This window comes from Panicum virgatum, chromosome 5K (assembly GCF_016808335.1).
Source record: "Panicum virgatum strain AP13 chromosome 5K, P.virgatum_v5, whole genome shotgun sequence".
Lineage (NCBI taxonomy): Eukaryota > Viridiplantae > Streptophyta > Magnoliopsida > Poales > Poaceae > Panicum > Panicum virgatum.
Genome location: NC_053140.1, coordinates 42256441 through 42327425, shown reverse-complemented (window position 1 = coordinate 42327425; position 70985 = coordinate 42256441). Strand labels below are relative to the sequence as shown.

At 49.5% G+C, this 70985-nt stretch overlaps 4 protein-coding genes and 1 non-coding gene across 6 annotated transcripts; 4 read left to right on the top strand and 1 right to left on the bottom strand.

Moving 5' to 3' along the window:
- Window positions 1-8349: 8349 nt before the first annotated feature.
- Window positions 8350-8488, top strand: LOC120710885. The gene has a single exon (XR_005690054.1). It is a non-coding gene; the product is annotated as a small nucleolar RNA Z247 (small nucleolar RNA).
- Window positions 8489-17633: 9145 nt separating this feature from the next.
- Window positions 17634-37990, top strand: LOC120710041 (paramyosin-like). Its single transcript, XM_039995683.1, is given in 5 exon segments — window positions 17634-17835; window positions 17982-18048; window positions 19223-19388; window positions 19735-22872; window positions 36606-37990. Coding segments are annotated over 3 exon segments (4341 nt in total). The 5' UTR covers window positions 17634-17835; window positions 17982-18048; window positions 19223-19333; the 3' UTR covers window positions 37754-37990.
- Window positions 37991-50478: 12488 nt separating this feature from the next.
- On the top strand, window positions 50479-53426 carry LOC120710040 (transcription factor WRKY19-like). 2 transcript variants are annotated; one of them, XM_039995682.1, is made up of 4 exons: window positions 50479-51031; window positions 51122-51247; window positions 51435-51971; window positions 52939-53426. In XM_039995682.1, exons 1-3 carry the CDS (start codon window positions 50709-50711, stop codon window positions 51928-51930), a joined length of 945 nt encoding a protein of 314 aa, XP_039851616.1. In that variant the 5' UTR covers window positions 50479-50708; the 3' UTR covers window positions 51931-51971; window positions 52939-53426. The 2 variants fall into 2 exon arrangements, with proteins under 2 accessions (XP_039851616.1, XP_039851615.1); XM_039995681.1 differs by lacking the exon at window positions 52939-53426 and having other exon boundaries at window positions 50480-51031; window positions 51435-52340.
- Window positions 53427-59478: 6052 nt separating this feature from the next.
- Window positions 59479-60279, bottom strand: LOC120710116. The gene has a single exon (XM_039995784.1). The coding sequence runs from the start codon at window positions 60277-60279 to the stop codon at window positions 59479-59481; it is 801 nt and encodes a 266-aa protein (XP_039851718.1).
- Window positions 60280-63163: 2884 nt separating this feature from the next.
- On the top strand, window positions 63164-63851 carry LOC120710039. Its single transcript, XM_039995680.1, has one exon. It carries the CDS (start codon window positions 63399-63401, stop codon window positions 63756-63758), a length of 360 nt encoding a protein of 119 aa, XP_039851614.1. The 5' UTR covers window positions 63164-63398; the 3' UTR covers window positions 63759-63851.
- Window positions 63852-70985: the final 7134 nt, after the last annotated feature.

The window sequence follows — 70985 nt, the reverse complement described above, 5'->3', positions numbered from 1 at the left end:
ATATGCCCACAAAGCTTCTGATAACACCTCATGCCAGCGCCTAGGATATTCATCGATCTTTCTCTTTATGAGCTTGATAAGGCTCTGGTTGAATGCCTCGGCCTGTCTATTAGCTTGGGCATAATACGGAGATGATCTGATCAGCTTAATCCCCATGTCATCGGCAAACTTTCTGAACTCCTCTTATATAAAGACCGATCCTCCATCAGTCGTAATGGTCTGAGGGATCCCAAATCTGTGAATGATGTGTTCTTTGACAAAGCTGATCACATCTCTCAATGCTACTGACCTCATGGGCACTGCCTCTACCCACTTTGTGAAATAATCCGTGGCAGCTAAGACCCATTGGTGACCCTTGCTAGACGACGGGTTGATCTGTCCAATCATGTCCATGCCCCATCCTCTGAATGGCCAGGGTTTGATGATAGGATTCATCACTGATGCTGGCACTATCTGAATTTTGTCAAACCTCTGACATGCTTGACATCCCTTGTAATATTTGAAACAATCTTCAAGTATAGTGGGCCAGTAATAACCCGATCGCCTAATCAGCCATTTCATCTTATGAGCCGATTGGTGCGTACCGCAGGCTCCTTCATGAACCTCATGCAAGAGCCGATTTGACTCTGAAGGTCCCAGACATTTGAGTAGCAGTCCTTCCAAGGTCCTGTAGAACATGTCATCCCCCCGAGCCGAATCCTTCAAGTAATTGAAGATACCGGCTCTCCAGTCTCCAGGTTCCAGAAACTGAACCTCCACATCGACTCCATCGGCTGTTTCCTTGTAGCCAGAAGCCATTTGTGCCAAATCATTGGCTTCGTTATTCAGAGTCCTGCGTATCCAGTGGAAATTGATGTACCTAAATCGTGACATCAACTCACGGCACTGCATCCATTTCGGGAAAAGAGCCTCGCTCTCACATTTATATTCCTCCGTGAGCTGAGAAATCACCAATTTTGAATCCCAAAAATTTCCACCGCTTCTGCTCCAGCTTCAAGGAGTAGTTCCATCCCTTTGCGAACGGCTTCATATTCCACCAAATTATTGGTGCATGGGGCAGTCATTCTGATGGAAAAGGAATAAGTCGCCCCACGAGGCGAGACCAACAGAATTCCCACACCGCACCCATCATCACAAGCCGATCCGTCAAAGAACATAGCCCAAGCACGAATAAATACCGCATCAATATCAGTGCTGATCCTGTCCGCAACAAGATCCGCCAGTGCTTGTCCCTTGACTGCTTTTGCAGGCTGGTATCGGATATCGAACTCTGACAATGCAAACATCCATTTTAAAAGTCGGCCTTTCAGGACAGGAGCCGATAGCATGTGCTTTATGACATCCGATTTGCATATAACAATTGTTTCCACCGAGAGCAAAATATGACGAAGCATTGTACATGTAAAGTATAAGCAAAGGCAAAGCTTCTCGATTTCAGGGTACCTGGTCTCGGCGTCTAACATGCGTCTGCTGAGGTAGAAAACCGCCCTCTCCTGGCCGTCATGCTTCTGAACCAACACCGAAGCAATAGAAGTGTCACCCAAGGATAGGTACACATAAAACGACCTATCATGCTGAGGAGGAACCAACACTGGAGGCTTTGACAAATACTCTTTGATTTCATCGAAAGCTTGCTGCTGTTCTGCCCCCCAACGAAACTCATCATCGGATTTGATCTTCACCAAACCCATGAAAGGCTCGATACGCCCAGATAGATTGGAGATAAACCATCTGACAAAGTTGATTTTACCGATGAGCTTCTGCAATTCTTTCTTCGTAGTAGGTGGTTTCATCGTCTTCACAGCTTTTTGACTCTTTAGGCCGATCTCGATTCCCCGTTCATGCACCAGAAATCCCAGAAATTGACCGGCCGATACACCGAAGGCACACTTTTTTGGGTTCATTTTGAGTCCAAACCTTCGAGTCCGTTCAAAAACTTGGCGCAGATCTTCTAGATGCCCCCCAGCCGATTTGGACTTGACCACAACATCATCAATATAGATTTCTACCAATCTGCCGATGAGATCATGAAAAATGTAATTCATGGCACGTTGGTACGTTGCACTGGCATTCTTCAGTCCAAAGGTCATAACTAAGTACTCGATCAAGCCAACTGCGTCTGGCACTCTGAACGCGGTCTTGTTCACGTCTTCCGGGGCTATGAAGATCTGGTTGTAACCGGCATTACCATCCATGAAACTCATCATTTTGTGGCCAGCAGCGGCGTTGATCAATGTCTCTGCAACAGGCATCGGGTATTCATCCTTCGGTGTTGCTCTGTTGAGATCTCTAAAATCGACGCAGACACGCCATCGGCCATCCTTCTTTTGCACCGGCACCACACTGGAGATCCATTCTGCAGACCGGCACGGCCTGATGAACCCAGCATCCAACATCTTCTCTATTTCTTTCTTGACTTCCTCTAGGACTTCGGCCTTCATCTGACGTGCTGGTTGCTGAAACGGCCGAAATCCCTTTTTGACGGGAGTCGATGCTCGACGATGCTTCTATCCAGACCGGGCATTTTAGTGTAGTCCCATGCAAAACAGTCCCAATACTCTTTCAGTAATGCAATCATCTCCTCACGCAAGACCGGATCCAACTTCTTGCTGATAAATGTCGGCCGTGGCTTATCCCCAGGACCGATGTCAACTTCTTCCAAATCGTCAGCTGACGTGAACCCGTATCCTAGTTTACCGTCGTCTGAAAAACCAGATGCGAACGCAGGCAAGTCTTCGTTGTCTACAAGATCAGCGGCAAACACAGGGAGATGACAAGAAAATTTACTTGGCCAACCGCACGGGCTGGCCGCCTCTGTTCTTCCATTAGCATTCAGAACCAAATAGTCGGTGAGTGGCCAACTGCCAGAGCAGGCCGTCGTATGTACATGATGTAAGAATTCCAAACACAAACGAAATTTTTCTATTTTTTGGGGCCGGTCACTGGGACCGGCCTCTCTATCAGCATGCCAGGATGCATCTAATCTGTGAGGCCAGTGGATAAGACTAGCTTCAGTCCGTTTTTTATCGCTTCGATCCGATCACAATCTTCCAGGGCGATCCCTGAGATCGGCTCTTGCCCATCCGCATCCCACGCGTTCATGTTTGCGAGGGAAACCTCGCTGGAATCATCTGCACGGACTACCTCCACTTCATCGCCATCCCATTGAACGAGATACTGATGCATTGTGGAAGGGATACAACAGTTGGCGTGGATCCAATCCCTCCCAAGCAATACCGTATATGTACTCTTGCTGTTGACGATGAAGAACGAAGTCGGGATCGTCTTGCGGCCAACTGTCAGCTCCACGTTAAGAACTCCCATTGCTTCTGATGGTTGTCCGTTGAAGTCATTGAGCATCACGTTGGTCTTGATCAGATCAGCAGAAGAACGACCCAATCGGCGCAGCACAGAGTACGGCATCAGGTTGACTGCGGCGCCAGTGTCGACCAACATCCTGTTTACAGGCTTGCCGTTGATGAGGCCCTTGAGATACAATCCCTTCAGGTGCTTGTAGCTTTTCTCCTTGGGATTCTCAAAGATGATTGGCCGCGGGCCGAGATCCAGCTGCGCAATAGCCAATTCTTCTGGTTGGGGCGCCCGAAACTCCGATGGGAGCACGAACACCATGTTCACGTCAGCCAATGGCCTCTCATCGGCTTTTGTCTGCTTGGGGCGCCACTCCTTCCTTGGAGAGCGCCTCTCCTCCCTTCGCGGTCGCCTGATTTGCTCCGCGAGATCCGGACGTGCCTTCCTCAGCACGTCGAGGTACTTGGCTTCTGCCTCTTCCAGGTTGCGCAAACGCTGCACTCTGCGTTTCTGCGAGCGATTAAGCCCGTCAGGACACCACCGTGGGCGATGGCACCTGTCTTCTTCTGGCTCGGAACCACCCCTGGATGGGTGCCTCGCATGATTGTCTTGACGTGTTCTGGGCCCCAAGCGCCGGAACACCGATGTCTCGACCCGCTGGCGCCCTTGAGGCCTGCACTCCAAGCAATCATCTATGGTAGGTAATCGGCTCATGCCGGAGTTCTAGCAATACCTGAAGAACGGGCAATGCCAATGGTCACGTATAGCCTGGCGCCTCCCCAGCGTCCTTCCTGTGCGGTGCTCGTACTCGTCTTCTTCCGATTCGCGTCGGCGGCGCAGCTTGTACTGGTACTGGTATTTTTCCAGGAGCCGATTAGAAGCTGGGAGCTGGTTGCGGATATGACGTATTTGCTCTTCAGTCACATGTTGCTGCTCCAACTCGCGTTCATCCTGCGGCCGTTTGCCAGAAGCGGCCTCTCTCTTCTGCTTGTCATGGCGGCGCATAGGTCCCACCATGTTGATCTAGAATGCTAGATCCTGGCCCTCGGATCCGAAGTCTGACAGCTCCACAACATTAACCTGCGGGAAGGGCTTCGTGTCAACCTTCATTGTGTGTTGAGCCAGGATTAATCGGCCTTGTTCGATAGCCGATTGGATCTGACGCCGCAGCTCCTTGCATTCACCCGTGGCATGAGTGAACGAGTGGTGCCATTTGCAGTACAGCCTCCCCTGCAGCTCTTGTGGCGTCGGTCGCTTGTGGTTCTCTGGGAGCTTCAGCTGTTTTTCCTTGAGGAGCAGATCAAATATCTGCTCTGCTTTCGCCACGTCGAAGTCGAAGCCCTTCACAAGCCTCTGCTGTTTGATCCACTTGCATGGAACAGGGTTTGCCCCCCGAGTCCACTCTACTACGGCCACTTCCTACTCCTCGCCAGAGTCGTCATCAGATTCATCCGCCTGGGCCACGTTTACATGGCGCTTGAACTTATCTTGGTACAACTCGGGATGATAATGCTCGTACGCGGTAAGCTTCTGCACCAGGTGCGCCAGAGACGTGAACTCCAACTGAAAAGCCGCATCCTTGATCGGCTTAGCAAGCCCGAGGACAACCAGATCGATTGCCTCCTTCTCTGTGATGCGCGACGAGTAGCATCGGTTCTTAACTTCTCTGAAGCATTGTATGTACTCCGACACGGTCTCTCCTCGCTTTTGCCTGACCTGGGCGAGGTCGGCAATTCCAGCTTCAGCAGCCTCCGAATGGTACTGGGTATGGAATTGATCCTCAAGCTGCCTCCAAGTCCGAATCGAATCCGGAGCCAGTGATGCATACCATCCAAAAGCTAGGCCTGTAAGGGACTGGCCGAAGAACCGGACCCTCAGAGGATCCGACACTGAGATCATCCCAAGCTGCGTCAAGTATCGGCTCACATGCTCTATGGAGCTGGCTCCTTCTGACCCGTTAAACTTAGTGAACTCAGGAAGCCGATACTTGGGCGGCAACGGGATCAAGTCATAATCACTTGGGTACGGCTTGGAATAGCCGACCGCTTTCCTCTTGGGCAGGATACCAAAATGATTTCTCAGTATTGCACTGACCTGCTCCACACTAAGAACTCCTGGGGCCGATGGCTCAGCACTCGGCCCAGTAGCGTACTTTGCCAGCCACGCTTGTTTCTCTGCGTCTACTCCAGAAGCTCCTGGGCTTACCACCTGCACCGAGCGTGTTGGATTGACGCTGTCAGGGATGTAGGTGCACGTGTAACCATGCGGGATCTCCTTGGGCGGCTCGGTGAGGAATTGACCTTCTCCAGGATCGCTGCCGATCTTGTAGATGACGTAGATCGGCGAATTTTGTGGTCTTGGGGCCGCAAACGAGAACGGCAACACTGGTCTAGAATGCAGCGTAGCTTCCTCTGTGTGACTCCCCAGGGTTGGCCCCGATGGAGAGTACTTGTTCTTGATTATTTCCTGGATGACGCGGTGCGCCATGCGCTCAATCTCGTTCATCAGGCTCTGAGAATGCCGATGAAGCGAATGGGCCACCATGTAGTTCATCTCCTGACGCAGGGCCCTGGTGCGCTCCTCTGATGGTACAGACAGGTCCACGTTGTCGAGAGCGCCTTCAGGCGAGAACCCCTTCCACCTGATGGCATGGTTGCGGGTCCTCTCAAAAGAGCCGATGAGATCGGCTTCTAGCAGAGCTTTGATCTCATCATACTTCTTGTGTTCAGGAGAGAGCTCTTCATACGTGACGGGCTTGGGAGCAGGTTCTTGATCTTGAGCTTCGGTCATTGTTGCAGTGGACATTGTTGCCGAGAAGGGTGGTCCCACCGGGCGTGCCAGAATGTGTTGTCGGTCGAAACCCACCGGCGAGTAGCGACGGGCAACACGAAGAGCCAGGAAGTTGCTGGGGCGCTGGCAGGCACTGCTCCCTCGCCGACGGCCCGCAATTCCGTCACGCGCCCGGAGGTTTTGTGGAAAACCGGGCGTGCCACCTGACCTATACCCGATCAGGAGGGTGCAGACGTGCTCCAAACAGTTTCCTGCATACAAGGACACGTGTAAACGTAAGTCTGAGCCGTGGTCGGCTCCCCGGGACGACTCTTGCATCGGCTTTAAAGAGCCGATCGAGTCCCGATGTCAGATCGGATCTGTAACCATCCAGATTTCGATGAATAAAGCAAACAACTATAAAACTGCTTCAATTAAATCCAGCTAATCTAATCTACGATGGTCAAAACTTCACTGCTAGATCGGAACATTCTACACGTGACTAGGCCTAATGAACATAACAGACGACTAAACCAGAACCAAAAACAGAGGCCTAAGAACTAGCAAGAGCCGATTCCCAGAACAATCCCGATCAAGGTTAAGATAAAGCATCTACTACGTCACCGGATCATCCAATCCGTTTGCAAGGCCTAACCTAGCAGATATTACGCCAACTCCTAGAATAAGAGCAAACCATAACAGATTAGATCTACTAGACATAAAAGAAGCAGAGTGTTGCTTCTGTGCAACTAATTCTATGCGACAAGAACTAGCATGAGATTGGAACGTGACAGCACAGGAACAACGTGATATTCGTAGATGATAAGCAATGAAGCATAACAGATCTACTAAAAGCCATGCTACGAACATCAAGATAACTAGTATTACTCGCAATCAAAAACGCTTCAGTACGAGTAATACCAAGGTAAAAGCAAGAACTACGCTGCCCTGATCGCAGGAAGCGATCAGGGCAGCATGGCACTTACTTGGATGAAACCCTAGGATTAGGGGTGGCGATGCGCCGAGAGTTGTTGTTTGTGAAACGTGATGACGCTCTCCTTCATGAATAACAAAGGATATATATTTATAGTCCGGAGACTTGGGAAACAATCTAAACTAATCTTGTCCCGATTGGACTCTATCTCTAACCTTAAACTAAATCTAAGGATACACGGCCAATGTGGCCCATATGCTCACGCAGGAGCTGATTTACAAGCCTTCCTCAATCTTCTGCTTTAAGTCCATCTTGCTTTCGGCCCATAAATTAACCCTGTTAATTTATGGGGATAACAGTTTCCCCACTGATACTTTACCTCAAGTCCTCATAAACGTATCCCTAAGACATATTAAATGAGGCTTCCTTGTGCACACTAGGAGGCACTGCTGAGTACTCGCCTGCTGAAAACCGTCTTAAACGGAGAAAATATATGCTGCAGAAAAAATTGTTGGATGAAAGAGTTCTAGAAGAATCTGTTGTGCGTATCTTGCCTTGTGTAACAAACTATGTATACAGAGAACAGTCCGAACTCTTAGGATCTCATTGAGAATAGAATGTCATGTAATTATAGGCTACTAAATATAGCTCCTTGAGTTACGGACTGTGATCTGTGTACACCTATTTGTATGCCACGGTTGGGGCTTTTCCAATCAATCTAATAGATTCAACACGCATCCGCCTGGTACCCAAGATAGGGGCCGGCGTTCCTCCACCTGCCCTCTGATTCATCTCACATGGTAATCAGAGCCAACAAACACTAGAGTTTATCGTGTAGATCTGCTCCTGCCATGGCGAGTTCTTCTTCGACCGCCAACATCAATCCGCTCGTAGGACTCACCGTGGCTGAGAAGCTCACGAAGACGAACTTCGCCTCATGGAAAGCACAAGTGAAGTCTGCCGTGTGCGGCGCCATGCTTGAAGACTACCTCACCGGAGCAAACAAGGCTCCTGATGCAGAGATCATCATCAAGGGAGCCGACGGCAAGGAAGAGAAGAAGCCGAACCCGGCCTATGCGCTGTGGCGAGCTCAGGACCAGCAGGTTCTAAGTTATTTGCTGTCAAATATATCACCTAGCGTTCTGACTCAGGTTAACGCAAGTGAAACAGCAGCCGAGGCTTGGAGAATCATCGAGGGTGCGTTCTCATCTCAGTCCCGAGCGAGGGCTGTGAATGTGCGCATGGCTCTCTCCAGCACAAAGAAGGGCAGCATGACTGCCACGGAGTACTACACCAAGATGAAGAATTACGGCGACGACATGGCGGCCGCAGGACGGCAGCTCAAGGACGACGAACTCGTCGAGTATATCCTCGCTGGACTTGATGAGGAGTTCTCTCCGCTGGTCTCATCCTTGATCACTAGAACGGAACCAGTTTCTCTTGAGGAACTTTTCTCACAGCTCCTTGCATTTGAGACACATCTGGAGCTGCTGTATGGCGGGCGCCATAATCATGGCGGCTCAGCAAACTACTCTGGGCGTGGTCGCGGTGGATCACGCGGCGGGCGCTCGTCCTCTCGTGGACGTGGACGGGGGCCAGCAAGAGGTGATGGTGGCTTTGGTCAATATCAGCCGCCACGCCAAGTCAGCAATGGTGGGCGCCATGGTGGCTACAACCGTGGCGGCAACAGCAGCAACTATAATCAGCGCAACCTTTACAACACCGCCAACGACAAGACGCTCTGCCAGGTGTGCTTCAAGCCAAATCACACTGCTGCTGAATGTTGGCATCGCTTCGAGGAAGACTTCGTCCCCGACAAAAGACTTGTTGCTGCTGCTAATCGTGCACCTGTAGATCCTACCTGGTACACCGACACTGGAGCATCCAACCACATCACCGGAGAACTTGAGAAGCTGCACATCCGTGACAAGTACTACGGCATGGATCAGATCCACACCGCAAGTGGTTCAGGTATGAACATTAGTCATATTGGGCATGCCACTATTCACACCCCTAGTAATCATGATATTCATCTACGAAATATTCTCCATGTTCCAGAAGCTCAAAAAAATCTTATTTTCGTTCATCGTCTTGCCACTGATAATAATGCTTTTCTTGAGTTTCACCCGAACTATTTTTTGGTAAAGGACCAGGACACGAAGAAGGTCATTCTTGAAGGGCAGTGTCGCCATGGTCTTTACCCTTTCCCAGCACCATCCAATAAGAAAGCCTACATCACCACCAAAGTCCCCTTCTCACGGTGGCATAGTCGTTTGGGTCATCCTTCGTCAGCTATAGTGAAGCAAGTTATCAGTAGGAATAAACTCCCTTTGTTAGGTGAGGCATCTTGTTCTTTGGTTTGTGATGCCTGTCAATAGGCAAAGAGTCATCAACTCCCCTACACTAGATCTGATAGCAAGTCTAGTTCTCCTTTGGAGCTCATCTTCTCTGATGTATGGGGTCCTGCTATTGAGTCCGTGGGGAGATATCGCTATTATGTAAGCTTCATTGATGATTTTAGCAAATTTACCTGGATCTATCTTATTAAGCACAAGTCTGATGTTTTTCATAAGTTTCAAGATTTTCAAGCCATGGTAGAACGACAGTTCAATAAGAAAATCCTTACTGTGCAGAGTGATTGGGGAGGAGAATATGAGAGACTTAATTCTTTTTTTACTAAAATTGGCATCGTGCATCACGTGTCTTGCCCTCATACACATCAACAAAATGGCGTCGCAGAACGTAAACATCGCCATATCGTTGAAGTCGGCCTTTCTCTCCTCTCATATGCCTCCATGCCTCTAAAGTATTGGGACGAGGCTTTCATTGCTGCTGTACATCTTATTAATCGCCTACCTAACCGTGTCATTCACTTCACAACTCCCCTTGAGCGTCTCTCCAACCAGAAACCTGACTACTCATCCATGCGTACCTTTGGATGTGCATGTTGGCCTCACCTACGACCCTATAGTTCTCACAAACTCCAATTTCGATCGAAACAGTGTGTTTTCTTAGGATATAGCGTCCTCCACAAGGGTTTCAAGTGTTTAGATGTTGCCTCGGGACGTATCTTTGTCTCACGTGACGTGATCTTTGATGAGACAATATATCCTTTTTCCCACCTCAATCCTAATGCTGGAGCAAAGTTACGTGCTGAAGTTATTCAACTACCACCGAAAGTTTGGGTCCCAAGTTCCTTCTTTAGGGGTGAATCTGTGGCTAACCCATATGCTAATGTTTCATCTAACCATATTACTGAGTTGTCTGATGAGCAGGAAGAAAACTTGGTGCAAAATCCTGAAGAAAACAACTCAGAAGAGCTAGCCAGCGCAGCTAACATCATGCTGCCTCCGGTCACTGAGTATGAGGAGGATTTGCCTACTGCTGCTGCGGCGACAACGGTCGCATCGTCTTCGGGAGTTGAGTCTGGCGGCGACATGCGGCCAACACAGACTGCACCGGCGCCCGCACATGCGACCGAGGGGGGACGGCGTCAGCCCGAATTTTCTACTCCGTTGGATCCTGCGCACGATGATTCGCTGGGACCTTCTGTGCCGTTGCCTGCAGCCGGTCCTTCATCGCCAAGAACTAGGTTACAGCATGGCATCCGGCGTCCCAAGGTCTACACGGACGGAACTGTTAGGTATGGCCTCGTTGCTAGTACTGGCGAACCCAACAGTCTTGATGAAGCCTTAGCAAATGACGATTGGAAGCAAGCTATGCAATTAGAACATGATGCTCTTATGAAGAATAAAACATGGCATTTAGTTCCTCCTCAAAAAGGCATGAATATAATAGGATGCAAATGGGTATATAAAGTTAAGAGGAAAGCTGATGGCAGTCCGGATAGATATAAAGCGAGGCTGGTTGCTAAGGGATTTAAACAGCAATATGGCATAGATTATGAGGATACTTTCAGTCCCGTAGTAAAGGCGGCAACCATAAGAATTATTCTGTCTATTGCTGTTTCTCGAGGCTGGAGTCTGAAGCAACTTGATGTTCAAAATGCCTTCTTGCATGGTTATTTATATGAAGAGGTGTATATGCAGCAACCACCAGGCTTTGAAGACTCTACTAGACCCAAATATGTTTGTAAGTTGGACAAAGCTCTCTATGGCCTTAAACAAGCTCCTCGAGCCTGGTATTCACGTCTAAGTGCTAAATTGATGAAGCTGGGATTTCAGGCATCAAAGGCTGACTCTTCTTTATTCTTTTATAACAAAGGTGATGTCACTATGTTTGTTCTAGTTTATGTGGATGACATCATTGTAGCTAGCTCTACAGAAAAGGCCACGACAGCCCTGTTACAAGATCTAAAAGCAGAATTTGCACTTAAAGATCTAGGGGAGCTTCACTATTTTTTGGGCATTGAGGTGAATAAGGTACGGGATGGAATTATTCTAACTCAAGAGAAATATGCTACAGACTTGCTTAAGAGAGTTAATATGGCCGAATGTAAACCTGTCACTACACCTATGGCATCAAGTGAGAAATTGTCCTTATATGAAGGTACTCCTCTCGGTCCAAGAGATGCAACTAATTATAGAAGTGTTGTAGGAGCATTGCAATATCTTACTCTTACTAGACCTGATATTGCATTTGCTGTTAACAAAGTCTGCCAGTTCTTACACTCACCAACTACTGTGCATTGGGAAGCAGTAAAGAGGATTTTGAGATATATAAAGTATTGTACACGACTGGGACTAAGAATACATAAGTCACAATCTACCTTGGTGAGTGCCTTTTCTGATGCAGACTGGGCTGGTAATATAGATGACAGGCGATCTACAGGTGGTTTTGCTGTCTTTCTAGGATCAAACTTAGTATCCTGGAGTTCAAGGAAACAACCCACTATATCAAGGTCTAGTACTGAGTCTGAATACAAAGCAATTGCCAATGCTACTGCTGAGGTGATGTGGATCCAGATTTTACTATATGAACTCAAGATTAATTGCCCAAGAGCAGCTAAACTATGGTGTGATAATATTGGTGCAAAGTACTTGTCAGCAAACCCAGTTTTCCATGCCAGGACTAAACACATAGAAGTGGATTATCATTTTGTCAGAGAACGAGTAACTAGAAAACTTCTGGATATTGATTTTATATCTTCAGGTGATCAAGTTGCAGATGATTTCACCAAGCCATTGCCAGTTCGATCTCTGGAACAATTCAAGTTCAATCTCAACCTATCTCGACTGTGATTGAGGGAGGATGTTAGATGAAAGAGTTCTAGAAGAATCTGTTGTGCGTATCTTGCCTTGTGTAACAAACTATGTATACAGAGAACAATCCGGACTCTTAGGATCTCATTGAGAATAGAATGTCATGTAATTATAGGCTACTAAATATAGCTCCTTGAATTACGGACTGTGATCTGTGTACACCTATTTGTATGCCACGGTTGGGGCTTTTCCAATCAATCTAATAGATTCAACACGCATCCGCCTGGTACCCAAGATAGGGCCGGCGTTCCTCCACCTGCCCTCTGATTCATCTCACAAAAATAACACACCAAGGTACGGCTAAGTGTAGCTGTGACGCTAACGCTGCAAATCTCATTCGATAGTCAGCTTATGGAAGACAAATATAAGGCAGTCCTTCCTATCTTAAGAGCTTTTAGCCTGGCCACAATAATAACTGAATCGATCATAAAACTGCTGCACTTTTTCTTTGTCCACTGTGGTCTCAGATTGCCTAACTCACCGGCATGGGTGCAGAGTCTCCAAAACTACAGAAACCCACACCTTCCATCTTGGTTATATCCACTTCAATGGGTGTGTTTCACAGCTATTAGAAACACAAAACTCTGTATCACATCACCAACATTTATCTGGACAGTTAACTTCATCATTGCCTTACCTGAATCTTATCCAACCCTTAAGGCGAAAGCATACATCACTCTCCTACTACAACTGATACCTCTTTTTCTCTTAACACTGGCACACTGCATCCAGGCTGTTTTAACCATATTTGAGTATTACCTCATTGCTTTATTCCGCTACGCTAAAAGACGCCTTTGCCATCGTTGGAACTGCTGTTTACCAAAGGTATTAAATAGACTATTTATTTGATATAACTTGCAGCTTGTGCAAAGATATACTTTCTATGCTAACAGAGGGCTAACTTGTTACATCTAAATGTGGGCGTTCAAGGGCACATCACAGCGGTCGTCCCATGGACCTGCAGCTAATTGTTAAGACAACTCCACCAAGATTTAACCGAAGTAGTATTAGACACACTTTTAGCTATATCTGTTGAACCGAGCATTTGTAATATTTATGCTATATAGTAGTACTTGCCACTTCAACTTCCATCGTTCCAGTGAAGTAGTATTAGACCCACTTTTAATTATATTTGTTGAGCCGGACATTTAAAATATTTGAGCTATGTAATAGTACTTGCTGTTTCAGTTTGCATTGTATTAATGAACTGGCAAATTAGTTAGCCTATCTCAATGGTTCCTCGATCATACTGCTTGATAACTTAAAGTCTTTTATTTATTTTTAGTGTTCAAATCAGACCATGTGATACAATCAAAGTAAGATCACAAATTGAAACATCATCCACGTGCCCACGCGCGATAGCGCGCGCTATACACTAGTTAAGATTGGGTCTCAAGCGGCTTGCGGCGTAGCCGCGTCTGGCGTGGCGAGTGCGCGACGGCAAGCAAGCAGCAAGCTGAGCTCACGGCAGCGACGGGCGGCGGCCAGCTGCCAGCGGCCAGCGAATCAGTGACTGAACCGGAAGGGAAAATACAAGGCTAAGTTTAATACCGGAGGTACGTACATAAAGTGCAATTTGAAGAATTACTTTTCAGTTTTAATTTGTTTTCTTCTTTGCTTTGGTGAACTGATGCTGCTGCTGGCCTGCTATGATGCTACATTGGCAGAGAGATATTCAAAGGAATTGATCTTGAGAAAATTAAAAAAGCATTCCAAAAAAAGAAAGAAAGACAAGTGCAATTACCTAGGTCTCCTAGACCTAAACACAGTTGAAGTGTCATTGTCATCTGGTGTGTTTCTTGACTTGATCCTTTATATTTTCTATCCTAAATGAGTAAATGTTAGGTGACCTCTATATATATGTTCTGTATTTCTAAGTTTCATTCATGTTTAATGGATTACTACATTTTAAAATGTGCATTACATACTGACAATTAAGCTTTGCCATACCTTAAATTTTTCCCGTCCCCAGCCACTGCGCGTTGCGAGAAGTGGCCGCGCGGAGAGAGAAGCCGACGGGCGTGTAGGAAATAGTCTCGGCGCTGAGATTGATGGCGCCGAGCCTCTGGCCATGTCGGCGCTCTTTGCCACGGCGTGCCCTACCCCGTCGCTATGGGCGTCTCGGCGTTGACTCACGGTGTCAATCCACATGATCCAAAGTCGAGTTTAGTTCTCTTAGAGGTCCAAACGTGTATTTTTTAAAAGGATCAAATTAAAAAAAAAATCGGCCAGGCTGCGCATGGCGATCAGTAAACGCCACATGTGTTGCAGATTCAGACTGCCAAAGAGAAGGTATCCGATGGGTGCTGTCGACGACTCATTGCTTGCCTGACTGCCTGGAACGGAACGGGAGCGGCCCTGTTTACTGTTAGTTTCAAAAAAAATTCTACGATATATCTCACATTAAATTTTTGGACACATGCATGGAGCACTAAATGTAATTAAAAAAATAACTAATGACATAGTTTAACTGATTAGCACGAGACGAATTTTTTAATAATTAGACATTAATTGTCAAATAACAACAAAAGTGTTACAGTGTCCAAACTTAAAAAATTTCGCGAAATAAATAAGGCCTCCAGCCCTAGTGGAGCGGAACGCGAGCTTGGCCGTATGCTGCCCCACTTTCCAGGCCAATTTCCCCGAGACTGCCGAATATATAGCTGGATCGTGCACGAGCTGGAGGTTACACGTGGAGAGTTGGAGACAAAATTGGAGACAAAGGGCTAAACCGGGACAGCTGAAAATCGGTGCGGCTCTAGCGCAGGAGCACGTGCCGCACATGCGCCTCGTACAGACTACAGACGGGCCGCCCGGAGGCGTACACACAAGCAACAAGGGCGCTGCGGCGAACATGCTCGCACAGTGACAGTGCCCGCCTTGTCCGTCTCGCACCCCCCGTACACAGGCAACGGATCGGAGCCCCACATGCCAGCGTCACGGTCACATGCTCCGCCGCCGTCCCGGTTCCGTTGCAGGTGGTGGCGAGATCGATCGATCGATCGATCGGCGCTGCCCGAGATCTGAATCGCCACCCCCAATTGGGAAGAATCAGTATATGGATGGATCCACGCCGGTTTTTATCTTCCACAGCCCGCCTCCCAAAGGGATCAGCTCCCAAGTTGCAAAAATCTCAGCTCCAGGGAAATTAGAAAAAAAAAATCAAGACGAAATGTTATGCATTACAACAAAACTACAAAGACATCTCTTCTTCTTCTTTTTTTTTTATCACGCCGTCATGCGTACGCAGACTCTCACGTCTGTCTGCGAAAACAAACCATTTAAGAGCACATTTTGCCATATTTTTGTAAGCTGCAAGCGAGAGGTCCCGTTTGCTGCACGGAAGAGGCGCCTAGATTGGCTCGATTCCCGAGGAATCTGTACTCGTCCACATCAGCTTGCATGCATCGCGTCATGTGGTACCAAGCTGTTGCTATCGGTATCCATCCGGGGCTTTGGGGGGGGGGGGGGGGGGGGAGGAAGAGAAAATGCATGTGTTCCTATTTCAGAAGCTTAACTGCTACTACGTGCGCTTTGCCTTTTTCCTATTCGTCACCATGCTCGGGATACATACTGTGGTTTCTCATGATGCTAATCTGATTGCGCGCAGAAAGTCTAGGCCAGCTGGGTTTCGTCATTGCATCCACTTGACAAAATCGTAACGCAGTGAACAACTACTGCTAGTACTAGTAGATAGCAATTCTGTGGACTCCACGGAGCCTGAACCCCCCGAAAAGATTCAGATTCTTTTTGTGGGGGAGGCAACAAGAACTAAAGCGGAGCCGCGCCGTCTGATGGACGAAAACGAAGGAGGTCATCCTAGTCAGGCCCCACTATTGCGCCACAAAGCATGACAATTGACAAATGATCTCTTGCCTCAATGAATATAGTGGCACGGGATGCCGCTGCTCTTCGTCCCACCTTTCCGCTGTCCTGGGAATCGAGCATGTTCGAACGGATATACTGCAAATCACAATAGACCGTTATGGTCGCATATACTGTACGGCACTACTAGAGTCCGCAGAACTTTTCATCGGACGGCACGTCGCAACATTGATAAATAACAGTTGTAATATTAGAAATCAACGCTGGCAGCAAAAGGGTCTGTAGCCTCTATGCGAACGATATTCTAGAATTTAATGGCGTTGTGCTTTCAGTAATAACGCTTGCAACATCAAAAAAATATATATACAAAATGATCTGATATCCGATTCGAGGATGGAAAACTCCCATCGCAACATTATCATCATGTTTCATACAACATCCACCGCACACCATAAAGAAATAATAGTTGAAACATCGGTACTTGACTCTTGCAACATAGATCAAAATGTCCGATTTTTTCTACACGTCGGACGTCCTAATTCTAGCATCACCGTTATGAAATATAAGGATTCATATTCTAGAAAGAGCATTCAACGACGAGACTACTATTTTGCTGTCCTATTTCAAAGTCTGAAGTACACACTTTTGTTTCAAAAAAAAAAACTACACACCACAAACCGTTTGCATTTACCATGTGGGTCCATGCTATTGAGAACTGACGGTGGTGGTTTTAGATGCATGGATCTTCCTCGCAAAAGAAAAGAAAAGAAAAGAAAGATGCATGGATCGAAGAACTCTCAGAAAGAAAAGACAAAAAGGTATGGTTTCATGACAATGTACCAAAACGTGTGACATTTCCTAATGAATTACAGCGTTTCTGCAGCTGTGCTTAGGCCCTGTTTAGTTCCCATGGGATGTAAACGCAAAATTTTTTTCAAAGGAATCTAGGTAATTTGAAATACTAAATGAAGTCTATTTGCAAAACTTTTTACACAGATGGTTATAAATCGCGAGACGAATCTAATGATTCTAATTAATCCATGATTAATCAATAATTAGCGAATGGTTACTGTAGCATCACTGTTTGCAAATCATGGATTAAGTAGGTTCATTAGATTCGTCTCGTGATTTACAGCCCATCTATGAAAAAATTTTATAAATAGACTTCATTTATTACTTTAAATTAGCAAGATTTTTTCGCAAAATTTTGCGTTTACGGCTTTTTTTGTGTTTACGGCTTTTTTTTGGGTTTACGGGGGAACTAAACAGGGCTTAACTGTTAAGCGGTCTTTGTAGAGGATCCTGGCTCCCTAGCGTTTAGGCGGGAACGCAGAGACAAAACCCCCGAGGCGTCAGCGCACGGACGGGACAAAAAGCCGGCCGCGCCGCCCAGCTGGCCCCCACGTCGCGCCAGCTCGGACCGCTCCCCTCGCGGGCCCCGCATGGCAGCCGCCGCGTGCTACGCCTGCCCCGGCCTCCGGGTGGCGGCCTCGCGCTCGCGATGGCGGGAACGCTGTTCCGGTCCAGTGGCGTTCCCGTAATAAGGTCTCAACGCGGAGGGCTCTCTGGGCCTCAGGTAGATGCTGCAGGGGCTCCAAAAGGACAAGCCGATTGTTGCTCGCTCGCCTAGTGCGTTTCTTGAACGCTGCCCACACACAACAGTTGAGAGCGCCTGGCCTAGTGGAGAAGAAGAAGCCGCCTCGGCCCTCGGGGCAGGTTCTCTGGCGGCCTCTGCTTGCTTCGTCGAGCAAGCCGTTCATCCTAGCTAGCCTTGAGGTAACTGCTCCTCTTCCTCCTCCTCTCGTGGTACGGTTTCATTTCCGTCTCTTCCTGCTGGGGCTCGTTCCCCTGTTTTGATCTGACAGGTTCATGTGCCGTGTGCGATCTCTGATCATGCTTGGATTCTCTCTTGTTATTGTCAGATCTTGTTTTCGGGTTCAAGAAGGGGTGGGAGATAGCTGTACAGGAGGAGGCGGCGGCATTTCAGTGGTATGTTTCTTGATTTTCCCATTTTTTTCTATCTCTCTGGTTTCTTTTTTCCCTGATCCGGGTGTGCTGCTACGATGCTATTGTTCTTGCGATAGTGAAGAAATTTCTGTACGACTGTGTGTGTTCTTGGATGGATCGTTGTTGGGGCGTGTGCGTTCTGATGTGGCAACTGACATGGATTGATGGAGATGCTTGATTAGAATAAGCGTTAGTTTAGTGCCATAAACATCTCTTTCTCTGTTCCTAGCATTCGCCTCTGTTTCTTTTGTTCATTTTTCCATTTTCTTCTTCTTTTGGTATGTGAACATATTTGCGGAGTGGTTAGCACTTGTTAACTTTGTCTTTGCTTGCTAACTGTTTCAGCACTGGCCGGGTTCTGGTCCCCATGTCGTTACCATTCGTGATGTTTATTAATTTCGTACGACAAAAAATCCTTCGTGCTGCTATTTCTCCAATCAGACCGCGTATGCGTACTGTTTTCCAAGAGAGACCACGATACTACCAAGTCGAAAAATACTACCATGCTGTACCTCTGTTAGCAGAAGGCTCACACTCAGCATGGCTCACTGTGGCCAACCCATATGCATTTCGGATATGTCTGAACTTAAGCTGCCCAAGAGGTTTGTAAATTTGGGCACCCACGTGACTAGGTAGATGGAACTGGATCAAACATTTTATGGTGTACTCATCGAGGCACTGCAATTTAGCCAGTCAAAGTCTGCTTTTGAGATGGCTTTGTTTTTTTTTGAGTGAAAGATTAAAACATCCATGAGTCGTGTCAGACCTTCAATACAGACATAGAAGAAGAATCCATTAAAATGTAACTGTAGCAACGTCAAACTTAGGCTCCAAATTCTGGGTATAAGCTTCGCAAATTTGTGCATTCTCGAAATATAGCTGTACATTTAATTCTCCTGCTTTGCTAAATTGGTTATATACACCCCTTCAAAGGGACTTCCATCTTTTCCAGTTATACTTATTCAGCTTTCTGTGCAGACTGCAGAGAACATTATTTTAATCATTAAATAGTTAGATGGTTTCCATTGAAGGACCTGTACTTTTATCTCGATCTTTTCTTTTGATAATTTCGCTATTCTAGATGAGATATTATCCACGGATGATATCCATATATGACTTCTCATTCATTGTCTTTGTATTTTTATTACTCTTTCAGGAGCAAGAGTAATCAGGATTGCAACATCGCACTACCTCAATTGTGATCAATTTTGTCTGAGAAGATTTCCTGCAAAGAAATAGTAAAGATTGTGGATGCAAGTGCATCAATATGACAAAGAAAGACAAGATTAGGAAGTCCAAGCATCTTCTGGAGAGCAAAAAGGGTATTCTCTCAATTCATGACTAACGTTTACTCAAATGAGTTTTTATGTAGCCGCAGAGATCTCAAAGTGCAGTTTCTTTATATAATTATATATGAAAATTCTTTCAAGTAAAGAGAATTCTCCGCTGATCTACTGTTTTTCTTTTTTTTGACATTCTTGTGGCTGATCTCAACATGATTCCAGTACCAACTGAACATGAATGAGTCTTATATGTACGCATTTCAGCATTAAAGTGCTTTTGACGTTGCTACAATTACATTTCAAGAAGAATTCTTGCTTGTTCAACTAATAGCTCTTCTCTAGCGATTCGTTGTCTGAAAACAATAGCTGTATGTTGTTTTTTCAGATGTTGATGAAAATGTGGAGAACATTTTGCGGATGATAGGAGAGGAGAACGAACAGACTGAGAATGAACAAGATGATTCTGGAAATCCTGTCAAGAAATCAAAGCTGTCTTCCCTCGTGAAGGGCTTCCATGAGGACTATCACTATCTTCATAAGCACTACAAACACCTAATTAGCAAACTAGAAAATGTTGGTCACAGTTCCTCTGGTTCAGATTCATCTGACTCAGACATGGAAGGAGACAGATCATACAGTGATGTCATTACACCAAAAGTAGCACTGAATGAAGAAAACGGCCTGAACCATAAGAGTGCTGAAGATCATAGCGTGGAAGCAGAGATTGAGAAGCTGAAACAAACTACAGAAGAACAAGCCAAGGAAATATCCGATCTGAAGCAGCTACTAGATAAAGCAATCAAGGACAAAGAAGCTACAAGAGTAGAGCTAAGTTCATTGGTTGAAAACTTGTCATCTGAGAATGAAAATCTGAAATCATTAGTTGAAATTGCGAAGAGGGAGGAAGGAGAATTGCTTAGCACCGTAAAATCCAAGGAGAGTGAGGTCACAACACTGTCCGCCGAGAAGCAAATTATTGAAAAAGAGAGAGATAACCTGAAGATGTTAATTCTAGACATGGAGAAGGAGAAGGAAGATCTGAGGAATCAGCTGAAAGATAAAGAGGGCAGATGCAGTCTCCTGTTATTAGAAGTTGAGAAGGCCCAACAGGTTGAGAAAGAAGTGCAGATCTTGTTGGAAGAAAACCAGAATCTGAAGAATGAGAACTTGATTCTGTTGGATGAGCATGATAACCTGAAAGCACTTCATCAGAATTTAGATATTGAGTGCTCTAAACTGAAGGCAGCCAATGCAGAAACGAGTGCTAAGAATGAATCCTTGATCACAGAAAATCATTCAGCTGAAAGGAAACTCCAGCAACTGGGGTTGGAGATAGATGGCTTGAAAGTGGAGGCCGCAGAGCTAATGAACAATCTGGCCAAGGAACGTAGTATTGCAGCTGAAGAAAAAGAAAGACTAGTATCAGAAAACTCCATGTACCTGAATGAGTTAGAGAAGGCACAGTCTAGTGTTAAGGATCTAGAAAAGGAACTGGAATCAACAAAACATGTTCTGAATAGTAATATTGCCGAGATACAGAAGGAGAAGAATTCAGCCACATCAGAGATAGAGCAGCTAGAGGCTTCTTTGATGAATCTTAAGACTGAGCTAGCACAGCATCTTGAGAGGATTTCAGATATGCAGAAGAGTAATGAAGGCCTGGAGATGGCAAATTCTAACTTGCATAATGAAATTGTAGAATTACAAGGACAAAAAAATGAAGCTGCTGCTTCTGTTATTAACCTTGAGAGCAAGTTAGAACAGCGAGTCCAAGAGATCTCAAATCTTCAGGAGGCCAACAAAGACCTCAAAGCTGCAAACACTGATCTGTATAATGAGGTTACAACATTTCAAGAGGAGAAAAATACAGCACTCGCTCAGCTACAACAATCAGAGGCTAACATCAAGAATCTTCAAAGTGACTTAGAACAACAGCAAAACCAAATTCTATTTTTCCAGCGCGAAAATGAAGAGTTGCTGAATAAAAATTCTAGCTTGCACAAGCAACTAGAAGAGATTAGGAATACTCTGCAAGATGAGATCATTGCGCTACAAGGAGAGAAGGAAGAGGCTATTAATAGCCTACAACAATCAAATGATTCAGTCAAGTCCTTGGGAGCTCAGTTAAAGCAGCGAGTGGAAGAAATTTCTGTTCTGCAGCTTGCTAATGAGGACCTACAAAATAGTAACTCCAACCTGAAGATACAATTGGAAGACGCGAAGGTTAGTCACCATGCTGAAATTTTAGCATTACAAGATGAAAAGAACAAAATAATTTTAGATCTGCAACAGTCCGAGGCTTCTATCAAGAATCTTATAATTGAATTAGAGCAAGGAAAAGAGCAAATCTCATTCATGAATCTAGCTAATGAAGATTTGAAGAACGATATCGCTATATTGGACAAGCAATTGGAGGAGGTCAGGAGAAGTTTGCATGCTGAAATTGGACAACTCCATGCAGAGAAGGACACAGCTCTATCAGAGCTACTGATATCTCAGGCTTCTGTCAGAAACTTGGAGGGTGTGATAGAAAAGCAAAATGAGAAGATTTCAAATCTGGATCAAGCTAATGATCAGTTACAGAAGAACATATGTACCTTGACTGAGCAATCAGAACAAACCAAGGCTGAGCTGCAGAAGGAGGTTGAGGCAACACAAGAAGAGAAGGATACAGCACTAACACAACTAAAGCAGTCAGAGACTTCAGTACAAAATCTTGAGAATGAGGTAACACGACTGAAAGAGGAACTTTCAGTTCAGCTGGAAAAGAATTCCACCTTGGACAAGCAGTTGGAAGAAGTCAGGAGCAGCATGCATGCTGAAATTGCAGATCTACGTGCAGAGAAGGACTCATCTCTATTGGAGTTACAGACGTCTCAGGCTTCTGTCAGGAACCTTGAGATTGCACTTCAAACACAAAATGAGAGCATTTCAACTCTACAACAAGCTAATGATGAGTTGCAGAAGAGCATTTGTACTTTGTCCGAGCAAATAGAACAAGCCAAGGCTGAGTTGCAGCAGGAGGTCAAGGCTGCACAAGAGAAGGATGCACTTCTAACACAGCTGAAGCAATCAGAGGATTCAGTACAAAATCTTGCGAAAGAGGTGGCACGACTGAAAGATGAGCTTTCAGTTCAGCTGGAAAACAATTCCACCTTGGACCAGCAGTTGGAAGAAGTCAGGAGTCGAATGCATGCTGAAATTGCAGAACTGCGTGCAGAGAAGGATGCATCTCTATTGGAGTTACAGACGTCTCAGGCTTCTGTCAGGAACCTTGAGATTGCACTTCAAACTAAAAATGAGAACATTTCAACTCTACAGCAAGCTAATGATGAGTTGCAGAAGAATATTTGTACTTTGTCCGAGCAAATAGAACAAGCCAAGGCTGAGCTGCAGCAGGAGATCAAGGCTGCACAAGAAGAGAAGGATGCAGTGCTAACCCAGCTGAAGCAATCAGAGGATTCAGTACAAAATCTTGCGAATGAGGTGGCACGGCTGAAAGATGAACTTTCAGTTCAGCTATGTCGTGGTGCTGCAAACCACGGCCGGGTGGCGGAAGGCACCCGCCCTAGCCCAGAGGGTGTGTACTCAGGGGGTAGCTAGTCTTAGATCGATCTCCCTTCAGAACACAAGAAACACAGCAGGATTTAGAGTGGTTCGGGCCGCCGGAGCGTAATACCCTACATCCACTGTGTGTTGTATTGCCTTCCCACAAGCGTGAGGAGGTGCGAGAGCTTGAGTCTGTATGGATCTTCCTGTGCACAGCGAGCGCCTCCCTTTTATATCTCAAGGGGGCGCGTACACAGTCGTTGGATCCCCGACAGGTGGGTCCAACGATGTAGTATAACCTAACGTACTGTTCATGCATTATGGCGTCGCAGGCAAAGGAGATCTTTCTCTTGGATTCCCTCGCCTGCTCCCGGAGCCCTTCGTCCATCATGTCCTAGCGTCGTCTTGTCAGGTCAGGCCCGTCGCAGCTAGTGACACCGCCCGTCACATTGCTTAAGCGGGCGGTGTAGCTTGCGGCGTAGGCGGCATGATGGAAAAGTGCCGTGCTGTCGTATCCGTTTAATGCTACAGGCGGGCTCTGCGCGGGCGCGGCTCAGGCGGCTGCACTGTGCTCCTTGGTAATACGCGGCGCGCAGCGGGGCCTGACAAAAGGCTGTCTTGTGTACCACGGCGGCAGAGCACGCCTTGTCTATCGCATTAAATGCGGTAGGTGGGCGAGTCTTCCTCCGGAAGGCTCGCGCACGATCCCACGCCTCCGGGACACGTGGCGGCTTCGGACCCCTACACGGTGAGGGGAGTCCGGACGGGCGTAGGAGGTCCCGGACCCCTCTGGGGGTCCGAGGCTTCGGCGGTCAGCTTGGAGCTTCCCTTCCATGGAGACACGTGGCGCCACCGGACCCATCCTCAGGCGGGGAACGGTCCGGGGCCGTTGGCCTGGTGAGGGAAAAGCCTGGCCTGTGGGGCCTGGCTACTCCGTCTCTCCCGCGCAGCTACGGATAACTACGCGGGTCCTGCTTTGCTGCAGTAAGAGTGGGTATCCCTGTTGCAGGGTACCGACAGTGGCCCCCGGGCCCACCTTGGGGGAGGTACGAGCCCACAGGTGGGGCCACTTCTGCGATTTGGTACTATATAGCTTGAAGCTCCTTTCTGCAGGTCTTGACCGGCTTTGACTACCCATTGGGTTGGTTGCTGCCTCATCACGTCGCAACGGATTACTGACTAAGGGCCCCACGATAAGCGGTTCACTTAGTCACACGCGCGACGTTTGGCATTGTTGCGGCCGGAGTAAACGGATCATTTACCACCGGCGCAGCTCCCGAAAAGCTCGGCCACGCCTATGATTAATGCGCGCACGTCAGCTCGGCTTCCGCCTTGCTTCACGCGCGCGGGCGACGGTTCGGATCCCGCCTTTTCGCACCCCCGTTGATTACCCACCCTCCCTGACAGGTGGGCCTGGGCCCCTCACGTCATGGACTGGGCAGCTAACTCCTGGTGCGAGCGTCGCTTGAGTTCCGGCGACGGTTCCGGGGCGCGCTGGTTGAGACAGGCTTTATAACGGGGCATACCGTATCCTATGGTTGCTTTCCCGCATTCGTCTTCTTCCTCCAGCCTTTGCGCCCCTTTGCCTCCGAGCCTTCCTTGACCTTCTCTCCCCCCTACACAGGCTCCTTCCTCGCCCGTCAGGAGATGGCATCCCTTGTTCATCCCCGTCGCTTCCAGACCGAGGGAGAGCTGAACACAGTGCGCCGCCTGCTCGGGTGGAGCGCTCAGGAGACCGGCTGGGGGGTGCGAGCAGGCTCGGTTCCCCTTGGCAACCTCCGCGCCGGGGAGTTCGTGCTATTTACCTCGCACGTCTCCGCCGGCGTGGGGCTGCCGATTTCTTCATTCTTGCTGCTGCTGCTGGAAGACTTCGGCCTCCAGCTTCAGCATCTGACGCCCCACTCCCTCCTCCTGGCGTCCATCTTTGTGCATTTATGCGAGATGTTCGTAGGAGTGCGTCCCTGCGTCATCCTCTTCCGCTACTTCTTCATCCTGGTGAAGTCCGGAAGGAGCAAGGACGAAGTGGGAGGGTACTACTTCCAGATAAGGAGCGACCTGCCGACTCCTTACATTCCGGGCCTTGCTGGCGGAAGGTGGGAGGAGTGGCGCAGGGATTGGGTGGTTGCCACCGCCGAAGCCAACGAGCGCCTTGTCCTGCCGACCGCGGGGCCCGCCTCCGACAAAGCGTCCTGGAGGGCCAAGCCATCGCTGCAGCCGGAGTTCGACTCCGTGCTGGATAAGATCAGGTCACTGGCAGGGAGCGGCCTCACCTCGTGGCACGTGCTCGGCGACTTCGTGAAGCGCCGGATCGCCCCCCTGAAGCAGCGGCCGCGACCGGCGTGGAGCTTCACCGGCCTCAACGATTGCAGCAGGACCCACCGCGGGGAGGGAAGCGACCTGACCCAGGAGGCCTTGGAGGTCCTGGTGCGGAACGTGACGGGAGACACCTTCATCGCAGAGAATCTGATCCTCCCGCAGAGCATAGTCCCCCTCTGCGAGGACCCAGCGAGGGTGGCGGTGCTGGCCACCCTGCCAACCCTGGACGACGGGGGACTGGCCCCGCGGCAGACCGGGGGTGACCCGAACCGTGGGCTCCGGATCCCTGGCTCGTCCGGGGATCAGGCTACGCTAAGCGCTGCGGGGTCCGGTGCCACTACGAAGGGGAAACAGGCCGCGGCTGCGGCCGGCTCCAGCCGGGCCCAGAGCAGCTCCGGTGCGTCGTCAGGGGACGTAGGCCGGCGGAGGCTACTCCGGGGCGACGGGACCCTGGTGTCGGAGCCCGCCGCGAAGCGCCAGAGGTCTTCCGAGGGCGCAGGCCAGGGTAGCTCCCGGGCTGCTGGCCCCCACGGGTCCTCTGGCGTAACTGGACCACCACCATCGCCGCCGAAGAATTCATCGCGCCGGCAGCAAGAGCGGCCGCAGCAGGAGCAGCCGCAGGAGCAGCGGCAGCAGGCACGCGGACGGCAGCAGCAGCAACAGGAGCGACCCCGGGTTGCACCCATGCCGCAGCCGCAGGTACAGCAGCAACGGGCGCAGGCCCGGGTTACGCCTGTATCGCAGCTGCAGGGGCAACAACAGCATCAGCAACAGCAGCAGCTGCAAGAGAAGAGGCCCGGGCTCCGGGGACGCTGGGTCCCCGGTTCTGCTGGGTTAGTGTCATCTTGCTCTCCTCCCTTGCGCCGGTGTTCTGTTTTTTTTTTGTGTTGACGGCTTTTCTGCTTTGCTACCAGGGCTTCCCGCCCCAGCGGTTCTTCTACCACCGTTGGCACATCAGCAGGTGCCCGGGCGGCAGCGACCTCGGCATCGACAGCGACGGTGGCAGTAGGTGCGGGACCCTCAGGTACGGCGTCCTGTTGCTAACTCCGTGACACATGATGCGATGCTGACTGTCATGCCATTTCCAGACTCTGCAGGGCTCAGTGCAGCAGCGGCAGCGGCGGTGGCGCCGGTGCTGGGTGCAGCCGCTCCTGACGTATTGGTGGCGGGGGCACTCGGTGCGGCCGTGTCTGCCACAGCGGCAGCGGGAGCACCGAAGTTAGGTTCGGCCGCACCCGACTTGTCGGCAGCGGGGGCACCAGAGCTGGGCCCGGCCGCTAGCCAGACTCGGCGGGCACGGGGGAGCCGGAGCTGGGCCGGCCGGCCCGACTCGGCGGCAGGGGAGGCCGGCCGGAGCTGGGCCCGACGCGCCCCGACTCGGCGGGCAGCGGGGGGCGCCGGAGCTGGGCCCGGGCCCGTCCGTGCCCGACTCGGCGGCAGGGGAGCGCCGGAGCTGGGCCCGACGGCGCCCGACTCGGCGGCAGCGGGGGCGCCGGAGCGGGGCCCCGGCCGGCCCGACTCGGCGGCAGCGGGGGCACCAGAGCTGGGCCCCGGCCGCGGCCCGACTCGGCTGCAGCGGGGACGCCAGAGCTGGGTCCCGGCGGCGCCCGACTCTGGCGGCAGCGGGGGCGCCGGAGCTGGCCCGGCCGCGCCCGACTCGGCGGCAGTGGAAGCGCCGGAGACAAGTGCCGCAGCGGAAGCCCCTACCTCCACTCCGGTCCTGTTGCGGAGAAGAGTTGGAGGTGGTGTTTGGCAGGCGGCTCCTCCTGCTCCAATCCCCGGAGGAGGATACGACTCCGCTTCCTCAGGTGCTGTTGCGAGTTCGGCGTTCGATTGAGGGGCAACCTCCTCCGCCGAGGTGGCCTTCCGGCGGGAGTGGTCTGCGCTGGAGAGCGAGCGTCAGCGCCTCTCCGACTGGCACACCCGCCTGGAGGCGCACACGAAGGCTGAAGCCTCCCACGCCGGAAACTCGGTCAAAGCTCAAGGCGGACCAAGCGGCCTACCGAGCAACCTTAAGAAGGTGTTTGACCGAGAGCTTGCAGTGTCAAGCCGAGAAATCCTTGGCGCAGCGGGAGCAGGACTTCACCCTGGAGGTTGTTGGGTTCGCTGCTCAGCGGTCCGACCTCGAGGCTCACCTCGCAGCCCAGCATCAGAGCTGGAGACTCGCAGCGAGGACCTCGAGGTCCGGAGGCAGGAGCTCGACGTCTTCTCTGCGACTCTGCAGGGATGGCGTGAACAACTGCAGGAGAGAGCCCGCCAGCTGACTGCCGACGAGGCGGACTTGGAGGAGGACCGGAAGTCTCTTGCCAAGCGGGAAGCTCACGCCACCGCCATAGAGAAGGAGCTTGAGCGCCAGCGAGAGTCGCTCAAGAAGCGGAAGGTATACGCGGAGCAGAAGGAGACCAAGCTGGAGGAGCGGTCCCGCGGACTCGAGGAGAGGTCCCGCGAGCTCGAGGAGAGGTCCCGCGAGGTGGAGGTGGCCAAGGCGGCCTTGGACACCCGGGTGCAGGAGCTGTCCGGGAGGGTCCAGAAGCACCAGGAAGACCAGCGCGCTGGAGCCAGCGGATCGCTGACTGGGCGGCCGAAGCGAGCCTCGCACTGGTGCCATTTGGAATGAGCCCGATCCAGGTGGCGGAGCCGCCAGCTTCGATAGCTGACGCCCTCCCAGTGTTGAGCTCCGCTTCGGATAGGCTCCAGCGCCTGGGCCAGTCCTTACTGGACAGCTTGAAACCGAGGGCCGCGAGCTGATCCGGATGGTGGCGGAGCACATCCTGACCTGCCTCCGGAGCCACGACCCGGCCATCTCGCTGGCGCCCGTGGTCGATGGCCCTGTAGCAGAGACGGAGGCCGCCGCTCGGGACAGCGTGCGGGAGGTCGTTGACTTCGTCGCCGCCTACTTCAAGCGAGAGCCTGCGGACCCTTAGGCTGGGGATTGTATCTTTTTTCTTTGCATTATGTAACAAACATTGTATTAGTCGAAAGTTTTTGAAATAGAAGAAACTTCAACTTAGCTGTTTGCGGTTGTTGATTTGCGGTATGCGGCACCCCGGCGCCTGGCCCCCTGGCGGATAGGTTCGTTGTTTGGACCTGTCTGCCACGCGAGCCGTAGAAGATACTCCGGACCTCCTTGGGCATAGGTGTCATATAGCCTGCAAGGCGAGCAAGCGCCTTGTTCCCTGCGTAGTATACAGGAGTACAGAGAGAAAATCAAATTTGCTTATACGGTAACAATGATACTGCAACTTAGCTATTTGACGCATGCAGATTCATCCATGATGTCTGGGACAAAGCGGATGCCTGGGCCCCCTGGGAGAGAGGCTCAGCTGCTGTGAGTCTGTCTACCACCGAGATTGGCTCTTATCCTGCATGAAGCTTTGAAGCAGATACTCGGCCCCCTGGTAGGTAGGCTCAATGGTTTGAGACTGTCTACCACTGGCCAGGTTTGAACCTGTGTACCACTCAAAGTTATAGCTTAGAGCAGACCCGCGGGGCTCATTCCTGACCAATCCCAGGCCTGGTACCAGGTCCAGGACTCTAGATGCGCAGGCCCAGGTAGCTCTGTGCTTGTTACAGAGTGGGGGAGTGCGTAGGCTTAGGGTCGGAACCAGGCTAAGGCGCTACGCAGGGCTCCGGACCACTCCAGGAAACAGCACGATCTTTCCGGACCTGGCTTCTCGTCCTAGACCCTTCGCAGCAGTGGGTGAGGTCACTTTGCTGTGCTCGATCCTTTGAGATATGGTGCTGGACACGCCGTGTTGGACTTAGGAAGCCAGCTCTTGATCTGGGACGAGGTCGCGGCGGCCCCAATTACCCGAGCCCCTCCAGGTACTAGAGTACTCCGTTACAGGGTTGGTGGAGAGTGCAGGCTTTTGGGTACGGAACCAGCTAAGCGGCTACACTGGGCTCCGAACCACCCCAGGAAACAAGTACCCGCTCCCCAGAGTGGGTCCTTAGGGGTCCGGACCCCTCTCCTGCAGCAAGAGGGTCCGGACCTGTACGGTAGTCCAGCAGCTCAATGCAGATCTTAGTTGCAGCAACAAGAGTAGAGGTCCCGCGGGGGTTAGAAAAAGCGAAAATTCCGAGAATCGAAATGCGTAATTTAACTTTGACGCAAAGACAGAACTAGGAGAAAATCCTTCCTTTGCAATCTCGATGTACATGGCTGGCGCGGTGGATGCCAGAGGCCGGGTTTATGAGGTCGGACCTCTACCGCTCTGAGCCGCGCGTTAGCCGCTAGTGCGATGGATGCCAGAGGTCGGGTTTACGAGGGTGGCCCTCAACCGCTCCGGGCCGCACGCTAACTCTATCTTATTACAAAGGAAAGGTTATTTCCCTGCTCTGCCTAGGTGTAAAACTTACGCAGATGCTCTATGTTCCACGGGTTGGGCAGCGGCACTCCGTCTTCTGTGGCAAGGCGAACGCATCCGGGCCGGCATACCTCTGTAACCTTGAAAGGCCCCTCCCAGCTGGGGGAGAGTTTGTGGAGCCCCCGCTCGGTTCAGGATCCGTCTGAGGACGAGGTCGCCAGCCCGGAGCTCCCTACTGTGCACGAACCGTTGACGGTAGCGCCGGAGCGCCTTGGTTGTAGCGTGCATTTCGGATCGCTGCTCGCCACCTTCGCTCGTCAACGAAGTCCACGTCGTCGCACCGCAGCTGCTCCTGCATGGATTCGTCAAAGGCCTGGACCCGTGGTGAGCCCAGGTGAATTTCTGGGGGAAGGCATGCTTCAGCCCCGTAGACCAGGAAGAACGGAGTCTCCCCGGTGGCTCGGCTGGGTGTGGTCCGGTTGCCCCATAGTACACATGGAAGCTCGTCAACCCATTTGGCACCATGCTTTTTCAAGCAGTTGTAGGTGCGGGTCTTGAGTCCCCTGAGGATCTCTGCATTCGCTCTCTCAACCTGTCCATTGCTGCGGGGATGTGCCACGGACGCAAAGCATAGCTGGATGCCAATGTCCTCACAGTACTCTTGGAAAAGTCTGCTTTTGAATTGGGTCCCGTTGTCCGCGATGATGCGGTTTGGGACGCCAAATCTGCACACAATGGACCTGAGGAATGCGACTGCTGATTTCTTAGTAATATTCACCACAGGAGTAACCTCCGGCCACTTAGTGAACTTGTCGATGGCAACATAGAGGAACCGGTACCCGCCGACAGCCCGGGGGAAAGGCCCCAGGATATCCACACCCCACACAGCAAATGGCCATGAGGGCGGAATCATCTGTAGAGCTTGAGCTGGGGTGTGTATTTGCTTTGCATGGAACTGGCATGCTTTGCAGGACCTTACCAGCTCAGCCGCATCCTGGAGTGCTGTTGGCCAGTAGAAGCCGTGCCGAAAGGCCTTGCCAACAAGCGTGCGAGAGGAGGAATGACTTCCGCACTCGCCTCCATGGATCTCCGCAAGCAGTTCGCGGCCCTCTCCCTGGAGAAATGCATCGCATGAGGACTCCGTTGGCGCCACGGCGGTAGAGATCCCCTTCTACCACCGCGTAGCGTTTAGCCAATCGGACTATGCGCTCAGCGGACACATCGTCATCAGGGAGGATGTCATCTTTCAGGTAGTCCCGGATCTCGGAGATCCATGCATCGGGAGCTCCCAAAGCAGATAGGGGTGGTTCTGTGAGGTCAACAGGCTCCTCAACAGAACACACAGCCCTAGTTGGGCACCATAGGTGGAATACTGCCGGGACCGCTAGCTTCGAGGTGCCAGCTTGATCCCCGTCACCCGGCTCGGCAGGCTGGGCGGTAGGTTTCAGCAGCCGTCTTTCAAAGACACCCTCAGGCACAGAAGCCCAGGTAGATGCTCTCGCAGAGAGATCATCTGCTGCTGAGTTGTGCTCGCGGGGAACGTGTTTGTAGTTCCAAGGCGTCGAAATCCTTCTCGAGCTTCCTCACGTGTATGAGGTATGCCGCGAGCTGGGGATTATTGCAGTTGCAATCCCCTCGGACCTGCTTAATGATTAGCTGGGAGTCCCCCTTCACCAGAAGCTGCCGGACCCCCAATGAGAGGGCTTGGGTCAGGCCGAAGATCAGAGCCTCGTATTCCGCCATGTTGTTGGTGGCCTTGAACTCAAGGTGCACCATGTACTTCAGCTGATCTTCGTTTGGGTCGATGAGGACCACACCAGCTCCGGCCCACTTCTCGCGGGCGGACCCATCAAAGAAGAGTGTCCAGTGAGGCTCGGTGAAGACTGGTGTCCTGATTTCCGGCTCCGGGGGTCCAACATTTATGGCCGGACCTCCAGGGTTGCTTGGGGAAGGAGTCCACTCCGCTATGAAATCAGCCAGGATCTGGCTTTTGACCGCATGGCGTGGCTGGAATTCCAGTTGGAACTCCGCCAGCTCTGCTGCCCACTTGGCGATATTGCCTGTGGCGTTGGAATTGTGTAGAATCGCTCTTAATGGGTAAGAGGTCACTACAACAACTCGGTGTGCTTGAAAGTAGTGGCGCAGTTTCCTGGACGCAATAAGTATTGCATAGATAAGCTTATGCGTTTCAAGATACCTGGCCTTTGCCTCGTGGAGGACTTCACTGACGTAGTAGACTGGCTTTTGGACGGTCCGGACCCTAGTTCCTGGGTCCAGTTCGTCCTTGTCCACCGCATCTGTCCCTTGGGCCCCCAGTGGTTCTGGGCTCCCAATGGGATGAGGCTCCTCCGGACCTGCCTGTGCGGGGCCCGGACCTTCAAGCTGGGGTGAGGCTGACGGGCCCCCGTGTCCGGGGTCCGGCTCACCATCCTCGGCCAAGAGGACCTTGGTGCTCCCCTGGCGGGTTTGCTCCATCCTTTCGGCGACCAGCACCATGCTGACCGCCTCCGCAGATGCAGCAAGATACAGAAACAACGGCTCACCGGGTTCTGGTGCCACCAATACTGGCAGCGAGGTGAGGTGCTGCTTCAGCTCCTGGAAGGCCTGTTCAGCCTCTTCGGTCCATGAAAATGGACCGGACCTCCTCAACAGCTTGAAGAAGGGAAGGGCCCTCTCAGCCAGCCTCGATATGAAGCGGCTAAGAGCAGCGAGAGACCCAGTAAGCTTCTGGACGTCCTTGATGCGGCCAGGAGGCCTCATTGCTTCGATCGCCTTGATCTTGGCTGGGTTTGCCTCGATGCCTCGATGCGAGACCAGGAAACCCAGCAGCTTCCCTGCTGAGACGCCGAAGATGCACTTCTCTGGGTTCAGCTTCGTGCGGGTGGCGCGAAGACGGTCGAAGACGAGGGACAGGTCCTCCACTAGTGTTGATCCTACCTTAGTCTTGACCACAACGTCATCGACATAAACCTCAACAATATCTCTAATTAGATTACAGAAGGTTTTGTTCATAGCTCGCACAAACGTGGGTAAGGCATTCCTTAGACCATACGGCATGACAATGTAGCAATAAAGCCCATCTACTGTTACAAAGGCAGTATGCTTCCTATCCTCTCTAGACATCTGAATCTGGTGGAAACCAGAGTATGCATCTAGGAAAGACAAAAGATCACACCCGGAGGTGGAGTCCACGATCTGATCGATACGCGGAAGAGGGTAGGGGTCTCTTGGACATGCCTTGTTGAGGCTGGTGTAGTCGATGCACATCCGGAGCTTCCCGTTGGCTTTTGGGACGACGACCGGATTGGCCAACCACTCGGGATGGTGGACCTCCTCGATGAAGCCAGCGTGTAGGAGCTTGTGGACTTCTTCGCGGATGAAGTTCTGCCGCTCCACAGACTGCTTCCGAGGTTTTTGGCGCACCGGCGTGGCGTCGGGGTAGATCCTCAGATTGTGCTCGATCACTTCCCTGGGGATCCCGGGCATCTGCGACGGTTCCCAGGCGAACACGTCGACATTTGCCCGGAGGAAAGCGATGAGCGCGTCTTCCTATTTCTCCTCCAGGTTCCCCGCGATGCGGGTGGTCCTGGTGGTGTCTGCCCCAATCTGTACCGACTTCACGGGAACTTGGTCCGGATCAGATGGTTGGACCTTGGGAGCCTTTGCAGGCGCCCTGGGTTGCGAGGTGGACGGATCCTCCTCGGAGCGTGCAGCCTCTGCCGCCAGAGTGTGCAGTCTCTCAACTGCAGCAACGGCAGCGGTGCGGTCGCCCTGCACGGTGAGGACTCCGGCAGGGGAAGGCATCTTCAAGACCAAATACCCATAGTGGGCAATGGCCATGAAGCGGTAGAGTGCCGGTCGGCCAATGATAGCGTTGAACGGGAGGTTCACCTCCGCAACATCGAACATGACGCTTTCTGTGCGGAAGTTCTCCTCGGTCCCGAACGTGACCGGCAATGTGATGCTCCCCAGGGGGAACACCGGATGTGGGCCCACCCCGGAGAATGGGCGAGAGGGAGTCAGCTTGGACTCTGGGATCTGCAGCTGCTTAAATGCTGCATAACTGATGACGTTGAGGCCAGCCCCACCGTCAATCAGCACGTGGTAGAGCCTCACGTTGGATATGACAGGAGCCGTGACTAAAGGTAGCACACCAGCTCCAGCCATATTCTCCCGGGCAGTCGGATGGCCCGAAAGAGATGGTGGTGTTCATCCACCTCTGGTGCGGCGCCGCCCTCGGGACCCCCGGCTTCGCCGAAAGGACCTCCCGGCGAAGGGTCTTCACGTCCCGCCGGGAGACAAGCTCCCAGCTCCCGCCATACATCACGTACAGCTTCTTGCGGCGGTCGCCGTTGTCGGAATCGGAGTCGTCGTTGTGATAGACGCCCTTCAGCTCTCGAGCGGGGGATTGGTACCCCAGCTCCTTCTCCCCGGCTGCGGCCCTGCTGTCAGAGGCCTTCTCCTTGCCGGCCCGCTGGCGAGGAGGGGGTGAGTCATCCTTAGAGGACTGCTCCCGCCGCCCACTGACCCGTTTCGCGAGCTTTTGGATCTCGCGGGCAGTCAGCAGCGCTGTGGCGAGCGGTGGGATGCACTGGGCATGAACCTCCGCTCCCACCTTGCGGGCGAGGGCGTTTGCCGTGTGTATTCTGGCCCCCAGCCGCTGCCGCCGCAGCCGGCGCCGCTGGTGGCGCTGCTGCTGCAACGACTGGTCCGCCAGAATGCGGCTCCCCACGACCCCGGTTCTTCTTCTTCTTCTTGCCACCGCCCTGAGCGGTAGCGCTGGAGCCACCAGCCTTGGTGTCTCCGTCTTGGGGGCTGAGTGCCATGCACGGCCCTCGGCGGCCCCTGGCACACTTGTCTGCCAGGGAGAAAAGCGTAGTGACGCTTTCCACCTCGTGCGTCGCCAGCTTCTCGAGCATCTTCTCATCACGCACCCCCTGACGGAAAGCAGTAATAATAGATGCATCTGAGATACGAGGAATGGTACCCCCGTACCTTAGTGAAGCGCGAGATGAAAGCCCGAAGCGTTTCCCCGGGTTTTTGCCTCACGGCGTGAAGGTGTGCCTCCACACCATGCTGCTGGTAGGCGCTGGCGAAGTTCGCTGTGAACCTTGCACAGAGCTCTTCCCAGGACTGGATCGTCCCAGGTGTGAGGTTCATGAGCCAGGTCCGGGCTGGCCCGGACAAGGCTACATGAAAGTAGCTTGCCATGACGGCGCCGTTGCCACCAGCTGCTGTGATGGCAGTAACGTACACCTGCAGGAATTCCGACGGGTTAGTAGTACCGTCGTACTTTTCCGGCAAGTGGGGGCGGAACTTGGGTGGCCACGCCACGGCGCGGAGGTGCTCCGCAAGCGCAGCACAGCCCACCCCGGCCACCGGTGCCCCTGGCTGAATCCGGGCGTTCACCGGAGGCCTGGGTGCCGCCGCGTCCAGATCGACATTGAGGTTGCGTCCCTCAATGTTGAGACGGCGCTCTCGCGCCCTCTCGACAGCGATGCGGGCATCCTCCCCCGCGCGCCGGCGGTTGAGCTCCGCCCGCAAGTCTTCTGTTCGTGCACCCCTCACGGTGGGGGAGCGCACAGATGCCGACGCACCGCCCTGACGCTGGTGGTAAGGTACCACCGCGTTGCCAGGCGGAGGTCGTTGCCCAGTCTTTGCAGAACTGGGGGAGGCCTGAGCCAGGTGGAGGAGACGGTCGACGTCGTCTCGCCACTGCCTCAGGGCGTCTGGCGAGGCTGCCTCAGCCGGAGGGTTGCGAAGCAACTCCCTAGCCGCGGCTAGAGCTCCGCCGCTCGCAGTCTGTGAGGGGGCCCTTGATGGGCGCCCTGACTCTTGCCGGCGGGCGGCTCGCGCCGCCGCCAACGGTGGCTGCTCCACAGGCACGGTTGCCCCTGGAGCAGTAACGCGAGGGGCGTGTGGCGTGGAGGACGCCACCCCCCTCCGTCATCTCCACGTCGTCCACACGAACCATGGGGACAAAGCGGATGATGAAAATGCGACGAGCTAGCTCCCCTACCTGGTGCGCCAAATGTCGTGGTGCTGCAAACCACGGCCGGGTGGCGGAAGGCACCCGCCCTAGCCCAGAGGGTGTGTACTCAGGGGGTAGCTAGTCTTAGATCGATCTCCCTTCAGAACACAAGAAACACAGCAGGATTTAGAGTGGTTCGGGCCGCCGGAGCGTAATACCCTACATCCACTGTGTGTTGTATTGCCTTCCCACAAGCGTGAGGAGGTGCGAGAGCTTGAGTCTGTATGGATCTTCCTGTGCACAGCGAGCGCCTCCCTTTTATATCTCAAGGGGGCGCGTACACAGTCGTTGGATCCCCGACAGGTGGGTCCAACGATGTAGTATAACCTAACGTACTGTTCATGCATTATGGCGTCGCAGGCAAAGGAGATCTTTCTCTTGGATTCCCTCGCCTGCTCCCGGAGCCCTTCGTCCATCATGTCCTAGCGTCGTCTTGTCAGGTCAGGCCCGTCGCAGCTAGTGACACCGCCCGTCACATTGCTTAAGCGGGCGGTGTAGCTTGCGGCGTAGGCGGCATGATGGAAAAGTGCCGTGCTGTCGTATCCGTTTAATGCTACAGGCGGGCTCTGCGCGGGCGCGGCTCAGGCGGCTGCACTGTGCTCCTTGGTAATACGCGGCGCGCAGCGGGGCCTGACAAAAGGCTGTCTTGTGTACCACGGCGGCAGAGCACGCCTTGTCTATCGCATTAAATGCGGTAGGTGGGCGAGTCTTCCTCCGGAAGGCTCGCGCACGATCCCACGCCTCCGGGACACGTGGCGGCTTCGGACCCCTACACGGTGAGGGGAGTCCGGACGGGCGTAGGAGGTCCCGGACCCCTCTGGGGGTCCGAGGCTTCGGCGGTCAGCTTGGAGCTTCCCTTCCATGGAGACACGTGGCGCCACCGGACCCATCCTCAGGCGGGGAACGGTCCGGGGCCGTTGGCCTGGTGAGGGAAAAGCCTGGCCTGTGGGGCCTGGCTACTCCGTCTCTCCCGCGCAGCTACGGATAACTACGCGGGTCCTGCTTTGCTGCAGTAAGAGTGGGTATCCCTGTTGCAGGGTACCGACAAGCTAGAGAACAATTCCACCTTGGACAAACAGTTGGAAGGGGCAATACTAAATGTTTCTAACCTACATGAGAAGCTCGAGAAGGTTCAGGCTGAAGCAGCTTGTCAAATTGATGACATGAGTACAAAAACAAAAGATCTGAAGAAGGCAATCAGTCTATTGTCTTCTGAAAAGATCAAGTTGGAGGAAGATCTGAAAATTATGGTTGAAGCATGCACAGTGAACATGTCATTTATGACAGAATTCGAAGATAGAGTTACACACAAAATTTCAGATCATAATGCAGGACTTGCAGTTCTCCACCAGAGCCTGAGAGGGGCCGTTAGCAGGTGTCAGAGGCTTCAGTATGCATATGATGAGGTGTCCTCAAGGGTGTCCCAGCTCGAGATACTTAATAGGAGTCAGATTGAGCAGATACATCAGCTAGAGGACAAACATTCAGAAACTTTGGACAAAAATCGACTTCTGGAAGAGGAAAAATTATCTGCAAATAAGGAGAACACAAAGCTACAAAAGCATGTCCAAGACCTTGAAGTTCAGCTCCAGCTAGCCAAGCAGAAGCTTAAAGTTACCGAGGCAGAAACTAAATGCAAAGAAGATAGCTATGCGGCGGCGGAGGAGACATCACAGGCAAAGATCCATCATCTTGAACAACTAGTAAAACAGTTTTCTGGAAAAGTCAGCTTGCTGGAAGAAACTCTCATGCAAGTAAAAGGAAATGCCGAGTCAGGGGTTTCCAAATTGGCTGACAAATTGAACGAGATAGAAACACTCTTCAGTCAGAGTTTTGCGCTCTTTATTGACCGTTCATCTGCATGTGGCGAAGAGCTTAAGGTCCTGAGGAAGAAGATGCACGATCATCTTGACGAACAGAAAGAACTCGTCAAGGAGAATGATGAGATGGCTGCTAGGCTGAGAGAGAAAGAAAAGTTGGTGTCCGAAATGGCGAAGAATGCAGCAGAAGCAGAAGCGAAGATGGTCCAGCTCGAGAAGACGGTGACAGAGAAAGAAGAAGAGCTAGCAGCTAGAGTGCAGGAGAAGAGAGAAGCCATTAAGCAGCTCAGCGATACGATTGTTTACCACAAGAACTACAGCAACGATCTGGTGCGCTACATCCGCAGTCACAATCGCCCTCGCCTCCCATTCTGTATGTAAATCTCAATGTCAGTAAACGATGTAAAGGTTCCATTGCTGCTGCGAATTTTGGCAGAAAGGATAGCGCTGCCATTTTTCTTATGTACCATATTTAGTGCTGAAATACTATCTGGAAGTAGCAATACTTAGTGGCTTGTGCATTCTATTAGCAGAGGGGACTGCTGCAGTAATTATTTTTATTCATTCCAACCTTATCTTGTTACTGGAACTGTCAAAGTGCCATCCGAGTCATTGCCACATCTTTTAGTTGTTCATAGCAGATTGCAGGATTATCAATTGCACACTTCAACAGTTTTGATTTAGATTTGTCCCCTGCAAATTGACCATGCATTGTAGTTTATCTTGCACTTTGCTTGTCTTGGAGTTTTTTCTCTCTCCAAAAGATGGCTAAAAGATCTCTGAAAATACATCAGCAGATCCATTGTTGGCTGTATTCTGTAGAAACCTGCAGGCTGCGTTTATTATGATGTCATTCAGTTTTGCCACATCCCAGCTGTTAATCATCGTTTTTTTCTTTTGCCCCCAAGGGACGCCTAATCATCAAGGATGGCCTCTCTGTGAACGCACACAAATCTGCTTTACATACACTGTTACTCTGCTAGTCTGTTTCATTTTCTTCTGCTGTAGCGATGTTTGACAATGTGAGAAAATTCTGGAGAAGCAGCTTTTACACCTGCAATTGGGTTGGGAATGCGGCCATCGGCGGACCGAGCGGCGAAGCGGCGGTGGGGCACACAGTCGCAGTGCCGGGAGAGCGAAACGGCCGCGTGAGTGAAGCGGGTAGATGCATACCAGGGAGGGACGCGAGCACGCGATGGAGGCGGCCGGGGAGCGGAGCCTGGCGAATGGCGATGGCGAGGCGAACAGGGCAACCGGCGGCTCCGTCGCTTGCTTTTTTTTTCTTTTTTTTTGACACACACACCCGTGCGCGTGCGGGCCAGGCAAGCCCATAGTTGCGAACAACAAGAGCGGCAGAAAAATGGCCCATTTCTTCTAAACAAAGGAGTACATGGCCCATATCCTCAAAAAAAATGAAGGCCCATATCTCTTTCCAAAGACTGATTAGGTGCGAATTAAGTTGAACGGTTTTCAGTAGAACAATTATTTCTGTAAGGAAATTTTTCCGATGAACACGTGTAGTCTGGAGCACTACCAATACTCTTTTGCTGCATCTCTCCCAGTCTATGTATGCATCTATCTCACGTAAGGGTCTTTCTGAACTTGGTTTATCTGCAGGTGATCTGTCTACAGCTGACGACGAGTGATGATGATAAGCTACTGTACTACTGTCGATGAACTGGTCGTCTGTACTCCGTTAGCTTGCTTGGCTGCGTCCTTCTATGTCTGTGTTTAGATTCGCGAAAAACTGGTAAAAAAATCACATCGGATGTTGTAGTATACTGTAGCACTTTTCGTTTGTTTGTGATAAATATTGTTCTATTATAGGCTAACTAGGCTCAAAAGATTCGTCTCGCAATGTACATCAAAACTATGCAATTAGTTTTTTTATTTACCTACATTTAGTACTCCATGCATGGATCATTTGCTATATTTAATGTTTCGATGTGATTTCGATGTAATGGAAAATTTGGAAAGTTTCGATGTGATTTCGATGTAATGGAAAATTTGGAAAGTTTGGAGGAATGAGAGGGAAGTGAACACAGCCTATTCTTAATTCTCTCCCTTTTTTCTTGTATTGAGCTTTGACTGGCCATCTCTGAAATAGGAGAGGCATAAGGACAATCCCAACTCAAGACACTACCAGTGGTTTCTATACTTGCCATGTCATATAGACACTACTCATAGAAACTACATTCCCAACGGATAATTTCTTCAAAAGAAATTGCTATCCAATTATATCTCTTCTCTCTCTTTTCCCTCTCAAATCTTATCTTCTTTTGTCTTGGTTTTCGTGTAGACATGGTTTCTTGTATAAGATCTAGTTTCTTCATCTTTTACCTTCTCTCCTCATTAACTCTCTTGCCACCTCAGCTTTTTGCTTATATGATAATATATTTAATGCTATGAAAACTAACTGAGTTGTAGGATTGGGACTGCTCTAATGACACATGGTTCACTTGCTCGCTCATCATTCTTACCGGAACCACCCAACAGTCCACGGAGACACGTCTCCGTCTCCGTCTCCCATCAGCATTCAGCAAGCTAAGGGGGTGTTTAGTTCATTTTGCAAAATTGTGTAAAGATGTAAAGAGGACATTTGAAATACTAAATGAAGTCTATTTGCAAAACTTTTTGCATAGATGGGTTGTAAATCGCGAGACGAATCTAATGATGCTAATTAATCCATGTTTAACTAATAATTAGCGGATGGTTACTGTAGCATCACTGTTGCAAATCATGGGTTAAGTAGGCTCATTAGAATCGTCTCGCGATTTACAGCCCATCCATGCAAAAAGTTTTGTAAATAGACTTCATTTAATACTTCAAATTAGCAAGATTCTGTTTCACTTTAATGCGTTTACGGCTTTTTTGTAAAAACCTGTAAAGATCTAAACAGGGCCTAAGCACCCGTGGAAGAATCTCACCCCACGGTTAATAATTAAGTTAGCTGAGCTGGCGGTCTAACCAACCAGTAACGAGTGGTCGCTGGTACCCCCCAAGACGTGCTTTGACTGCGTAGAGTAACTCGATCCAGGGTCCGCCCTCCTGGCCGTGGCTGGTTCACGTCGTGCGTGATGACAGCACTGACAGGGCCACTCTGGGCAGTGCTGCTGCATGAGTCCACCGTACCGGTTCCTGTCGCCTGTCGGCCTCGAGCCAATTCTCTCTCTCTCGCAGTTTTGTTTGGTCTGACGATTTACTTCTCCGCGATGAGTTTGTAGCGGGGGTATTTTCTTTGCTTGGCTCGCGCGCCTCGGTCTCGGTCCACGGGCTCCCGGAGACGGAGACTGGTCTCTGTCCACGATCAACGCAGTCTAGAAGCCATACACCATGTTCTAGAAGCCATATACAGTGCGCATGTCAGCATGTAAACCCTAAACCCTTCCTGACAAGCACTTCAACTTTGGAATGATAGTCCGAATAACCTTCTCCATTAACGAAATATAGTTGCTTTCCCCTTTTTTTAGCTAGATAGTATTTTTGTAGCTTTAATTTCCCCTTTTTTTGCAAATAAACTCCTTCTGTCCTATAATAGGAGATCGATTATTACTCCCTCCTGTTTCATCCAAAAATTGATTTCTAACACTCAATTACCATCAGCTACTATAGCTGACAAACAACAAGGAAAAATAAGTCTCCCCTCTGCCACTCGCTGAAAACTCTCGGAAAAACTGCTAAATCTTATGGCGAGCGCCGACATCTTTCATATATGAATAAAGTATAGGCAAAACACATCCTGAATTTTTTATTTAATCTTTTTTTTCGAAAGCTGCGGATTGATTTTTGAATTGATAGAGAGGCCTATCTAGAGCTGTACAATCTTTTGAACCAGCTGCGTATAGTACGCGTCTGTATCTCCAACCGGCGCGTCACTCTTGCCAGCAGGGCCCAATCCATATGCATGGCACACTACTCAATCTTTCTTCGTCGCGGATCTGCGGACGGGATCAAAGCTGAGAGCAGCCGGCGACGGCGACGGTAACGGGAGGAAAGCGAGCCGTGCGCAAGAGCCCAAAACTGCCGTAAGCCCGCTGACGCTATCGCGCACAAATTCCGCGAGAGAAAACGACTCGAGTGATCAACGACCAGTAGCTACATCAGTAGCAGGAGCTAGGTAGCTGCAGCGACGTGGTAAAAGATATAGAGGTCATGCACATCGATCGGCCCGGCCGGGTCTCTCAGGCTCTCAGCTCGTGTGTGTTGGAGAACATGTCAAAAAAGTAGCTAGGAAGAAAACGCGTGTGATTTTTCTCTTAGCTACTCGCCATGGATATTTACATTTACTGTGTCTGTGTGTTCTCGACCTCTCTTTCGTGACGAGGTGCGTACGCTTGCTAGCGTTGATGTCGATCACGCGCGCGCCACCGGCACTCATCATTATCATCGTCTTCTCAAGACGTGCGTTACGGTGCAGGAAAGTCATGCTTGTTAAGTTCTTCCCGGAGCATAGCAACATCGATCGTCTTTCTTCTCCGCGGATCGGACGCGTGAGGATTGTGTTATTATTCTCCCCGATCTTATGAGAGATCGAGCTGTGTAGCGACATCCTGAGGAGGAGATCGAGTCTCGATCGGGATCGATCGACTAGCTAGCACGTAGAGCCCACCACGGTTCCATGGCCGCCGGCCGGCTGGCCCGCCCACAGCGAGACCAGCCCAGCCAGCGCCCAGCGCTCACTGTTACGAGCGAGCGCGCATCGTGCTGTGCTACCGTGTCGCCGCCGGAGCAGCGTGCGTGTTGAACGTGCTGCGGCGGCGGCGAAGCTAGCCGGCCGCCTTCCAAATGCAAGCGAACACAGCTACGGATCGAGATGCCTAGCTAGTGCCTGCTGCCGTACGGGCGCTGTCGTGCCAACCACGGCACCAGCAGCCACAGAGATATACTACATGATCTCGCGTCGCTGACGGGATGACATCCCGGACAGCATCTCTCGCTGCGTCCGGTCTCGCTCATGGCCTGGTCGGGGAAACGAAAGTGACCTGTCTGTCCTCTCCCCGCACTCGCTGCTAGCTGCAGTGCTAGCTGTGTGCTGGACGTTGTGGGTCAGTAGCTAGCTAGTCCAGGTCCGGGCCTCCGAGCTGATGATCCAGCCGCCATGGCGGCCGGCCAGCTGTTGTTGGATACTTGGAGCTGGACTGGACTCGAGCTCAAAGCAAGCTGAAGGGTTTTTGCTAGGAGTCACAGCGGCAGACCGTACACCGTACATCTCAATTATCATGGCTTGTAGCACTAGTCTGGGTGCCGTCTTATCTTGTGTGGAATCTTGGCCGAAGCTGTCGCTGTTAGATAACTAGACAATTTTCGGTATATTTTAATTTCAAATATTACTAGCAATTTCATGGGATAAATGGGTGATAATATGTGAATAAGATATGTGCATGTGTTCACGTTATTCTTACTAATAAGCATGAACAAAAAGTTAAACCAGAATAGGTTTAGAGTGTACCCTAAGGCGGGACCAGTGCCGAAGGCACCGGTTGCGCCGTTACCAGCTGGAATAGACATGCTATTCGACTGGTCTTGCCTGAAGTAGCCGAACGATGTCGATGCAGGAAGAGGTTCGCAGTGCAGTCCCACGAACGGTCACCAGGAAGCAGACGAAGTAGTCGTTCGTTCACGCCGGAAAGTAGACGAAGTAGTCGTTCGTTCACGCCGGGAAGTAGACGAAGTAATCGATCAGGGAGCGAGCAAACGCGTCAAGACGCTCCCCAAAAACCTGATTGCCCGCGTCCCGTGCAGGACCTTCAGCGAGCAGAGGTTCCGGAGGCCTGCTCTCGCTAGAGCTGTGCGCGCAGCACTAGCGATGGGAACGGCAGAAAGCAGCAGAGGGAGAAGGGAGAGGTCTCCTAAGCAGGAGTACCTGGATCAAGTGCTGAAGTGTATGTTGATGAGAGGAGGAATGGGTGGTTTATATAGGCGTGGAGGTGCCTCAGGTTCAACGAACCTGGACGTCGTAAAGAGCTTTGATGAGCGGCAGTTACTGGTGTGATTCTCCAGTCATTACTGCCAACGTTTATTCTCTGTTTTAATGCTTTTAACAGCAAAACATTCTTCTCATCTCAGCACATCATGTCGCACCGCACCTGCACGTCACGTTCGGCCGCGCATGCGCACGCACACGCGCCCGCACCGCCTGTCCGTCCGGCCGTGCCTCGCCTCGCCCACGCCCACGGCCTCGGCCTCGGCCGGCCTGGCCCGACCCGGCGAGGCGAGCGAGCGCGCACGCGTGTGGTTCACCGACCTCCTCTTACCGGCTTCACAAGTGATGTACATGAAGTCCACCCTTTAAGTCGGTTGAGATCCTCCTCAAATTCTGGTACGGAATTAAGCAATTGATTCCCTAGCATTTAATAGTGGGCTTTAAATTCTTTTATTGTATTGATTAAAATAAATGGGCCAAGCCCATAATTCCAACAATCCCCACCAAGAAATTCAAGCCACACTAGAAATGCCCTCATTCCCTCATTGATATACCAGTATTTGACAGAGACTGTTAAGTTGAACTTCCATCTAGGACAAAAGCTACACTTATTCACAACTGTACAATGGACTATGCCTTGAATTGTCAGTCTTGTGCAAACAAGTTTGACCAGAGCCCTACACTGGTACTAGGCTACAAAAGCATCCCCGCGGTTTGGAGCTTATAAGTCATACTCCAGGCCCTTCATGAGTTTCTAGAGAATACCTAGTTCTCATAGACCATGACTAGTAGTCAGACTCATATAGGTGTGTTCCTTTCAGATGTTCTGTAGGACAACATCTTTGTTTCAAGAAAACAACTCATTTGTTTTAAAGAAACCACCTGGAACACATTAAGGTATAGATCAACCTGCCATACAGATTAAAGAGAAATGCACCTTATACACGGAATGAGCCCTTTTCACAAAGGTTCTCTTCTCTTAGTCAGACTTTAGTTTGTTTCACCATCCTAATTCACGGGATCTCCGATCACATAGGACATATTTCCACTATAGAATGACTCACGTGGGTCTCAAGCCCAATTCCATAGATGCATTGTCTATCACATTTCGTGAAAGACCCTTTGTAAACTGATCTGCCAGATTTTTAGCCGTCTGAACATAGTCCAGGGCTATAACTCCGGAGTTTCTCAATTTTCTGACAGATTTCAACCGCCTTTTCACATGTCTAGATGACTTCATGTTATCCTTTGAACTGTTCACCTTGACAATCACCGTTTGATTGTCACAGTTCATTAGAATTGCCGGTATCGGTTTTTCAACTATCGGCAAGTCCATAAGGAGCTCACGAAGCCACTCAGCCTCAACAGTATCAGTATCTAATGCTGTGAGTTCTGCTTCCATAATTGACCTCGTTAAGATGGTCTGCTTGCAAGACTTCCAGGAAACAGCTCCACCACCAAGTGTAAACACATATCCACTTGTGGCCTTTATCTCATCAGCATCAGAAATCCAGTTTGAATCACTATATCCTTCTATTACCCTTGGGTACCCGGTGTAGTGAATTCCATAGTTCATTGTCCCCTTTAGATAGCGCATTACTCTTTCAAGAGCCTTCCAATGATCATCTCCCGGGTTTGAAACAAACCGGCTCAGTTTGCTTACAGCAAACGAGATGTCAGGTCTTGTAGCACTAGCTAAATACATCAATGAACCAATGATCTGAGAATATCTCAGCTGATCTCGCATTATCCTTTTCTTCTTCCTAAGAATTAAACTGGCATCATATGGTGTTGAGACAGGTTTATAGTCGCTATAACCAAAGCGACTTAACACCTTCTCCACATAGTGAGACTGTGTAAGAATCACCCCACCATTGCTCTCTTTTACCAGCTTTATATTAAGGATAACATCAGCTTCTCCCAGATCCTTCATCTCAAAACTTTGAGATAAAAACTCTTTGACTTCCTTAATCACATTAAGGCTAGTGCCAAAGATCAGTATGTCATCCACATACAAGCACAAAATCACTCCTTCAGCCCCACCATAGCGATAGTACACACATTTGTCAGCTTCGTTCACAACAAAGCCAGCAGACGTCAAAATTCTGTCGAACTTTTCATGCCACTGCTTAGGCGCTTGCTTGAGACCATATAAAGATTTCAACAACTTACAAACCATTCCTTCTTGACCCTTTGATACAAACCCATCTGGCTAATCCATATAGATCTCCTCTTCTAATTCTCCATTGAGGAAAGCCGTCTTAACGTCCATCTGATGAACGAGAAGACCATAAGAGGCTGCCAGGAAAGTAACACTCGAATTGTGGTCAATCGGGCAACTGGTGAATAAGTGTCAAAGAAATCTTCTCCTTTTTGGGTATAACCCTTGGCCACAAGCCTAGCTTTGTACTTTTCAATAGTACCATCTAGCCTAAGCTTTTTCTTGAACACCCACTTGCATCCAACCGGTTTACATCCATAAGGACGTTCAACGACCTCCCAGGTTTCATTAGACATAATAGAATCCATCTCACTCCTTACTGCTTCCTTCCAATAGTCAGCATCAGGAGATAAATATGCCTCTTCAATGGTTCTGGGTGTATCATCTATGAGGTATACAATGAAATCATCATCAAAAGACTTTACAGTCCTTTGTCTCTTGCTCTTTCTCGGAGCATCATTGTTATCCTCCTCAGGATTTTCCACAAGTGTATGTTCATTGTATTCTATCGGCTCAGCAGAGCAATCATCCTCGATGAACTCTTGCCTAGATGAACTTGTTTCATCTCTCATGGGAAAAATGTTTTCAAAAAATATAGCATCTCTAGACTCCATTATAGTACCAACATGCATGTCAGGTACTCCAGATTTCACTATTAAAAATCTATACCCAACGCTGTGAATAGCATAACCTAGAAAGATACAATCCACAGTTTTATGTCCAAACTTACATTTCTTGGTTATTAGCACACTCATTTTTTCCAAACAACCCCATGCACGTAAGTATGAAAGTGTTGGCCTTTTCTTCTCCCATTACTCGAATGGTGTTATCTCTTTATTCTTTGTAGGAACACGGTTTATGACATGACATGCAGTCAATATAGCCTCACCCCACCATTCCTTGGAAAGTCCCGCTGTATCTAACATGGCGTTAACCAAATCCGTTAGAGTGCGGTTCTTTCTTTTGGCAACTCCATTTGACTGAGGTGAATAGGGAGGCGTCCTCTCATGAATAATACCATGTTCCTCGCAGAATAAAGTAAATAAATTTGAGAAGTACTCGCCACCACGATCTGACCTAACTCTTTTGATCTTTCTCTCAAGTTGGTTTTATACTTCAGCTTTATAGATTTTAAAGTAGTGTAAAGCTTCATCTTTTGACTTCAACAAATAGATGTAACAAAATCTAGTACTGTCATCAATCAAAGTCATGAAATATCTTTTTCACCTTTTGTCAACACTCCATTCATTTCGCACAAATCGGAATGAATTAATTCTAAGGGTGCCATGCTCCTCGCCTCCGCGGCCTTATGAGGCTTGCGAGTTTGTTTTGATTCAACACATACATGACACTTAGAATTTTTGACAAAAGTAAATTTTGGAATTAAACTCAAATTAGCTAAGCACATCATACAACCAAAATTAACGTGACAAAGCCTCGAATGCCAAACATTTGTTTTATCAACGTTAATAACATTGTATGCAACTTTATTACAAACATCTGACAAAGAAAGACGGAACAAGCCTCCGCTTTCATAACCTTTTCCAACAAAAATACCAAATTTAGACAAGATACATTTATTGGACTCAAAGACTAATTTAAAACCATCTCTACACAATAGAGAGCCGCTGACTAGATTCTTCTTGATGGTAGGGACATACTGCACGTTCTTCAGCTGCACGGTCTTCCCCGAAGTAAACTTCAGATTTACCGCACCAACACCAAGAACACGCGCATGCGATCCGTTCTCCATCAGCAAGGAGGAAGTCCCGCCGTTCTGGTAAGAAGAAAACAAAGAAGCATCAGCACAAACATGAATATTAGCACCAGTGTCAACCCACCATTCGGGTGAACAAAAAACTGAAAGTTGTAGGTAATAAATTACCGTACCCCGATGTTCCTCCAGGCTCGCTAATGGCCATGTTGGCGGAGTCGTTGCCTTTGCGGTTCGGGCACTTTGCAGCAAAGTGTTCCGTACTAGCGCACCCATAGCAAGCTCCCTTCTTCTTCTTCTTCTTCTTCTTCTTCTTCTTGAAGGTGGTTGTCTGCTTAGTCTTTGGTTGGTTCTGCATTGGCTTTTTCTTGTTCTTGTTGGAGTTGTTCTTCTGAACAAGATTGGCGCTAGAAGCACCAACAACTCCTTTCCCATGTATGTCCTTTGCTCTCGCCTTCTCCTCAACATCAAGAGTCCCTATGAGTCCATATATGGTGAACTCCTGTCTCTTGTGTTTTAGAGAAGTAGCAAAGTCCCTCCAAAAAGGTGGCAGCTTAGAGATAATACCTCCGGCCACAAATTTATTGGGTAACACACATGGGGACTCTTTGCTACAATTTTTGAGATCTTTTGCCAGAGTATGTATTTCATGAGCCTGTTCCACCACAGAACGGTCTTCGACCATCCTATATTCAAGGAACTACTCCATCGTATACAATTTACTGCCGGCGTCAGACACTCCATATTGAGCCTCAAGAGCATCCCACAACGCTTTGCCAGTTGGCAGCCGGACATAGGAATCCACCAGGTTTTCACCGAGAACACTAATGACCAAGCCTCGAAAGAGGGTATCAGCCTCATCGAACGCACTCCCTTCCTCTGGAGTGAACTGTTCAGGCTTACCCTCTTTTACATGGATCACTCTCGATATTGTTAACCATAGTATAAGCCGCTCTTGCCAACGTTTGTAATTTGAACCATCAAAAGGTGGTGGTTTGATTGATGCAGCAAAGCTAGATACCGAAAGCCTATTAACAAAATCAGGTTTTTGGATTGTTAGATAACTAGGCAATTTTTGGTATATTTTAATTCCAAATATTACTAGCAATTTCATGGCATAAATGAGTGATAATGTGTGAATAAGATATGTGCATGTGTTCATGTTATTCTTACTAATAAGGATGAACAAAAAGTTAAACCAGAATAGGTTTAGAGTGTACCCAAAGGCGGGACCAGTGCCGGAGGCACCGGTTGCGCCGTTACCAGCTGGAATAGACATGCTATTCGACTGGCCTTGCCTGAAGTAGCTGAACGATGTCGATGCAGGAAGAGGTTCGCAGTGCAGCCCCACGAACGGTCACTAGGAAGCAAACGAAGTAGTCGTTCGTTCACGCCGGGAAGTAGATGAAGTAGTCGATCAGGGAGCGAGCAGTCGCGTCAAGATGCTCCCCAAAAACCTGATTGTCTGTGTCCCGTGCAGGACCTTCAGCGAGCAGAGGTTCCGGAGGCCTGCTCTCGCTAGAGCTGTGCGCGCAGCACTAGCGATGGGAACGGCTGAAAACAGCAGAGGGAGAAGGGAGAGGTCTCCTAAGCAGGAGTACCTGGATCAAGTGCTGAAGTGTATGTTGATGAGAGGAGGAAGGGGTGGTTTATGGGTGGTTTATACCTGGACGTCGTAAAGAGATTTGATGAGCGGCAGTTACTGGTGTGATTCTCCAGTCATTACTGTCAACGTTTATTCTCTGTTTTAATGGTCTTAACAGCAAAACGTTCTTCTTATCTCAGCATATCCCGTCGCACCTGCACCGAACCGCACCGTCCGGCCGCGCCTCGACCACGGCCCGGCCCGGCGAGGCGAGCGAGCGCGCGCGTGTGGTTCACCGACCTCCTCTTACCGGCTTCACAAGTGGTGTACATGAAGTCCACCCTTTAAGTCGGTTGAGATCCTCCTCAAATCCCGGTACGGAATTAATCAATTGATTCCCTAGCATTTAATAATGGGCTTTAAATTCTTTTATTGTATTGATTAGAAGAAATGGGCCAAGCACATAATTCCAACAGTCCCAATGGTGGCTGCGTGCCTACGACGATCCAAGCTGCTGCTTCCAAGGCTACTGTTCTGTGTTATCGCTTTCGCAAACCAAAAAAATTAAAGGCGCTACTGTGATCATGAACGGCTAGTAGATTTTGAGGAACACGAGTGCCAATTATTGACAAGTGTGGTAATATATGACCGGCTCCAGCCTCCAGAACCTCGTGCCAATTAGGCAAGCTACACAACAATCCACGCAGCTCATGAGTTTCATCTATATCTACGTTCACCTGAACTCAAAATAACGGAGAAGAAGAAAGAGAGATTCTATTTTGCAACCGATCCACCAAAGTCCTTACTAGATGGATGTGGACTATTGAATCCGGTTCCGATAGCGCACCTCTTTGTTCTTCCGCCGCAAGCCTCTCGTCTTCTCCACAATGATACAATCTAACTTTATCACTCTCATGGTCACTCATTTGCCGTTCACCTCTTTACAGCTCTAGTGACATCTCCGCCACACCGAGTCGGTGACATCAAGCCATCAGTTATATGTAGGGGTGCAAATTAGTGACCCTTAGATATACCTCCAACCCTCTTTGCTTCAAAATCTTGTACTAGTTGTACTACTTCAAAATAAAATCTCATTTTGGAGAAATAGTACAAGCAGTACAAAATTTTGAAGTAAAGAGAGTTGGAGGTGCACCTATGAGTCACCAATTTATACCCCTAGTTATATGTCTCTCGCAACAGCCACCAGCCTGCATCCCCTTCATGTCGCACTATCAAGCAGACGCCCCATCCATGCATCCCTCACTCCATCTAATAAGCCTATAGCTAGAAAACATATTCCTACTACCAGGCCAAAACCCCTCCCTAAACCCTAAGTCAGGAAGAAAGGGTCGTTCGCGCGTGTTAAAACCGCATCGACGGCAAGGAAGTGCAGTTTGATGAGCAGTGAAAGGGAAGAGGTAGGTAATTACTCCTCCTACACATCAGTAGAGGGCCATCAGGAGCACGATCAGCAGCACTTACACCAAAAGAGCGATCCAGCTGAGGGGGAACCAGTCAAAGTGTGCACTGGTGACTGGACTAGCAACATCTCAAAATCTCGGTGACCAAAGACCGGTCCATCCAAAACCGTTGAACGCTAGTGATGAGTGGTAGACACAAGGTCCTTCTAAACCCCTAGAAAAGAAAAAACCCCTTTCCGTTTGGTCCAGTCAAAGCTCATACTCTTCCACCTGACAGGCGAGCTCAGACGCTGACGCCTCTCGATCCCCTCCTCCTCTCTATAAGAACCCCCCCACTTGCTGTTCTCCGATCCACTCTACCGATCATCACCTCGACGGCACACACAGCCGCCAAGAATTAAGACACGTAGGAAACTAGCAGCAGTGAAGAAGTGAACATTGAGGGAGTGAGTGAGCTTGCTGCCTGCCTGCGATGGAGGGCATGTCGGAAGACAAGTGCGCCCTGGTGGCGGAGCTGGTGCGGGTGCTGGAGATGGTGAGGCAGCTGGAGGCGCACACGGCGGGCCAGCAGGGCGGCGCGGCGGCCGGAGGGGAGCAGCGGTGCCGGGCGCTCGTGTGCACCATGCGCGACTCCATCGACAGGGCCGTGCACATGGCCATGTCCTGCTGCGCCGCCGGCGGGCAGCCGGAGTCGCCGCCGTCCGGCGGGGACGGCGGCAGCCCGCGCAGCGCCGGGTCGGACCAGGCCGGCGACTTCCGGGGCCGCGGCAATGCGGCGGGCCAGTGCAAGAAGAGGTAACAAAATCCTCCTAGCTGATCGTTGAAGCTACGCACGCGCGCGCTGGCGCTGTGTGTGATGTGATTATGTGCGGTGACGGAACGCAGGAAGACGCTGCCGAAGCGGAGCACCCAGGTGAGGGTGAGCGCCGTCCAGGACGTCACCCCCCTCGACGACGGCCTCAGCTGGAGGAAGTACGGCCAGAAGGACATCCTCGGCGCCAAGTACCCAAGGTCAGCGCCGCCGCCGCCCGCCGCCACCTAACTCTCCTCGCCTCGCGAACGCCGACGACTTTTTCAGCCGCGCTGCGCACGCACGCACGGGCGACGCTGACCCTCTCACGAGAGTGCGTGCGTTCCTGCTATCTTGGTCACTGGAAGTCTCTGGAACTGATCTCCGAGGCTCCAATTCTTGTTGCAGAGCCTACTTCCGGTGCACGCACCGGCGCACGCAGAGCTGCAACGCGAGCAAGCAGGTGCAGCGCACGGACGGCGACCCGCTGCTCTTCGATGTCGTGTACCACGGCTCCCACACGTGCGCCCAGGCACAGCACCAGGGCGCCGCCGCCGCGCACCCCGGCGGAGGCAACCAGGGGGCCCAGACGGCCTCCCCGGGGTTGCTGGAAGCGGCAGCAGGGCCCGTGCTGCCGTTCTCGCTCCCCTCCAACGCGCCGGCGGCGGGCGCCGACGACGCCGGCGGCAGCCGTCTCCCGGGCGGCGGCGCCGGCGCCCGTGCCACCGCGTCCCCTTTCGTGTCCCCGGCGACGACGCCGGAGTGCCTGGCACGGGAGGACGTGCCGCATCACGACGCTGAGCTCGACTCCACCACGAACTCCCCGATGACCATGGCGGAGATGGACTTCATGTTCCCGCTGGACACCGCCGATTTCTTGGAGAACCCGGACAGCTACTTCTGAGCAAGAATTCGACCTGCCTGTAGCGCCGCGAAACCCAATAGGTAAAAGCATTGTTTTAAATAGTCCGCTATAGTCTCGTTACAGCTCCGCTATAGCTTATTTAGAGGATTCCCGCTACGCTATTTGTATTTGTGCCGCTATGACAGCTATGACCGCTAAATTGGGCTATAACTGCGCTAAATGACGTAGCTATAACACCACTATAGCCTTATCCTTAGCTTAGTGCTATTATTTTGGTGTTTTGGACAACTGAATATTTGATTGTATGAATTTTATTATATTGTCAACTTAAGTAATGTTCTCGTAGCTCTAGAAATATAGTTATGTTTATGAAATTCGCTAATTATTATGTTTTGTATATCTATTACTTGTATTTTTCATGATTTAGTAGTAAACCGATATTTGCCATAGCCCGCTATCGCTTCCGCTATAGCCTCTTAGCCTCGGAAAAAAATGCCGCTATTTGCTATAACCCGCTATTTAAAATCATGACTAAAAGCCACCACCGGGCCCGGAGGAACCAACAAGTTAAACTCTCCTAGTAGCTCTCACTGTATAATCTTCCCTATATATAGCATTCTGTAATGCGGGTAGCCAGATACAGCATAGATTAAATCGAAGGGCTTTCTTCCAATCCCCACTGCAAGGCAGCTTGAATCTCTGAATCTTGCCACTATGCTTCTTGCACCGGCCACCGGCCTAATCGTGATTTCCTCCATGGCTGCCGTCTGCGTGATTTCCTCCATGGCTGCCGTCTGCAGCCGAGCGAGGCGCAGATGATGATGTGGCCAGTGGTCGATCGCGAGATCCCTCGATGGGACATGCCACGATTTGATCCACACGAAGTCGCGGACAAATCACACACATGTGTCCTCAGTCCTGACGGACCCGATGTCTGAATGTTCCTTTTGGATAAGTGAGTGATCCAGGTCGTGCTAGCAGCAAATGCTCCGTTCAGTGTCAACGTCCTGTCGCCGCACGAAGAATCACACTTGCCCTCGCCCGCAGGCTACTGACCGGCCCTGGCGCGCGACGACAGCGGCGACAACGACCGCCGGCGCCGGACGCCGACGCTGCGGAGCCGGACACTGGTCGGGGGGCGGTCCTGCCTGCAGGACAGCCTTTTCGGAAAGGGCGAGGTACAGTATTGTGGACAAGAGACTTGGATTTGGTTTTGCTTGCTGCGGGTAATCGATCGTCATCGTGCGACGCAAGTGTGTGACAGGGATGTATAGAATGTACAAGCAGCGCGCCATGGATCACGCATGGGCTTGTCCTACGATTATAGCAAGAAAAGGCTACCCATATATTGGTGACCATGGAGCCAGGACAAAGCAGCTGATGTTACACCCTTTTGAAATTGTACTGTAGTGATGTACAATAAAGAGCCTATTGTATTTTTTGAAAGAGAGATTTTATTACTCATATAGAAATATCATCAGTGCAGTCCGGAGCAATGTTTTGCTCCACACATTCAGTGAACATCCAACCATGGTCCTCCACAATGTATATCTTAAGTGATGCCCGGAGCTGAGAGAGAGGATTGAAACACCACTTTCTACGATGTGGCCAGCGACGACGATGCCAGGAATTTTGGGAGCGATGCACCTACTTGCACCAATGCCTGAGCATGCAGATCATAGATTGGATTTTTTATTTCATTTGTGGGGCCCACGAGTGGTACATGCAAGGTGTGAAGCTAATTTCCAACCAGTCTACGTGGATTTAAAAAAAGTTTCAAGCACTACTACTACACTGTGGTGGGCCCTTGCATTCCTCTCCAATCTTGTTGCGGCGAGAGAGCATCTGTGGACACCCTTGCTTCCCGTACCGCTCGCTGTAGAGCATGAGCAGTGAGATGATGGGCACTTGGTATAGTTGGCAATTTGGCCCGATGTCCATAAGGCCCGAGACCCGGCCTAATTTAGCTCGATCCGAGCACGGCCCGGGCCCGGTTATTATTGGGTTCCGGGCAGCACAGGCCCGATACTCGGGCCGTGCTTGGGCCTCACTGCCGGCCCGTGGACGCGTTCAGGCACGGCTCGAAAATAGACGGCCCGATGAGTAGCACGATAGGCCCGTTTAAATACCATGTCATCCTATTATCAAACCTTATTTAAATATTTTTGGGCCGCCGGGCTGCCGGACTAAACGGGCCGGCCCGGCCCAATTAAATGAATTTCGGGCCGTGCCTGGACCGGCAATTCAGCTCATGGGTAGACACGACACAGCTCGTTAATACTTTCGTGCTTAAACGGGCCGTGCCTAAACGGGCCGGGCCTCCCGTTTGGCCACCTATAGCACTTGGGCTGTTGGGCAGTGGCTGGCCAGCGAGTTCAGAAGCTTGGTGATGTCCATTCAGTTTCTCGTATGTCAGGCGTGCTGCGGCCATTGTGTTGTGGTGGCTGTTGCTAGCAAATCCGTCGAAGTAGGCATCAGGTGCGAGTAGCAGGGTTTAATTTACCGACCGGTCCGGTCAAACCGGCGGGGTCCGGTACCGGTATACGGACCGGTTTGGCCAGAAACCGGTGGAAACCGGTCAAATTCAAATTCAAATTCAAAATCGCATGTTCAACCGGTTCTGACCGGTTTACCGGTCGGTTTGACTGGTAACCGGTCAAATTCAAATTTTTTTCTTTTTTGGTTTAAATTCAAATGCCCGCAAAGTATACTAAATAAATATTTGTATAATATATTTTAGTCTAAATAAACCATCCAACCCTCTTTTGGACTACTTTTCCATTGTATTTGTATATTTTTATATACACGTTTTTTTGTTTAACTTCAAATCCCCGCAAACTATACTAAATGAATGAATTTTTGAGAAAATTTGACACCATTAAATTCGTCGCACCTTGAAGTATGTTTAGGAATTTTTTAAGAATTTTTTATTTTTTTGAATTCAAATTCAAATTTTGAATTTGAGCCGGTTTGGTACCGGTCCAAACCGGAACCGGGCCGGACCAGTTTGACCGGTAACCAGTCAAACCAGACCGGTTCCCACCGGTTTGGGGAACCCTGGCGAGTAGTGGGCGTTCTTGCCGTTCTTGCACATGGCCCTTGATGAAGTAGTGGCGGAGGGGGCACTGCATCGACAGGCCGTTCACTCGCCGAGCTGCCATTGTGGAACGCGTGCTACTCATCAGTGGCAGCACTGACCAACAAGGTGTGTCTTGCCGCGCCTTGTTCACCGGCGCGGTTTTGCGACGGGGACGGCGGTGGTGGGCAACAAACGGTGCACATACATATTCTATGATCATGCGGTGCGGCGTTAGCTGGTAAAATTTATTGCGGTGGAACATGTCCATCCAGATTCGAGCCTTCGATTTATGTAGGTGCTCATATATTTTTTGGATTGTTGTTCACTGGTACATTTCTTTCCGTGGTTATTAGCGACATGCCCGTTGACATTGAGGTATAAATTTGTCCATTTCGAAGATTTGCCGGTTTAGTCTTTCAAAGATACTTATAGATGTAGGGTACATGCTCTACATGCTGTTAGACTATATGGATCGATTAGGCATAGATCTAGCAGGGTGTTCTTCACTAACTTGAATAAACAATGGGTGTTCTTGAGTACAAGAACGAGAGGGGGGGATGTGTAGACCAGAGGCTTCGGCGTTGTTGGCCATTGAGTCGGTGCGGTGGACGAAGTCGACGGCGAGCTTTGTGTAGCGGTGGTTGGCGGCGCAGGGGCGTCGACGTCGCAGCGGGAGGGGGGGTCGAGGTGGTCGGCCGGAGTCACAGACGAGGGACGTCGGAGTGGTGATGCAGAGGCGGCGGGACGGCGAGGTTGACAGCGCTTCCCGTCGCTTCAGCGCCCTCGCAGATCGGATCGCGAAATGTCAGTGGGTTTAGAGGACACGGTAAACTTTGGTATGCGTGCCTCTGGCCCCCACTCTTGCTTTTATTTGGCACTGCGCGATGGGGGCCCGTCAATCACGAGTTGATTGAGCGCCCCCCCCCCCCGATCAGGGCGCGAGATTTGGGGCTTGACCAACCGTTGGGCAGGTCAGAGATCAATACTAACATTCTCCCCTATGATCTCAACTTACTTTCTTACTACTCACATTCCATCCCATCATAGATAAACGCATAGAGCATGCCTCGTCACAATGGTTAATACCATTGGATTAACAGCCACAACGCACCTTTCTACTTAGAACAGAAACTTAACTTTTGGGCCCTTACTTTTCAGGAATCATAGGCCTTCTCTTAAACCCATTCCGGCTAAGTGTTCTCTGAACACATTAGGTGGGAGGCCTTTTGTGAGCGGATCCACTAACATCCTCTTTGTGCTTATATACTCAAGACTAATGGTATGATCCTAGATTTGCTCTTTAACAACATAAAATTTAATGTCAATATGTTTGGCAGCACCACTTAACTTGCTGTTATGAACGTAAAATACCGCAGGCTCATTGTCGCAGTACATCTTTAATGGTCTCTCTATACCGTTGACCACTTTCAAACCGGGTATAAATTTCTTTAGATGATGCAGTAATTGACTGTTTGAAGCTTTTTCACGATATAGCTCCACCTGCGAGAGTAAATACATAACCTGACGTGGATTTTCTATCATCTATATCTCCCGCAAAGTCTGAGTCTGAATAACCCTCTACTTGCAGGGAATCATCTCCTATATGTCAATATGAGGCCTTTTATGCCTTGCAAATACCGCAAGGTTTTCTTAACTATTTTCCAGTGTTCTATCCCCAGATTACTTTGGAATCTTCCAAGTACCCTGGTAACAAAAGCTAAGTCAGGGCGAGTACATACTTGAGCATACTGTAGGCTTCCTACAGCATAAGCATATGGTACCACTTTCATTTGATCTATCTCATACTGATTTTTGGGACACTGAAATTTCCCAAAATTATCGCCCTTGACTATAGGAGCAGGTGTTGGCTTACTCGCATGCATACCATATTTCTTTAGTACTTTTTCTAGGATGCACTCTGCGATAATCCTAAAACCCCTTTCTTCTATCTCGATGAATCTCAATTGCTAGAACAAATGATGCTTCACCGAGATCTTTCATATCGAACTTGGAGGACAAGAATTTCTTTGTCTCCTGTAGTAGATTAATATCACTGCTGGCAAGCAGTATATCGTCCACATACAGAATAAGAAAAATATATTTTCTGTTCTTAAACTTTTCATAAATGCAATTGTCCTCCTCATTTTCTTTGAACCCAAATTTTCTTATAGTTTCATCAAATTTAAATACCACTTTCTGGAGGCTTGCTTTAATCCATAAATAGATTTCTTTAGGGGGTATCCCATTCTTTCTTTTCCTTCCACGACAAAACCTTTGGGTTGTGCCACGTAAACATTATCATAAAGATTCCCGTTTAGGAACGCCGTTTTCACATCCATTTGATGCAACTCTAAGTCATAGTGTGCCACTAGCTCCATTGTGATTCTGAAGGAATCCTTACATGAGACAGGAGAAAATATCTCGTTGTAATCTATTCCTTCTCTCTGTGTGAAGCCTTTTGCCACAAGTCGCGCTTTATATCTTTCTACATTCCCTTTAGAGTCACATTTCGTCTTGTAGACCCACTTGCAGCCTACTGTTTTGGCTCCTTTAGAATTTTTTTCTAAAACCCATACATCGTTGGTGCTCATTGATCTCATCTCATCTTTCATAACCTCTAACCATTCATATGAGTGAGTGCTTCTTATGGCTTCTTCAAATGAAGTGGGATCACCCTCCATTTGAACTTCCTCGCTATTATAGACTTCATAATCGTCTGAAATAGCACGCTTTCTTACTCGTTGAGACCTTCTAGGGGCCTCGACTACTGGCACTTCTATCTGCACTTGGGACTGTTGTTCCTCCCCTTCATCTGCGGCAACTGGTTCTAACGGATTCTGAAGGACAGGTTTCTCATTCTCATTTATTGCCACAACCGGAGAACTAACAACAGGTGCTGGCACTACAGTATTCTGTACTGTTGGTGCAGCAACGACAGGTACAGAGAAAAAGGGTTCATGAATCATCGGAGTGGGCGCATAGACCCGCTTCTCCTCAAGATCAATTTCTCGTGGTACCATGCTCCCCCTGATCGTTTGTTCCTTCAAAAAGACAGCATGTCTCGTTTCTACAAACTTTGTGTCTATCTGGGCAGTAGAAACGATAACCTTTCGACTTTTCTAGATAGCCAATGAAATGACAACTAACTGTCTTAGGATCTAGCTTCCCAATGTTTGGGTTAAATACTTTCACTTCAGCTGGACAGCCCCACCACATGTAAATAATTTAATACGGATTTTCTCTCTGTCCATAACTTATACGGTGTTTTAGGCACCGACTTGCTTGGTACACGATTAAGAATATGGATGGTGGTTTTAACGCCTCCATCCACAAATTAATCGGTAATGTGGAGTAACTCATCATACTTTTCACCATATCCATTAAGGTACGGTTACGTCTTTCAGCTACTCCATTCTGCTGAGGTTCGCCTGGTGTAGAATATTGGGCTACTATTTCATTTTTCTGTAGAAACCTCGCAAAAGGTCCAGGAACTTGGCCATATGGGGTATGTCGACCGTAGTACTCACCTCCACGGTCGGATCTTACTATCTTTATCTTTAAGCTGTGCTGATTTTCTACTTCAGCCTTGAATATTTTAAATTTATCTAATACCTCTGATCTTTCTTTGATTGGATAAATGTAGCCATAACGCGAATAATTATCTGTAAATGTTATGAATGAATCATAACCGTCCACAGACTTTATGGGAAATGGACCACAGATGTCTGTGTGTACTATCTCCAACCCCCCCCCCCCCACACACACACAGTGTTTGGCTCCTTTCTTTATTTTTTGACATACTTTCCCTTAATGCAATCGATGCAATATTCTACATCTGAAAAGTTTAATGGATGGAGGATATTTTCTTTAATCAAACGCTCAATTCTTCCCCTCGAAATATGGCCTAAACGACAGTGCCATAATTTCGCTGACGTCTCGCTATCGCATCATTTGCGTTTATTCTTTCCATTCATAGATGAGGAAGACTCAGTATTGCACACAATATTACTATCATTGCATACAACATTCACATTCTCATGCACGGACAACATATAAAGTTTGTCTCGTCAGAAGGCGAGACCAACACACTTATTATTAAACTAAATCTCACATAGTTCTTTGCCAAAATGGCAATCATAACCATCATCCGCCAAACATGAGACTGAAATTAAGTTTCTAGACAAAGAGGGTACATAAAGATGAGTTTAGAGCCATTGCTTAAATCTAATGTGAGAACTCCAATTGCTTCAGCATCGGCTCTAACTCCATTGGCCACCTTAAGCCATCTTTCTCCTCTTTGTAGGGTCCTCCTCGTACTTATACCCTGTAAAGAATTGGCAACATGAACAGCTGCACCTGAGTCAATCCTCCAAGTAAATTTTTCATAACTAAAACACAAAGTTTCATCTATGAATGTAACTAAATCTTTCTCACCTTTCTTGAGGCAGTGTTTCAGGAATCCTGGGCAGTCTTTCTTTTGATGTTCCTTTGAGCGGCACCAATAGCACTCATCCTTTTCTGCAGGTGGCTAATCTTTTTTTTGGAGCCTTGTTGGGTGCATGAGAAGAGGAGCCTTTTTCCCACCGAGGTTTCCCCTGGGGTTTAGCGACCTTATCTTGAAAGTCCTTTTTCTTGATGTTGTGCTTCACAAAGCTGAGAGAGTCACCATGTGAAGCCTTAAGCCTAACCTCTTCTTGCACACACATAGCAATGAGCTTCTCCAAGTCCCACTGCTCTGGACTGATGTTGTAGTTAACAACAAAAGTCTCAAACTCTCTTGGCAAGGAAGCTAGAACCAAGTGGACAATGAAAGGAGCTGGAAGCTTCATTTCCACATGAAGCTTAGATGCCATGTTACTCATCTTCAGAATATGCTCTCTTATGCCCCCACCAATGTACTTGCTAACAACCAACCTCTGAATCAGAGTCTGAGCATAAGCTTTTGAAGAGCCAACAAATTGACTCTCCACTTTCTTGAGGTACTCAACTGCAGTGGGAGCATCTGGGATTGCTCCCCTTATGGTGTCCACTATGGAGCCCTTGATAACCATCAAGCACTTGCGGTTGGATGAGTTCCACTTAGTTTTCTCTAGATCATGCTTCATTTGCACAACAGCATGTGCCCTTTCTCTTTCCTGCCAATCACAAGCAGTCTCACTCTGACCCCTCACCGGTGCCACAGGAGCTGTGGGACACGGTGTGGTAACAACTAAGTCAATGTCTGCCAGTGCAAGTGCCATCTCAACTTGCTCTGTCCACTTGCTGTAGTTTCCTCCATTGAGAGGCTCAATGCTTGAGATGAGGTTCATGGGGTTGGAGCCTGAAACAAAATCAGAAAAGTGAGAACTTCAATATTATAATAATAATAATTGCATATCTCAATTTAATGTTGGTCAAAATTAAGACATACAATTAACTTGCTACATTAATTCTAAGTCACCGTTGGGCAGAAATAAAATAAATGCATGAAAAACTCAATTGAATAACATTACAATATTGCTATAATCAACTTTGATCAGAAAATAAAAATATCATAATTAACTTAATTATTTAAACACTTACTCCTCTAATTAAAATGTCCTGTTGGTTCTAAAATAATTAGAGGATGAACTTAAACATAGCAGCGGAAACATGAAAATAACTTGTTCTTATTCAGAAGCATCTAACTGAACTTATCTACTCTCTAAAAAAATTAATCACGTTGGTGCAGAATTAATTAGAGAGGCAAAAAACTAGACTTAAAACCATCAAGTAAAGCTTCTGAAGAATAAAACTAAAAGAACTTGGGCTTCATTTGAATGCATCCCGGCTCGGCGGCCAAGTGGCCGCTCGGCCTGCTCTCCCCCCCCCCCCCCCCCCCCCCCCGCGTCCCAGGCCGCAACCTGGGCCTGGACCGGGTTTCCTCTCCCCCGCCTGGGCCTAAAATGGCCCGTTAGGCGGTCGGACACCGACGACCGTCCGGATCAAATCCGACGGCCATCCGGCAAACTCGCCGGATCAAAACCGCCTGCCGGCGGCCGGCCTCCCAAACCCTAACTCATTTGCTCTCTCCTCCCCTTCTTTCTCGGCGTGAATGGTGGTGGCGGCCCTCTGCGGCTCGCTTGAGGAGGATGCTCGGCGCCACCGCAAGCGCTTGCACGTGCGCGAGCGCGTCGCCGTCGAGCGGCCTGGCGGTGGTGCCCTTGGCCCCCCCCCCCAGGCCGCGCGCAGAGGCGGCTCGGGTCTCACCCGCACGGCGGCGGTCAAGCGCCGGCGAGCCGGCGCGTCTAGGTGGCTATCCCGCGCGGCGAGGAGCGGGAGGCGGTGACGGCCGGCGAGATCCAGGTAGGACCCGCGACTGCATACACTTGCTACGGTTATGCAGAGGCGGAGGGACGGCGAGGTTGACAGCGCTTCCCGTCGCTTCAGCGCCCTCGCAGATCGGATCGCAAAATGTCGGTGGGTTTAGAGGACACTGTAAACTTTGGTATGCGTGCCTCCGGCCCCCACCCTTGCTTTTTATTTGGCGCTGCGCGACGGGGCTCGTCAATCACGAGTTGATTGAGCGCCCCCAATCAGGGCGTGAGATTTGGGGCTTGACCAACCATTGGGCGGGTCAGAAATCAATACTAACACATGCGTGTTTATAAGTGCCTAGATAGGTACTGTATTTTGGAGAAAAAAAAAAGAACAGTTCAGTTCATTGATCCCCTAGTACGACGATGCACGATGAACGAGAACTGAGCATGGGCCAAACCGGGCCCAAGAAACTAAAACATTGTTGGTTTCAGCCTAATATTGGCTGCCGGGCCTGGCCCTAATAATAATAACTCAACTGGCCAACTGGACATAAATCAGAATTCTATTAATAACCGGCCACGCCCGTCGCACCGATGCCCTGGGCTCTGTTTCTTTTTTCCGTTACCCAAAATGGGCTGGAACAGATCATAGAATTGCTTTTCCCAAAAGGTTGTATCGACCAGTTACATCCAAACATGCTAGTTGATTGTAACATGCAGCAGCTTAGTTATTATACTTGAATAGTTCCCCTCACTTGGATGCTCCATTAGGACTAACTAGGATTCAAACTCGACATCATATATCGACCATTGGCACCCTTTAAAGTCTAAGCTGATGTGGAAGTTGAACGATTCACATATAGTTCAACATAAGTAGAACTAAAATCTACATGTCCAGAGAGACTGAAACAAAGGTTCAAAACGAACCAACTTATACCAAGGAACACAAAATGCAACAAATTAAAAGAAAATAAAGACTATAGATGCAATATGCCTCACTTTAGCGGTTTAGCCACACGGACATGTGGGAGCCAATATAAGTTAGGTACGAGACATACATACAAACATAAACATAGCATCAATCATACAAGTCACCCATCGACGATCTCATCCGACTAACCAATATAATATGTGGGCGGCAACAACTCCATTAAGGCGGCTATACGCCGCCTCACTGCTATGCTTATCTTCCGCAACCAATGACGATTACAATCTGTACTTCTCTAGCTTACTCCAGACTCCAGTGCGACAGATCGAAGATATCATTGATCAATTCGTGAGATAGAACGCGAAAGAATCTGTCGTCCAGTGATTACAAGAGTTTCGGTAGCACCTCAGGTTCTGAGTTTGACTGAGCAGCGAACTTTCAGTGGCTGGCAATGTTCCAGTTGATAACGTAGCATCCATGGTGACTTTATCAATCTCAAGAATTTTCCGATTCAGTCTTCGAAGATGCTAGTAGGGGTAGGACGTGCGTTGATACAGACGAGTGTCGTGCTTTGCGAGTATTTCAGTTTTGTAATTGTAATTAAAAAAATTATGAGACAGTCACCGGAGTCCACAGATCACAACCAATTTTCTGGACCAGGGAAGTTGTTCGGTCCGAAACATGAAATGCATGCACCTCGACGCCTCGGCAGTAAGGTTTTAAATCGCCGACTAAGACGTTTAGCGGCAGAGCTGCCGTTATAGCATTTAGCGGGCTATAGCCGGAATTTAGCGGGCTATAGCCGGCTTTAGCGGGCTAAATGCCATAGCGGAAGCTATAGCCGGCTATTTAAAACCTGACTCGGCAGCCAGCAGATGCGGCCCCACTAGAGGGACCCGACCGGCACCATTTATTCCTCATCATGGAATTAGGAATCTGACGCTGTCGTCCACGTACGGATCGAATCATCACACATGATCAAACGGGCAATCTGTAATTCGTATCTGATATCTGCAGGGTGTCCACAAGTCCAGAACGTAAGAGAGCTTCCTCTCCAGCACCACCGGCCAGTCCACCACACCGTCTGCTTCCTCCTTCCTCTCCCTGCGTAGATAGAAGAGGTGACCGGACATGCGCACGGCTCTGAAAGTCTGAGGTCTCTGACGATAGCTCGCGCGCCCTGGGCTTTGGATTAGCCTCGTAGCCTATTCAGATCTCCAGCATGGAGCAGCAGGAGGCAGGAGGAGGAGGTGACCTGCAGCAGCAGGTGATCAGTGGGAAGGAGGAGGGGCTGGTGCTTGCCACCTGGGACTGCGGGAGCCCGCTGTACGACTCCTTCGAGCTCGCGTCGGTGCACCGCGTCCTGGAGAGCCACCTCATGGTCCTCCCGTTCCCCGGGGACGACGCGGCGTCGCGGTCCCGCCGTCTCGAGCGTCGGGGCGGCAGCGGCACGGCGCCGCCGCCGCCTCACGAGACCAGTAACCGCAGCGCGGTGAGGAGGTGGCGGAAGGTGGGGCGGTGGAGGGGGAACAAGGCCGCGGCGGCAGTATTCAGAGCTGTTACGTGTTGGGGGAAGTTGTAGGGTGAGCGGCGATTCTGTATAGGATGAATACATCATGTTTCCTGAAAACTACTGATTGTTGTCTGAATTTGAATCGGCTATTGCTTTTTGTTATTGTGCTATGTTGTGCTGTTCAGCACTCACGGGATTCCTTTTCATTTTCATTTGTTGTGTGCGGAGTCCTTCTCGCACTGGGGCTGGGATTCCGGCCGTAGCGTTGATGACCTGCAAGCTGCTACCTTCATTGGCAACACTGGCAGCGTCTTCTACCATAGATTTAGCATTGCCACCAAGTGTCGTGGCTGCAACTTGGATTTGGGCCTGACGAGCAGCTAGCAGCTGGAGCCTCCTTTTCCTGTAAAATCGGCAATTGCTTCCCCAAAGACAACCTTATCTTTGACAGAGACTAGGAATAACCCAGTTCTTTTCCAGAAAGCATGGGTTTCTGGAACTGACACCATATCGTCCAATAATTCAGCTAACTGCAAGAAGCTCGTCCGAAGGCTCTCTGCATCAGTGTTCAGTGATCTGTCCCTCCACCTTTCTGTGATGCAAACATATGAACCCAAGCTAGGAGCACTGGACAGGGCCGAGTATTGCCGCAACCAAATTTGCAATCTATTAAATAGGATAGAACAGGACGTCAGTTGCAGTAAGTGAAGCGAAAGAGATCTGAATTAAAATGATGTCATAATTCATAAACATACCCTTAAATCCACTTATCTATCATATAGGAGTAATAGCATTTTGTAGTAGAAAATTCTTTTTATGGGTCATGTATAATAATTTCATAGATGACGCCAATTAAATTGAGTAGAGATGAACCCTCATCCACGAAAAAAAACTCCATAAACTACATACATAAACCAAGGAACGAGTTCTTCCCAGCCATTGTAATTTTTGCTCAAACTCTCTTATCTGCCACTAAATGACAGGTGGGCCCACATGTCATTGAGATGCCAATGAAAAATAAGGATTGCAATTTTAGACCAACCAAAGTAAGATCGTATAATGTGAAGGCGGGTTGAACCTGCCATCACACCACTGCAAACTCCACTTTTATAAAAACAAAAAAATGTTAACTAAGCTTGCATGGACTAGAATGCGAACAACAATGCAACTATATTAAGACGCATGGCAGGTGGGTTCAATGAAACAAATTTGGTATTGTAAATATTATTATTTCTTTCTATAAGTTTTGTTAAAGTTTGCCAAGTTTGACTTAGGACAAACCTAATACGACATGTAAATAAAAACAGAGAGAGTAGGTAAACATAAAGGTAAAGATTTGGGTATATGTTTTTACATGCCTTGTTGCTTGTACTGCCTTCTGTAGTATGTACTTCTGCACCCTTCATGTCCTCTATTTTTTTCAGAACTTTTATGAAGTAAACTCTGAGGAATGTTGAGTACTCTATCCTGCCTGTGATGAGTGAATTGTCAACCGTGCGGTATGATCGTGCGCTTGGTCTTTGGATTCCAGGTACATGGGCGTCGAGTGTCGACGGTGAGCTGCTGTGGAGGAGCTCAGGCCGAGCGGCAGCTGTGGCGTCCACTCCTGGATCGAGGGCGCGAGCGGAGACGGAAGGCGGATTTCTTGGTTTGCGCCACAAAACCAAGGAGGCGGACGGCGGTTGAAGACGCCAAGTCGTGGAGGCACGGGCGTCGGTCTCGGGACTGGCGGAGGTGACGGGCGTCGACGGCGTCTAGGGCCTCGCTGCGGGCGAGGAGGTGACGGGCGTCGGGCGGCGTCTAGGGCCGTCAGCAGTCCGAGGCGGGAACGGCGTCTAGGGCCACGGCGTGGAGCCGGGAATCTTCCCGCGCGAGGAGTTTTGGCGGTTTTCTCAAAACCGGCCACCTACCCGGGTTTCACGGACCTTCCAAAACCGTGGACCAGATCTTCATCAAGATGGCGGCATCATGGAGAAGACTTCGTTCTAAAGAAAGAACTTCAGCCGTCAGATGAGATCGTGTACAGGGGATACTGCAGACCAACCGGTCTGACCGGTCCCTGGCACCGGTCTGACCGGTCTAACCAACCGGTCTGACCGGTCTCCGCGGGTATAAATACCCTTTCACTTGTATTAGGTTATTGCGGCTTTTGTAACTTGTCCATGGATTGCTTGTTCCTACAGGCCGCCGCCCCTGTGTCTCTCTTCCCCCGTTCTTCTCTTTCGAATAGAATTTGCTTATGGATTTGTGAGACTTTGTATTGTATTTGAATGGGAAAGGAGGCCCCATCCTCCTTGTGCCCTCTGGGTTTTTGAATCAATCCAATCCCGTCCCTCTTGTGCTCGTTTGTGATAGATTTTCGTTTCGTTTTTGGTGCACATGATTGTGACGGTTCATAGAGCTCTTTGTAGTGATTCCCGTACCCCTAGCCTGGTCTCAAATCCTCTGGAATCACGAGTTCTCACGAATTGAAGTTTTTGAGTTCTTGAGAAAACCCCAATCCTTCTTGATCTTCCCTTAAATTCTCAAGATTCTTTGATCTTTTGGGAAAGATCTCTTGGGGATATGTTCGCATGTTAGTTGCAGAGGTATCCTCCAAGTTTCACTGGATTTGGACTTCGTTTGCTCGAGATTCCTCGTTTGAAGTCTTGTTCACGGATTTCTCTGGGTGGCACCGGTCAGACCGGACGACAAGACCGGTCAGACCGGTCTAAACCTGTTCAGGCCACGACCGGTCAGACCGGTCCGTTGCACCGGTCAGACCGGTCCAGGCAGTCAAGTTCTGCGATTTGAATCGTATTGACTCTTTTGCTTCTGCGTAGCTTCCTAGGGCTTTTCGCAAGGAGATAGCTGATCCATAGCTAGGTTCGAGTGTTTGTGGTGATTTTCGGGATATAGGCCGACGGATCGATTTCGAGAGAAATTTTGATCGGCTCCCATTCACCCCCTCTGATCGCCAGTTTCGGTCCCTCAAACTCCGAATTGGTTGGTTTTTTTATTGCCATAAAGTGTTACGTTCAATTGAGTGGCAGAAAAGAAATGCGGATGAATCTTTTACGTTTAATCAGATGTAGAAAGTGCTCACATGTCCGCTCGCACGATGATTGTGTCTGAGATGGAAGAAGTGGTGGTTCTACCATTATATATTTCGAACTCACTATTCAACCTTTGGGTTTTGCCGCAGTACTCCTAAATAACTGTGGTTCGTAGATCTAATGACATATTACCTCTTAGGAGGTATTTAACCATTGGGTTTTGCCATGGTACTTCTAAAGAAATGCATGCAGCCGAGTCATCAGAACATCATCAATGCCCTTGTCGGTGTGCAATTTAGTTCATCATACGGGTGCAAATTGGTGATTCTTATTAGGTGCATCTTAAATTCTCTTTAGTTCAAATATTAATACTGCTTTATTTTGCTAAAATAGAACCTCATTTTAGAAAAGTAGTACAAATATTTAAACTAAAAAGAGGTTGAAGGTGTACTTAAGGATCACCAATTTACACCCTAGTTCATCGAATAGCTAAAAGACCAGCAGGTACGCGAGCCCCTCACTCCCAGGGTTAAAAAAACCGGCCGGAACCGGTCCGGTTACCGCAGTAACCGGTCTAACAGGCCCGGACCGGTTCCGGTATCGGGCGGTTAGAAACCGGCCCAAATTCAAAATTTAAATATAAATTCAAAAAATGAAAAATTCTCAAAAAAATTCCTAAAAATACTTCAAGGTGCGACGAATCTAATGGTGTCAAATTTTCTCAAAAATTCGTTCATTTAGTATAGTTTGCGGGGATTTGAAGTTAAACAAAAAAACGTGCATACAAAAGTATACAAATACAATGTAAAAGTAGTACAAAAAAGGATTGGAGGGTTCATTTAGACTAAAATATGTTATACAAATATTTATTTAGTATACTTTGCGGGCATTTGAATTTAAACAAAAAAATTGAATTTGACCGGTTACCAGTCAAACCGACCGGTTACCAGTCAAACCGGTCCGATTTGACCACCAAACCAGCCGGCTAACCGGTTCCGACTGTTTCAACGGGATCATTTGAACGCAATTTTGAGTTTGTTCGGTTTCAACCTGTTACTGGTCCAACCGGCCCGGTAAACTGGAACCGGTGGTAAGCGGTTTGTGTCGTCGGAAAAAAAAAACCTTGGCCACAACCAGGGTTTTTTTATCCGACCACCGGGACCTAACCGCCGGCCACCGGTTCCGGTTTACCGGACCGGTTGGACCGGTTGAAACCGGTAAAACTCAAATTTGAATTCAAAATCCGCAGTTATACCGGTTTCGAACATCTAACCGGCCGGTTAGACCGGTTTACCGGTCCGGTTTGACCGGTTACCGGCCGTTTTGACCGGTTACCGGTCGATTTAGGCTAAATTCAAATTTTTTTCTTTTTTAGTTTAAATTCAAATGCCCGCAAAGTATACTAAATGAATGTTTGTATAATATGTTTTAGCCTAAATGAACCCTCCAACTCTTTTTTGTACTATTTTTACATTGTATTTGTATATTTTTGTATGCATATTTTTTTGTTTAACTTCAAATGCTCGCAAAGTGTACTAAATGAATGAATATTTGAAAAAATTTGACACCATTAGATTCGTCGCAACTTGAAGTATTTCTAAGAATTTTTTAGAATTTTTCCATTTTTTCGAATTCAAATTTAAAATTTGAATTTGAGCCGGTTTCTAACCGCCCGGAACCGGTCCGGGCCGGTTAGACCGGTAACTGCGGTAACCGGTCCGGTTCCGAGTGGTTTGGTGAACCCTGCTCACTCCTCGGCCATCATCGATCCGTATGTCAGTATGTGATTCGGAGTCCGGGCCTCCTGGGACTGGGGGATATACATATACAAATAAACACGATCTTAGCTAGGGTTAAAAAAGGTTTGGGTCGGACATGTATATTAGGGCCCGTTTAGTTCCCAAAAATTTTCACCTCCTCTTTAAACACATGTATGAAGCACTAAATATAATTAAATAACAAAACTAATTACACAGTTTGGATGTACACGACGAGACGAATCTTTTGAGCCTAATTAGGGCATCATTAGACATAAGTGCTACAGTAACCCACATGTGCTAATGATGCGGTCAAAGGCCTCAAAAGATTCGTCTTGCGGTTTCCAAGTGAGTTCTGAAATTAGTTTTTTAATTAGTGTTCGAAAAGCCCTCCCGACATCTGATCAAACGCTGATGTGACACCCAAAAAATTTTGTTTTTGGGAACTAAACGCCCCCTATGTCCGATCTGGACTAAATTTTGGAAAACGGTTCTGGGCCAAAGCCCAAAGCACTATATATACATACATACCTACATATATTTATGAAACCATGATATGGCAGCTGTTTCCTTCACCGCCACATCATTGCCGAAAACCTAACGCGTGCTAGACACGCCGTCGCCGGTTGCTCGCAATTGCAAATCGCTTCATTACCCGTCCCGTAGGTTAATTATTAGGGATGGCCGCAGCACCCTCCTGGCGGCGGAATTAAAGCTCTCGCCGCCGTAGTGGCCGCCGGCCTGATAGTCGCTCTGGGCTTCCTGATCCACTGGTACGTGATCAACACGCGTCCTCCCTACGTGACGGTGAGCCTCCTCGGCGCGCGGGGGCTCGACGTCGACGACCGGGCCGGGGAGACCCCGGTGGAGTTCGACGTCGCCATCGGCGTCCTCCACCTCCGGAGCTCCCTCGCGGTGGCCCACGACAGCGGGCAGATAGCCATCTCCTACGCCGGCGTCAAGCTGGCCGAGGGGCCCGTGCCCAAGTTCTACGTCGCCGGCGGGCGCGCCGGGTGGGTGGAGGCGGCCAGGGCCGTCGTGCCGGCCGCCGCCGCGGACCAGGCGCCGCTCTCGCAGATGTTCCGCGACCACGTCTGGGTGGACCAGCAGATGCACGGCGCCGCGGAGTTCGACGTCGCCCTCAGCTTGTTCAACGTGAACATCACCACCGGGCAGAGCTTCTACAGCTACCACGCCTGCAAGGCCGGCTTGGCGCTCGACGGGGAGGCCAAACCCAGCAAGTGCGGCCTGTCCACGTATTTCGTTCGTTAAGTAGCTTTGTAAATCGACGTGCAACTAGAAATTGTCTGAGCCAGTTAATTATTAGTTTCTAAATACTGTCTAATTATTTGAGAGAGTATAATTGATATTTAGCCACTCAAAACAAGCGTGTGTTCTGCAACAAGACGTTGTCTCATATTATTTCTACAATTCGATTATCTCTTCGATCATGTGCTTTTCTGAAAACATTTAATCCTTACATACGATCCTCCACCACCAGTAGCGCGAACATAAACATGATGTATTGAGAGGGGCCAACAGCAACTGTTGCACATAAAGTAATAACTTTAGAAGCAAAGGAAATATGGTATTTAAGTAAGAAATTTGAGTAAATCAGAAGATTTTTTTGGTGAGGAGAGGCCAGCACCCAGTTTGGCCTCCGTGAGGTTTCGCCAGTAGTGTCCACCACTGAATCTCTTGTCTTGTCGGTAATACCTCATATCATGATTTCTTTGAAAGATCACAAAAAAACAAAGAAAAAAAGAAGACTTTGTACCTCTATCTATTGCACCGGCCCTTGGCCCTTGGGCATTTATGAATAGTCCACCCGTGCACGAATGGCACATCTTCCCACCTCATTACCAACCCTCGCATGTTATACATGTATGTTTCGCAATCCCCTTCCAACTCCATTCATATGTGCTGGACAAGACTGCCACCATAGGTAGTCATGACAGCACCCCCACCTTGCCATGATAAGGCATGTTGATACCCAAATAGGAAAAAAATGCTAGTCTCATTCTGCAGGTTTCGATGGCTCCTGTGCAGCTAGTGCTGCAGCAGCCGAATGGCATGCAGCTGTTGCCTGCTGGCAGCCATGGCTGCAGGCAACCTTTAGCCGCAGCCGGCTGGGAACGGACGAGAAGCAGATGTGGACAACCGAACGGTTGCACACCCGCGAGCCACAGCCGACCGGGAACGAACTAGAGGGGCCGATGTGGGTAGCTGAACGGTTGCACACCTGCAGCCAAATGGCTGGGCTGATCGGCTGGGCGGATCAGCCCAGCCGGAATCAGCGGTAGCCGGCTGGATGTAGGTCAGCCAAACTAGATAATTTGTATGTTGCTCCGCAGCTTCTCAGCTAAACTCTTAGTGCATAAATATGCCATCAAAAGCTAAAAAATAATTTGCAACTTGAATATTGCGATGTTGTAAAAAAAATGAACTACATTATTTACCACAACCGTAACATCGCACCACATGTTATCTTGTGGCTTACCACT

What these genes read in the sequence shown, in the direction of transcription:
- LOC120710116 (XM_039995784.1), bottom strand. Translation starts at nt 60,279, where the DNA reads ATGAACCTCATCTCAAGCATTGAGCCTCTCAATGGAGGAAACTACAGC.
- LOC120710040 (XM_039995682.1), top strand. Translation starts at nt 50,709, where the DNA reads ATGGAGGGCATGTCGGAAGACAAGTGCGCCCTGGTGGCGGAGCTGGTG. An exon ending in GCGGGCCAGTGCAAGAAGAG is followed by an intron (nt 51,032 to 51,121) that starts GTAACAAAATCC and finishes GACGGAACGCAG; the next exon opens with GAAGACGCTGCCGAAGCGGA. An exon ending in CTCGGCGCCAAGTACCCAAG is followed by an intron (nt 51,248 to 51,434) that starts GTCAGCGCCGCC and finishes TTCTTGTTGCAG; the next exon opens with AGCCTACTTCCGGTGCACGC.
- LOC120710039 (XM_039995680.1), top strand. Translation starts at nt 63,399, where the DNA reads ATGGAGCAGCAGGAGGCAGGAGGAGGAGGTGACCTGCAGCAGCAGGTG.